This window comes from Etheostoma spectabile, unplaced genomic scaffold, assembly GCF_008692095.1.
Source record: "Etheostoma spectabile isolate EspeVRDwgs_2016 unplaced genomic scaffold, UIUC_Espe_1.0 scaffold00000263, whole genome shotgun sequence".
NCBI lineage: Eukaryota > Metazoa > Chordata > Actinopteri > Perciformes > Percidae > Etheostoma > Etheostoma spectabile.
In genome coordinates, this window is record NW_022602577.1 from 1 (window position 1) to 54,746 (window position 54,746).

At 39.8% G+C, this 54,746-nt stretch overlaps 3 protein-coding genes and 1 pseudogene across 3 annotated transcripts; 1 reads left to right on the forward strand and 3 right to left on the reverse strand.

Annotated features, from left to right (window-relative positions):
* Positions 1-8,145: 8,145 nt before the first annotated feature.
* On the reverse strand, positions 8,146-14,359 carry LOC116674437 (uncharacterized). The gene is made up of 11 exons (XM_032506915.1): positions 14,236-14,359; positions 14,064-14,146; positions 13,880-13,981; positions 13,667-13,791; positions 13,417-13,560; positions 13,279-13,317; positions 12,944-13,081; positions 12,755-12,839; positions 11,874-12,070; positions 11,621-11,738; positions 8,146-8,456 (listed from the first exon to the last, which is right to left on the reverse strand). Exons 1-11 carry the CDS (start codon positions 14,271-14,273, stop codon positions 8,146-8,148), a joined length of 1,380 nt encoding a protein of 459 aa, XP_032362806.1. The 5' UTR covers positions 14,274-14,359.
* A 665-nt stretch (positions 14,360-15,024) lies between these two features.
* Positions 15,025-19,436, forward strand: LOC116674441 (TAR DNA-binding protein 43-like; annotated as a pseudogene).
* Positions 19,437-23,604: 4,168 nt separating this feature from the next.
* LOC116674440 (6-phosphogluconate dehydrogenase, decarboxylating) lies at positions 23,605-29,813 on the reverse strand. The gene is made up of 13 exons (XM_032506917.1): positions 29,651-29,813; positions 29,185-29,260; positions 28,908-29,087; positions 28,745-28,810; positions 28,540-28,658; positions 28,254-28,323; positions 28,032-28,166; positions 27,729-27,918; positions 26,425-26,555; positions 26,045-26,178; positions 25,333-25,432; positions 24,795-24,917; positions 23,605-24,149 (listed from the first exon to the last, which is right to left on the reverse strand). The coding sequence occupies exons 1-13, from the start codon at positions 29,656-29,658 to the stop codon at positions 24,030-24,032; spliced, it is 1,452 nt and encodes a 483-aa protein (XP_032362808.1). The 5' UTR covers positions 29,659-29,813; the 3' UTR covers positions 23,605-24,029.
* A 1,802-nt stretch (positions 29,814-31,615) lies between these two features.
* LOC116674439 (kinesin-like protein KIF1B) lies at positions 31,616-51,818 on the reverse strand. The gene is given in 33 exon segments (XM_032506916.1): positions 31,616-34,988; positions 35,094-35,212; positions 35,472-35,664; positions 35,870-36,022; positions 36,104-36,225; positions 36,510-36,581; positions 36,716-36,813; positions 36,816-36,975; positions 37,152-37,297; positions 37,388-37,449; positions 37,564-37,697; positions 37,797-37,911; positions 38,841-38,867; positions 39,294-39,333; positions 39,336-39,398; positions 39,776-39,860; positions 40,094-40,160; positions 40,930-41,038; positions 42,875-42,930; positions 43,094-43,212; positions 43,299-43,327; positions 43,330-43,388; positions 43,671-43,824; positions 44,117-44,246; positions 44,642-44,727; positions 45,224-45,342; positions 47,786-48,037; positions 48,537-48,557; positions 49,166-49,303; positions 49,654-49,832; positions 50,481-50,629; positions 51,545-51,562; positions 51,672-51,818. Coding segments are annotated over 29 exon segments (2,955 nt in total). The 5' UTR covers positions 49,288-49,303; positions 49,654-49,832; positions 50,481-50,629; positions 51,545-51,562; positions 51,672-51,818; the 3' UTR covers positions 31,616-34,945.
* Between the last annotated feature and the right edge of the window lie 2,928 nt (positions 51,819-54,746).

The following is a 54,746-nucleotide window of genomic DNA, read 5'->3' on the forward strand; positions in this document are numbered from 1 at the left end:
TTCTGTTAATTCAAATGATTTTGTCACTTTTCCGGGCAGTTGCATACAATATTTAGGTTCCTTTCATACTTCCTCTCAGCCCCATTCTCCAGCTGAATTTCCCCTATTCTGAGTAGTTTCTAATTTGCGAACACCAGTGGTGTCAGAAGTGATTTTGCTGCAAAGTCACTAATTATATGTAACATCAATGCATGTGGGGAAAATGTTAAAATTTAGCCATCACAAACAAATGGAAAAATGCGTGCCGAAACAGGAAAAGAAGCACTAACATTCACAGTTTTTCAATGATAATACATGTTTTTTTCCCTGCTTTACATGGACTCGCCCAGATTGGCTTCAGTGTCACTCTAATCTTTATCCTACAAAAAATGTTTTTAGACTTTTCACATGCAGCACTGCTGTTTGCATCCTCTCATTAAAGGAATTGTTGACTATGTGAGGCGTTGTTCTATGGGCTGATTCATTAGCAGCCAGTGTGTAAAGAAGTGAAAAAAACAATAGAAGTAAAAAATTAAGAGTCGTCAGACGATAGCATATACAATTCAAACTATTTCTACACGTGAAAATCGCCGTGGTGTTTTTCTTCCCGGCATGAAAAAAGCAATTAAAAAACTGCTGGAAAGTTAAACTCTTTTCACTCCTGCAATGTGAGGAATGAGAATTACATTGCATTTAAAAGGGGTTTGATCATTTCTCAGCTAATTCTTTTTGCAGAAGAACAATGGTGTAGATAACAATACTTGTAATTACCCTCACCTGCCTGCAACAAGACTGAGAGCATTAGAGCCTGTGGTTTTAGTAGCTCCCCAGCCGCTCCCCAAATGGCACTACTGTATGTGTGCTGTATGAAGGAGCAAAGGATGTTGATGAACTGTTGGTGCATCAAGTTGATAGCAGCTAACGTGACCTGCCCTTTGAACTCTGTTAACTAAGACTGACATGGTGGGTCATTGTTGGACTGACAAACAACTTTGCTTTACTTGAAGGTATTTTCACGGTTCCCTTTACACAGTTTATATTCCAAATCATTATGCGTTGTAAAGTCTATTGACCCCTGGTAAACTTATATTTACCAAGCCGAACAGTTAATGAAATAGTCTTTTAATTAGCACTCCTCTTAGGGGGGGACATCTGAAGGGTTCCTGTTTTGTTTTGGCTTTGTGGTTGACTGAAGGGTGCAGACCCATGTTCTGAGATAAAACGTAATATTTTAATTAAGACTTGCAGTTTAACTGTTAACAGTCAAAGTCAGCACTGTTGTATGTACCCTGTGCCGGGGCGGCACCTGCAGTACAGGAATATTCACCGCACTATGAATCATAAAAACATATCATAATTTCTTCTTTTGTTGTTTGTTTTTTTAGGACCAGGTCGTTTTTCAAGCTTGACTGATTGAAAGTGTTCTGACTACTCAATGTAACACTGGAGAGGGCGTATGGTGGGGTGGGGTGGGGGGTGCTTGTATAATGCAGTCTTTGGCAGGCTCTCTCTTTGTATTAGATACATTAGAAGGGAATGTGCACTAACTTAAAAATGCTCATGTGAAAAAACATGGAATGTATTAAATTAATGGTCTCTTTTGCCTCAGGGCAGTAATGAAAGGGACCCCCAATGAGTTCATTTTTCACGGCTTTGGTTATGCATTCAACACTCTAATTGAATTTCAATGTAAGTTTTACAAAGTCTTTATTACAGTGACTCTTGATGTAAATTTCATGTGATCTATCGTGGGACTTCCACCCATTAAGTAAGTTATTGTGACATGCACTTTCCACACACCTCATCGCTTTTATGCCTATTCCTCCTCATCTAAATTGTCAGTTTCCTTTATTATCTGTGCTGTTTGTGTGGATTGAGGAAAGTAGTCTGCATATACTCTCGGCAACTTTCATGAAAACAGCTCCTTAAAAGGAGTAATTGCTCGTCTCTCCCATGCTAAACAGGGACAGCACCCGACAGCTAGAGTATACTGGAGTACACAAAGTCACAAGGATTTGCAAGATATTCACAGATGACTGCACAGAGCACATTTATCTGGGAAAAGTATATTATTAATTTGTCATGTGAAGGAAGGAACAGCTCGCCGAACAAGTAAAATTCATTAAGTTTTCCAACTTCTCTTCCAAACAAAAGAAGCCTCTGATAACCTGTGAGATGCCTGTTTTGTGTATATCCAAAATAATTCAAGTGGATTTTCAAAAAAAATAGAGACACTATGTTCCATGATTTCTATAATTGTGTGCTTGTACAATGTTTTAAACAATGTTGAACCGTATCTTAGACCTGTAAAGTCTGAAATACAACCTGGGAGTCTGTTTCCTCTGTCTCCATCTAGTGTTTCTGCCTAAAGCCACTTATTAAACTTACAACATGCAGAGCATAATAGAAAACCATTGCTTCCCTTTTCCTTAACCATTTTAAAACAAGAGGTCTAAAAAAAAACATTCACACACTAACAAGACGGAAATCTTAATCACAAACTGTACGCTTTTCATCAATAGCGCCGCTGTGTGTGGGCCCTCGTGTGAATGTGCATGAGCCGTCTGAAATTCTGAGGCTGAACTGACCTGATCATTAGAAGGGGGAAGAGGCTTGACCTGATATTTCCTCTGTTGTTTGGTCAGGAAAGGACGTTATTGTAAAAGGGCTGTAAAGATAAATAACCTTGCCGTTTCTATGGCAAAGGCACAAACAGTGGCAGGCGAAGACAAAAGAGCAGAAGACAATAAATCCAACACTGTCAATTATGTTTAGTTTTCAGAGTGTTTTGAGGGAAATATGCTTTCAAAACAAGAGGCAACGTCTATTTTTCCACGGAGAAAGGGAATCGGATCATTTTTTTCTGCGTTTTTTTAACAGGCCACAGTTTCATCTTGTACATTACTTTCCAAGCCACGTCATCCTCATTGGTAATAGGAATATCTGACACCATATTTGCCTTTGGATCAGGAAACTCCTTGTACAGCTGTATACATGTTTTTATAGCCTTTGAAAGAAAGGGTATTGTTCTTAAATTCCTAAGAATGCTTTGTCCGGCCTTCAAATTTAAGTGGAAAACCATCCCCGGCACTTTTTTTCACAAGCTGAAACAATCAGAGTGAACATGCACGTTACTCTTGAGGTCAACTAGAGTTCATCTCATTAGAACAAATCCAGGTCATTAACTTTTCCTATCCTACAAGTAGGCAAGGGGAATTTACACAGTCAGTTTACAGGTGTTGGAAGGTACTACTTCTACTAGGCTTATGTGTAAAAGTGGTATAGAGCCTTCTGTGGCTCCAGAGGTAGCTGAGTGAAATCTAATAAATCTAATGTCCTCAAGTGATGTTACTTGAGACAGCGAGGTGAAGACTACAAGTTTAGAAATGAGTGAGCTTACCGGACCTCTGTAAGCAAGTTCCTGACCTGTGCTTGAGGCTAGTGCCTTGAGGCTACATTGGGCCCTACTTGCATCACTTGAATCTCTGACCAAAGTGCTGGTAGTCAAGTTCCACTCTGAGTAATGTAGGCTCCATGTTTTGATAAAGAAGAAGAAGGCATGGAATAAAACAGATACTATCTCTTTGTTCTGCTGCATTGATTTAGATCCTATTTGTGCAGTGCTAAATTAGTTGAGTACTCTTTTAACAACAAGGAACTCTGTAATTCAGGGTGTTCCTCAATTGACAGAAAACCTTTAGGGTCAACCTTCATTTGAAAAATGTTACCCGTTCTTGTACAGCAGGGGTCTTCCACGTATTTCAAGCCAGGGACCCCTTAACTGAAAGAGAGGCAGAGCAGGGACCCCCCTACTACATTGTATAAAATAAGTTGCATTTTAATGTAGGTCTAGTTCAATGTGTAGGGCTGCCTAAAGTCTTTATACAAACTTTTTGTTGCATGGAATGCTAAGCTATTAAAATAACCTAAAAAATGTTGGCATGTTTTAATAAATCATGTTTTAATGTTAAACATACACAGTAAATCCTTAGGATGAATCCTTAGGATCTGTGGATGGCTACCTTAGTGACTATCTTACCTATTGGCCAGTAAGCCTATCATCAGTGGGGAATTATATTTGCTGATAATATGTTGGATTCATGTTAAGACTTTTTAATTTATAATTTGGAGCCCCCCCCTGCAGTGAATCTGAGGATCCCTAGGGGTCCTGGACCCTTGTTGAAGATCCCTGATCTAAAGTGTAAAAAAAACCTAATGGCCACCCTCTCTGTCCCCCAAACACAGCCCCGTCGTCTCACTGCCAGGGGAGACGAGCATTGTCAGAAGCGAGGCGTGATGAGGAGTGGCCTTATCACTCCAATACAAGAGCAAACACAGGAGTCTTTACAGCACGTCGTCTCAGGAAGCAGTGCACGGCAAGATTACTGCCCTTTAAGAAGCCCTAAGACACAACCAATCCCAAGTAGTGTTTTATCTTGACAGTTTGCAGCGCTTTGTTTGCTTTTTCTGTGAAGCCTGAGGATAAAAGAGCAGCCTCTGTGAGCTGTGTCTGATTAGGATCTAATTGTTAACATTCACAGTGCCTTTTTTATTATCAGCCTGGCGTTGCCATACATGCAGCAGGTAGAGGTCTTTTCAGTGTTATAAAAGACTTTCCCCTTGCTGCTCTCCTGTGTTACTCAAGTACTAGTTAGCACTAAGGTGGCAGGAGAGGAGCCCCCAGCTCGTCGACATCAACAACAACAACACATCAACAAACAGGAATTGATGGCGAGTGGTTATTATCTGGTTTAATTGCTCCTCATCTGGAGGATCTGACAGTTGTGGTTAATGAGAGAGAGAGAAGAGGCACGCACTGTTGGCAGCGAGCTTCATAGTGGAAGACATGTAAGTGTGTGTGTGTGTGTGTGTGTGTGTGTGTGTAAGAAGAGGATAGATCACATACAGCTCAACGGAAGCCACACAAAAGATAAGGGAAAGATCAAATATGACTTATAAAAACAGGCCCCTAAATCAGCAAGTCCAACCTGAGGCCTCCACTTACTGGAACCTGTCTGTCATTACCGCACAGACTCTGCTAGAAATACATCTGTAAACCTGCACACAAACATTTACAAACACAATCACAAACCACACCAGATCTTAGCCCCTGTGCAGGCTGCGTACACTAATCAGATGCCGAGCAAAGACAGGATATCACTGAAATCGAGCCTCTTCCTCAATATTTCATCTGGCTTGCAGCAGGCCTGGCTCAGGTCCAACCAGGGACCTCCCTGACATTGTGCAGTGTCACGCACATACATCCAGGCATGGTTGGACAAAGAAAGCATCAAGACTATTGGCCTATAAGCACGTGGGAATGCTTGTAGAAGGCCTGGAGGACAAGAGCCATGTTCTGTTCTCAGAAGAAAATGAGGAGAGAATGAGAAAAACTGTAATTCCACTGATATTGCCCCTATATTGAATTCCAGGCACACACATAAACACACAGATAAACAAACATATAAACACACACCACTACAACCACCATCAAAAGACTTGTTGTCCCATTCATAAAAATGTCTCCCGTTGAGAAACATGGGCATATCTTAAAGAGGGCATACCCGCCCCTTTTACTACTTCAGCTCAGCAGGCACACATGGGAACAATTAGGGGTATGTGCAAGTTTGGCGAAGGTCCGTAGCAACCAGCTGCAACTGTTTTTATTTACCTTTTGCTCTGGTGCTGGATAATGTCATGAGCACATCTGCTACTGTGCAACGTAACCGTGGTTACATGCGTGGTTGACCCACGATTCTGTAATTACCCACCAAGCGAGATGAAGAGGCCCAGCAAACCACTCAAAGCCACACATAGCCTTCCTCCCCTCATCCTGCCGGCTTCTCTCCAGTGGCATGAAATCCCATCTGCCTCACCAAAATGTGGTGGTGAGAGCTGGTAGCTGGAGAGCAGAGGATGCTGAAGTGGCATTTAATGACCCAAAGTTGTCCACAATAGTATTTTTGACTTCATGTTGGTGTCATTAAATTACCAGTCAGTTAATGACACTCTCTTTCTATTATGTAGGATCAAATGTGGTTATTCTCAAATAAACTGGGATGAGATGCATTTTCAAACATTCTGATCTAATTGCTTGTTTGTGGTCACATAGCAAAAGCTGCACAGTTTGTTGACTACTTTGGGAAGTCTGATTATTTATTAGAAATAGTTAATTTTTGCCGCTTTATAGGTGATTTCTGCAGATAAGAAAAATCTAATCAGAAGAACCTTTAAGCCACGTAATAACTTACTGTAAATGTTTCCACAGTGTTCCTTGTTTCAAAAAAGGATGTGACCCATGCACAACTGTTCGTGTAAGGAGACTGGGATAACCAAAGGTGGCAACTTAATATTGCTACTGGTAGAGTGAAGAAAGTTGCTTCATCTCTCAATAAAACCAGCAAATGTTTTCACTTTCCCCAAAGGTCTTATGTTTGTTTGAAATTCTGAATACGCACATTATTGAGTATCTTTATACAGCAAACTCAAAGCGGCCAATCAAGACAGGGCTTGTTTATAATGATGATGAGTGATTATGAGCAATAACAATGAAGACCATATATGGATCACTTCACAGAAGCAGTGTGTGTAGAGGTTGGGTGCCACCATGCTTAGCATCTCCCAGATGTGCAAACCATATGCTCTGACTGAAATTAAAACTAAAAAGAAACAGTGAAACATGAAAGAGATTTTTAACTTTGTAAAGACAGTTAACAGTCGGTACAAATAGGGTAATGACCGAGAGAAGCCACATGAAAGAACCGGGGATGTTGGCTTGCTTTTTGCACCACTCATTCCATTTCCTGCTCATAAGTTCACTGAGCAGATGGGGACCAAAGGCACAAGGAAGTTTAGATTTTCTGCCCCACAGACCATTGTATATGATGCATGTAACTGCGTAACACTGCACTGTTATCATTTACAGACGCTTTGGTGCATACCAGGAGGTCACAATAACAAAGATGAAAAAAAGGGTGGGAACAAAAGTTCTCTTTTGTCATTTTTGTCAAAAGCATCTGACTAATTTCTGTGATTTGGTGTGTAACACATATAAGGTAGTAATATTCAAAGCAACTAATTAACTACACTGGCAAAGATTTTCTTTGTGTTATTTAATGAAAGTAAAAGTCCCTTTCTACTACATTTTAAATTGCTCATTAGTAAGTCATGACTCGTATATATCCAGCTTAACTGTCTGCCGACATAAGACTATAAAATAAAATAAAAATGTATATGTAAAACTGATTAATAAAAATTTGAAAAAGCATCTGCAGGCATGCTGCCGGCCCATTGAGAGATTTTTCTGACAACACATGCAACAGTGCCCTCTCCTGTGTGTTCTGTATACTGCAGCAAAGGTACATCAGCGACACACAGCTGAATGTTTAGAGTCAGATAATTGATTGGTTTATTTTTAACAGAAGAAAAAAGCACATTTGTAAAGTGTCTATTTCACCCTAAGAAACATAAAACTTCTTAAAGAGAGTCATTGACAAGTACATAGTCTGTGGCATTAAAAACCAAGTCTTTATTATGAGTTAACATAAAACTTCTCTGGAAGGCAGCATCAGCTTTACCAGCTGCAGGGTCTTCTCTACGTCAGCCTGTTAGAGACATGTTTATTTAACGCCTGCCTTGTCTACGTCTGGATATTGTCCCCCCTCAGGCAACGGCTGGCAGAGGTCCGGCTGTATTTCTGCTTGTATAATCAACCTTCACAGCGCTGACTGACCACAGCATCACCTTTTAAGACTGCAAACAGATGTGCAGTATGTGGCACCAATGAGAATTAAAGCAAAAGAAGTGAATCACTAATTGGTGTTATCACTAATTGAAACAGTCTTTGAAGTCTAGCATGACTTAATAGGGACATTTCATTTTAAAATTCATGCACATTTTTTGGGATGGAAAACATGGTTATTGAATTTGACAACATAATTCACTGTATGAATTAGGTTGAAATTTGCTAAGTCTGACACCTGCTACCAGAATCGGTGCACTGGATAATGTTGTTTCTGTCAGGTTTTTAGTCCTCCCAGATCCACTTCAGTCTTCTCTGCTTTTGCTGCTCTTTATTCCCACTGGTGAGGACAGATGTTTCTGATGGTTCAGCTGTGGCTGATGACTCAAGGAAATCTGACTCTGCTAAAGTATGATTGGTCACATTTATAAAATCAAAAAGCTTATTTCAGTGGCATTATTGGAAGTAATGGCGTCTCTGTCAAAACCAGAAGACAAATTTCCACTCTGACTCTTTGACATCTCATCAGTGTGGAAATTAAAGCTGCGAGCCTCCGTCTGTGTGTGAGGTGAAATGGTTGTGAAAAGCTCTGCAGTCATCTCTTCAAATGGTCTCTCATTTAGACGGTCCAGCAGCGGCTGTTCTGTAGTTGAACTTTCGTGTTCAAAGTTGAACGTGAACGGGGTTGTGGTGTTTGGACCAGGAGAGGATGTGATTTCTGACTCAGCAGGCCTGGCTGTGGATTGCATAATTTTAGTAACAATGGTATTAGTTCCAGTGTTGGGCAAGTTACTACCAAAATGTAATATATTATAGATTACTAGTTACTGTCAATTTTGAGAAATTAGTTATATTACAATATTACTGTCTCTAAATTGTAATGCGTTACACTACTTTTGCATTAGTTTTGAGTTACTTTCACCAAAATAACACCGGAAGTTTGACTTGGCAGCTAGCGTGTGAATTTCCCTACCAGATAAATAAAGTCTCCTCTTTATCCACTTTAACACATCATAGATTATTCATAATACTTTGTAAAATGTATATGAATATGCAAAGTAAAGCTATACAAATAGATAATTAAAACGTACAATAGGCAAGTAGGAGAAAAGGAAAATACTCAATAAAAACTACCATACAGTTGTATTGAAGTACGGCGTTGTTGTAAAATGTTTGTAAAGCACTTGAATAAGAAATTAATTTGGTTTAGTTTAAAACTAAGGTTGTCTAAAGGAAATGGTCAATTATAGTGTGATTAAAACTCACTATTTACATTATTTACAGTACTTGATTTACAGCTGATATGTGAAAAGGTAGATAACCTTATTTGTTTAACAGGAATTTAGTTTTACTGCGAACCGTCACAGGAAGTGCTTTTATTTTGAAGCAACTTACACGGAAGTTTTCTGTTGTGTACTCTTGCTAGCTTACTGAGATGAACGTGAGAGACGCTAGATGCAAAACTTGTTCGTCAAGCTTAAGTTGCCCACTTTCTAGTTTGTAAAACTGCAACATATTGAACAAAGAGTCACAGTAAAAGACACGGTCGTCATTCAAAGCCATTCCACTACAGGCATGGTTACTCTCCACGGCTGATAAAATGATATCATGTGCAGCAAGCTTCAACATTATTCCCGACATGTTTCTATCTGCCAGCAGCTCGGACACACTGCTGTCCGGGCTGACCGTCACCTGTTGGGACACAGATGTTGTCCGTTCCGTCTCTGGCTCTGACCACGGGGACAGAGACGGGACAGCACCTCGCTTCAATTCAGCGTAATAACTCCTGAAAATAATATCCATTTCGCAAATGTATATGCCTCTGTTATCTCAACTATCGAATACAGCAATAGGAAATAATAGGCTACTCACCGCTTTTTTTCCTGTGAAGAATGTTTAATGGTGTTGGTGAATTCTTAAAGAAACAAAACCCCACTAAATGTTGCGTTAAAATGCGTTATAACTTGTATTACTGAGATTGTAACGAGTATAATATTACAGAAATGTAATTAGTTATGCGTTATATTACTGCGTTACAGCAAAAAGGAATACACTACTAGTTACGTTACTTTTGTAACGCGTTACTCCCAACACTAATTAGTTCATATCCATTAGCAATATTTATGATCCTTTCTAATAATGACTCATTAATAGCTTTTTAGCATTATCCTATTGGGTTAGGATTATTTGCACAATTTTACAAATTTTCTCCATAACACTCTATTTCCACTTCCCTGCAGTAAATCTATTAACTAGTGAATTATGTATGCTGTATTATTATTATTATTTTACCAACTTGACCAGCTGGCCCCCTCCACTCAAAAAAAATATTTTCATTATTTGTACCTCTCTTGGATGTTTGCAATACACCGCAGGATGATTTAGAACTTGGTACAAAAGACTGTTTTCACATTCACCTGCTGAAGGGGGAAAGCTTCTGTTCATCTTAAATGAGATTTTAACACGTGGACGTACGAGCAGGACTTTGTGACATCACAACTTGGACCTTTTAGTGAAGTAGGAGACATCTTGTGTCCAGCAGTTAAACCTTTAAATTAACCGCATTTGGATATTTATTGGGGAGAGGGTAGATGTAATTTTAAACACAAGTGTTGAGCATTACAGTAATATATTACTTTTAGCAGCAACAAAGTTATATAACACATTATTAATAGGATTCCCTAAGCTAACTGAGAGAGACATAGTTTCCACCACTTGTTGTTCATGTGGGTAACCACTGTGAAGGCATGAATGGGCCAGATGTGCACTCCAGAGGAGAGCCCTCATTGATCTTGCCAATCACTGCAACAATGTAGCTAAACTTTTATTTGGAAAAATCATATCAGACACAAATTATTAATTAATTTATATTTGTAGACGTCTTAGAGGACCAGTGTATAGGATTTAAGGAAATATATTGGATATAATATGCATAATTATGTTTTTATTAGTGTATAATCACCCAAAAAAAAAAGAATTATGGTGTTTTCGTTAGCTTAGAATGTGCCATTTGTATCTACATAGGGAGCACAAGGAGCCCGCCATACTGTACCGCCATGTTTTTACACCAAACACTGGCTCGAGAGAGGGCCTTCCTGTTTTTACGTTACCTGATAAGCGCCCATAGGTTTACTACACGCTTGGAAAGGGAGGAGTGAGGGGAGGGTTTTTCAGTTGGTTGCAATCTGTAACCTCATTGCTAGATGCCAATAAATACTACACACTGTTCCTTATAAGCATGTATAGAGGAGATCGTTAACTCAAAGAGGTTAACATTTTTATATTATTACGACTGTTGGAATCCTAAGTGCATGAAGGTTTTTTAAATAATGGTGAGGTCCATAATGAGATTGCAAGTTATCAAATAGAGGTCCTTATGTTTTGTAAGTGTTGTTATAAGGTTTAACAAAACTACCAGTAAAGCTGAATTAGATACTAGTTGATCGGGTCAGTTGTTTATATGCAAACATAGAAAAGAAGCCAGACTGAAAGCTGAAAATAGATTAATATCAATAAGATTCTCTTCTCCTCTATTTTAGGTTTAAGTGCTCAGTTAGTACTTCGGTACTCATACTATATAAATATGTGTTTATATTATCATTTTATTTTAAAGTTTAATTTCTCTCTGTTGTTTTGCTGTTAGATTTTTTTTTAATCGTGTTTGGTAAGAGGTTAGTTGGTCTTATTTTGTTTTCCATAAGTCACTGTTGCTTTAACTTCTATGTCACTTTAAATATGAAAGGTGCAACATAAAGTTACATGATTAATTGACTGAGCAACAAACAAAAGTAAGTGCCCGGTGGGACTACAGTAAAAGCCTTTCAATGGCTAGTGGTCAAAATATCATCCAATAATTAATCACCACTTTAGTTTTACTGTGTTCATCAGCAGCATACTCACCTGTGCATGGCAGTGCGTTCTCCATGGTCCAGTGCATTTTGTGATTTGTCTCTCTGAAGGTGAGTACAACATCCACCCTACAGAACAGCTGTAGGAGTTGTTTGCTGTCTGTGCAGGTCTGTGAAACATTCTAGTTTAGATGTTTTACACTGTAATTAATCCTTTATGGGAAAAGGCACACATTACCTACATTTTAAGAAATGTCAGAAACACAATTACCACTATGATAATCAACTGTTGTTTCAGCACAAACCTTGGTCTGGAGTATCTGGGCTGTAGGAATGGTCAGGGTCACAAATTCACTCGTCTCATGCACAGTGAAATTATCTGTCTGGTTCACCGACACATTACTGACTGTCAGTGCTTCGTCTTCAGCGCTGCCTCTCTTGGTCAAACCCATACGGCGTTTAAAAATGTGCAGCACAGTCTCCTCTGGTGTGAACGTGGTCACTGAAATTTAAATCAGGGATAAATGTTACTGCAATAATTTGTGGAAATACTCAAGTACATTTTTTGAGGTACTTGTACTGTATGTAAGTATTTCCATTTTATGCTACGTCAATCTTCTACTTCACTACATTTCAGATGGAAATGTGGTACTTTTTACTCCACATTTATTTGATAGACTTACTTGCTAGGCTACTTATCAGATTAAACAAAATAAGCACAACCAGCTTACAAAACAGTTTATAGTTGGGACCTTAACTTCTCGTTTCTTTTGTATATCTTTTAAGAGATTAAAGAGGTAAAAGTGTGCAACATTTCAAAAGTCCAAAAAGTGAATACAAACTTTCTCTGGTTCAGGGGCGTAGGCCTACGTTTAACTGACATGTTTAAGTTAGGTTTAAGAAAAGATCAGGGTTGGGTTACAAAACGTACGTTTTGGTAAAATACGGGAAGATTGGGACCTGAACCCCGGTCTCTTGGGTGTCCTGACCCATCCACCACCCCAACCAATTACCGCGGTCGAGGTGTTGCTATGCCCGGTGTGTTCCATACAGATGCTAGGGTGATTTTGATCTAAAAATGAACGCCACTGACCAAGCGTAAGTATTTTACAAGTTGGGAATGAGAACAAGTTGGACAGACAGTATATAAATAACTTCCAGTATGAATTCTCGGCTTGCTACCCACCTTTTGGACACGTAGCTTCCATACTGTAGGCAAACTGACCACTGACCAGCTTCAAGGCCAAGAATTCCCCTTCACTTTCCATTACCTGTGTTGACCAAAGACATCCAAAAAATACAGTAAAGAAGGACATTTTAGTTGTAATATTGCCATTGGTCACTAGGTGGCAGAATGCTGTGTAAATACTCTTACTTTGACAGGGCTCATGACCTCCCTTCTCCTGCCTTGAACTGTAATGTCTGGTCCGTTAATGTCAATATTCATCTGAATCAGGCTGGCATCCTCCAGAGCTACAATGAGGTAATTACTCAGAGAAAGTGACCACTGCAGCTGTAATGCATAACCAAACATGCAAACACAAAAAAAAAACAGTCTGACAGTCAGACAGATCCACTCGGCCTGTTTTCTTTCTTTCATCCAAACATATTTGCAAAAATATGTGTTAATTAATAATTGAATAATGCCGTTAATAAAGCCATCATATTTTAAAGAGCTGATTTCATCATAGGATTGATTTCAATGTCTACCTCGTTGTCCCAAATGTCAAACGGGACTTGTCTGGTCACCTACAGACACATACGAATCTTATCAGAACAGCAAAGCAAAATACTAACAAAACAAAAAAAAAAAGTGAAAAGTTACAAAAAACTCCAGTCAGCAGTTACCTGAATGTACTCCGGGTCACATTGGATTTGCTCTCTGCTGGGCAGTACAGAAACAAGGGGACACTTCATTATGAAACTATGAGGTCTGCCTCTGAATCGCTTTATCCTCTTCACCAAATTCAGTGTCAGGACATGGTAGCCACGCTGAAAGATTAACACGCAGCCAGAGAATTACCACCAGGCCTATCTCCAAAGGTCAGATGTCAGAGTTTTGTACGTGCATTATATATTTCTTAACAGAGTGACATACCTGTTGCTGGACAAAACATCCAGTGTAACGGACTCTAAAAATAAAGTTCTTGTCAGCCTCTTTGTGCAATGCGAATCCACAGTCAGACAGCTGGAGATTTAGGTGATCCAGAGAAGAAAGGTTGACTTGTGGGAATAAAAAGAAGTAAGTCAGAGGCATATTATCTTATATTTATGTGAATATGTTGTCGCTTATTGTGCCAGTAAGGATTACCTTGGATCTGTAAGGCCCCAGACAGCCAGAGTCCCAACCCTTCAATGCTTGCACTGTGTATCCACATCTCCATGTATTCAGAAAAACATGCCACATCTCCTTCTGTATAAATGCAATTTATTTCTTAGGAACTCTGTATAAGCTTCATTAACATTTCTTTTTCATCACAGAAAAAAATGTTTACCTGTCAATCTTGCTGTTGGGGTATCAATCCATTCTCTTTCCTGAATGGAAAGCACAGTCCTCATGATAAAGCATTGTAAAACACTGCAGAAAAAATAAGGTATAGAATTGAGCATACATTTTGAAAATGGTGAATAGTTCAAGTCAATTTTGTGCGGCCTTATGCTACTCACATAGTTCTAAGACGGATGCCAAATTGTATGTGATCCATGTCACTTCCACTGATGAAAACTTGAATGGGAAGTCTCACCCTCGCCTATTTGTAGGCAAGTGGGCTGATGTCACTGGGAAGGGGAAAAAACACAGCTGTGTTTGCTTTGGCGTGTTAAAGGTAAGTGACATAAAAGTCCCAAAGAATGATCACTGTCTCCAGTGTTTAAGGCAATTGTAGAGCCTCTTATTTGTCACTAAAGAATTTCGGATGATGATCTATCATAGACATATATATATATATATATATATATATATATATATATATATATATATATATATATATATATATATATATATATATATAATAGACACATATATATAAATGTCTATGATGATGTATTGTAAATTAAACCCTTAATATCCAGTTTTTGGCAAATATAGCGTATTAAAAATGTAGCCTAAACCAAAAAGCCAAAACCTTTCTCAATTCTTATGGTGGCATGGTATTAAATAAATTATATTCCTCTTTCTCAGTGCGCACCCTTTGTTTGAGCTCTTAATGTGAATCGTTATGGCTAGACTTCAAAGGGTAAATTTCGATCTTTAAACTTTGCCCATTGCAAGTTATGAAACACGACGCAGTTAATAAAGTTAACTACTTAACATGTTGGTGAAGTTTGTAAAAAGGTAACCGAAGACTGTTGGCGTGAAGTCTAACTATTAACTAAATGTTTTTAATTTTACTTTTTGCCGTCCCTACAAAAAACTAACAGTGAGCCTTCCCAAATGGGTGATGTCATCTCGGCAAAGTACGTAGAAAGTACGCAGCCATTTTGTTAGCTAGCTCGAGGTTACAGAGGTTAGCCGTGTTCTGTTGCAAATATTCTCTGCGGTTTTACGATTTCGTACTTAAATCTTACATAAAAGGTACATTGTCGTTATTGTTATTTGCGTTTGATTTTCGGCCACACGCTCGTAGACAAAAGGAGGGCTCGTGTGTTTGTTAGGGGAAAACGAGCGCGAAACTGGATGGTCATTCATTTTCCAAGCCGTCTTGAGTTTGCTAGCTTGTTAGCTAACGTTAGCTGGCTAACTTGTTTAGCTACGCGTGGTGTGAGCCGAGAAGAACACATATACAATATTTATAGCTGCAAGCTATTGAATGTTAGAGAGTTGTTGAGTGAGTGTTAGCGTTTCACACAGTTTGTCTGCGTTTGACTGCTCTTGCATTTCAGTTGCGTCACCCACTTAAGTCAACTTCAGCGACGGTCGACGCTACAAACTCGTGTGCATCATCTGCTGCTTCCACTCAAACCAGCGCTCAGCCATTTAGACACCATGTCAGAGTTGTACATTCGTGTGGCTGAGGATGAAAACGAAGAGCCCATGGAGATCCCTTCAGAGGACGATGGGACTATTTTGCTGTCATCGGTAGCAGCACAGTTTCCAGGGGCGTGCGGGCTGCGGTACAGGAACCCAGAGTCCCAGTGCATGAGGGAGTCCGGTTGGTGGAGGGTGTCCTGCATGCACCAGAGAACGACTGGGGAAGCTTGGTCTATGTCGTTAATTACCCCAAAGGTGAGGTGTAAATGACTTGGGCTTACCCTTTATTATTGTATATAATCAAAGGTACATAGGGCTGGGTAACGTCATCGTTCTAAAATTGCCATGGTCAAAATATAAAAAAACTGTTAAAGTGTAATACAGTTCAACAATAACGCCACAACTGTTGCCTCCAAAACACAACAATAAAGTGGAATCAGCACCTCTGCCTTCATTTTAACTAATTGTGGTCTGATTCAGACTAAGAATTGTTAATACTCCATCATGTAATTATTTTTTTTGACAATAGCATTCTTCCATCTTTGTGGCAAGGTACATAAAGAAAAGGTTTTTGAGTTTGGTGTGGATGATTTTGACTGGCCTGCACAGATTGCAACGGACCTCAGCCCCTCAAACCTTTTTGGGGTGAACTGGATTGAGCAAGGCCGTATACCCCCAACACATCACTTTTGCAGTTAGATTTCCAAATCTTGTGTAAAAGCTTACAGCAGCATATTAATGCGCATGGGTTTGGAGTAAGTGGTTCTAATACCAGATGAGCTTCTGTGGAGATGTTCACTACTTTAGTTAAGTGTACTATATCTTATTCTTTGTGTGTTGCCATCACTACCAGACAGTAAAGGGCTCAGAGGGTCAGGTCAACCTTATTTTTTTATATTTACATGTGATATTTTCATGTAACTTTATCTTTATTTACTCTCTACAGATAACAAAAGGAAGATGGAAGAAATAGACGCTGCCTCAGCTGTAAAAGTAAAAAGGGGCTTTCAGAAGACGTCAGATCTCATTGTCCTTGGGCTGCCGTGGAAAACAACAGAACAAGACTTGAAAGATTATTTCACTACCTTTGGGGAGGTCATTATGGTGCAGGTATTGACATCTCGTCTGACTGAGTATTTTTTTCAACATTTCTTTGTTAGGCTTAGAGTGTAATAAGACTATTTTGTCTAGTTTCTGGTTTAGTTAAAAATCATAATACAGCTCGCATGTCCTCTGTGTTCTCTCCAGGTCAAGAGAGATGTAAAGACCGGCAACTCAAAAGGATTTGGGTTTGTCCGGTTCACTGAGTATGAGACACAAACCAAAGTTATTGCTCAGAGACACATGATCGATGGACGATGGTGTGACTGCAAACTTCCCAACTCAAAGGTATTTTGGGCACCATTTAAAGAGTATACAGTGTTCCCATACATAACTTTTACTTGGGCGCCCGTCCAGGTAGATTGAGACCCGCCCAGGTCAGTCGTAGAGGGGGCTGGATTTCACCATATGATTAAAGTAACATTACTCGAGTTGGGCTAAATATCCGCTGACATTTCAGCAACACGGTGGGGGGGGACAAACTGTGAATAGTGTGAACCATTCCACAAATAGTTTTTTTTTATTTATTTAAGGAGGGATGCTTAACAGGTTTGCATCAACAAACTATGTCCAACCTCGAAGACAAAATGCAAACAACCATGAACTATTATGGGCGATGGAACTACAGATAGAAAATTTGTTTCAGCACTTTTTGCTGTCTGTCTCCTAATTTGACTTAAAAGTTTTGGAATGATCTTAACTAAATTGCAATGGATCAAAACATCTGCTCTAGTTTTGCAACTTTAAATGCAGGTCGCACATGTTTATTAAATGTTTGGTTAAACTAATTCATTCATCATGTAGATTGCTTAATTGCTGTGCCTCTGTCGTTTTAGGCGTTTCCTGATGAGCCCATGAGGAGCCGTAAAATCTTTGTTGGCCGCTGTACAGAGGACATGACAACCGATGAACTGAGGCAGTACTTCATGCAGTATGGCGAAGTCACTGATGTCTTCATCCCCAAACCATTCCGGGCATTTGCATTTGTTACGTTTGCTGATGACCAGGTGAGATTCCCCATAAATGGCAGTTAGATTTAAAATTGATAGCATAAAAATGTCTTAAATTATAATCTGCTCTTCACCTCTTTCTCAGGTTGCCCAAGCCCTGTGTGGAGAGGACTTGATCATCAAGGGCATCAGCGTTCACATCTCCAATGCTGAGCCCAAACACAATAATAGTAGGCAAATGATGGATCGAGGGCGGTTTGGGGCTGGTGGGTTCAGTCAGGGTTATGGCAGTAATCGTGGTGGGCTAGGCAGTGGTAGCGGGGGGTTAACTTTGGGGCTCTCGGCCTTAACCCGGCCATGGTGGCTGCTGCCCAGGCAGCGCTGCAGAGCAGTTGGGAATGATGGGCATGCTGGCAAACCAGCAGGGTATGAGCACAACGGCAGGCACTCCCACTACAACCCGAGACCCGACCTATAGCTCTTCCAGCACCACCAGTTACAGCAGCCCCAGTTCAGCTAGCCTCGGTTGGGCTGCAGGCGCTAACACCGCCTCCAGTAGTGGCTTCACCTCCGGCTTTGGCACCTCTATGGAGTCTAAGCCTTCTAGTTGGGGAGTGTAGATAGTTTTGAGTTCAGCTTTTCTGTTGCTATTAGGCTAATCTGGTAAGTATACCTACAGCTGGGAACTGCTTATATCTTATGTTCCTATTATTAAAAATATACTGCCTTTTTATTTTGTTAAAGAGAAAGATTTATACTTGCGTGTGACTGATTATGTACTCATGCATTGAATGGGTGAAAAGTTTAGTTTTAGTGAAAACTGCTACACTCCATTTTTTTGGTTTTTGAAAAAAAATGTTAGAGATGAGCATGCTAGATAAATATTTATAAACATGCACGAGTATCTCAAGAGCCCCCTCATCCCCTTGTAAAATGGGCTTGATATGATTATATGTCTGTAAGCAGTTGATTGCATCTTTTTGTTTGTTTTTGTTTGACGTCTTTTGGAAACGCCTTCATGAAAGTCTCTTCTGCAGTTCACCAACTCTTTCCCAATTTCCCGGGAGGAAGCGCCTCATTGGCAGCAATGTTCGACAGATCTCAGTATCAATTCCCCTCTTCCCATGTGTAAATGCTTTGCCATCAAAGAACACAGCTTCACTCTGCATATACTGTGTTAGACGGTGGGTGTTGTCTTTTTTTCCTTTCCCCTTTTTATGGATATAGAAATCTTGTCTGCTCTTGTTGCTTTTCAAGATCAATGAGTGGGATTGGTGTTGGGCCGAGTGAGAGTGGGCGAACGGGAGAAAAAAATGAAAGAAGTGTGAGATGGACTGTTTGTGCAGATTAGTCTTTTTTTTTTTTTTTTTTTTTTAAAAGAGACATGCCTGCGAGAGTTGAGAAGAACCTGTGGCTTTGTGCGAGTGTGAGAGGAAGAAGCAAGTACGAGTGTGTCCCTGATGACCATCACAAGGACATTCTCTGCTTTTTCCTCATCGTTTCTATCTTTAATTCTTTAAAAACACAGTGAAATGTCAAGTGCTATGAATATTTGTACCTCTTCGTAGCTTTCTCTTGCTGTCTGATTTGATGTGAATGCTTTGTCTGGTTGTGTGCTTTTATTTTTTTTCTCCTTAGCACCCTCTCTGTGTGAAAATGTGACTTTGTGCTGGTGGAGTCTGTGTGGGCAAAAACACTGAAAGTGTGTTGAAGTTTGAGGTTGATGTGGTGAATGTTTGACAAGTTCCCATTGAAAGTTTGTGTTTGAAGTGGTTACGAATGCATTTTCTATGTTTTGTGAATCAAAGGGAAGTCTGAAATAAAACTGAATTTGACTAGGTATAATACACTCTTGACAATTGATTTATTTTTGACTTAACATTAATTGAACTGCCAACACTTTAATTCACATGTATAGGGACTTCGGACATGGACAGCCCAGGTTTTCGTCTGAATCCAGGTTGCAGTCAGTTATGGAGAAGCTGAAGATATTGTTGGGTGGGCCGGCACAAACCAACAATGGAATTGCTGCACGACTGCCTTAATTCTGAAAAGGATCTTCTTCACCTCACTAGCAAGAAACCTTGGACCATCCCATAGTCAAATGTAGAGCAGACCACACTCAATTGGGCTGAGGTATTTGTTTATACCTACAAATGTCACAATTAGGAAAGAAGTCACACCTGCAGCCTGGCAGCGGTCATACTTATTTTGACAAACTTGTGAAACGGTCTGCCTTTTAACGTTAAACTTGCATTTCTGTCAGCGAATGGTTTTCTTTTCCTCGTATCTGTCACTGATAAAAGTATTAACTGGTGGGTTTCTTTTTAATGTGATCATCAAATAGCATTTCAATAAGGCAGGATGTGTTTTTTTTTATCCTGATTGTAAAGTGGTTGGAATGTTTGAGCTAAGATCTTCAAAGGGACTTTAACAACTGATTGAACATGCCAGCAGGAATTCACTTTCTGTATTGAAATATTTTAGTATTGCAGTGTAAAATAAAGGCTTTGAGTTTTTAATCACCTGTCGTCTCTCAATGTAGATTGATATAAGTATTTTTCTTACGGTTTCCTTGTTATAAAAGTGTCCTGCACTTAGTATTGATGCTGGCTGTTTAGTAGGTAGTTTGAACGTTCTGCCTGTTGATGGTGCTGATGTGCAATTTGTAATAGCTTGTGGCACAAAACTCCTAAAATGCCTTATAGAAGTATTTCTATATAGCTGTGTTATTCCTCCCCCCTTTCCTTTCTTAATCGTATAGTGTCATATTTTTTTTTTTAAAAAGGGAAAGTCTAGCATTTAATAGAAAATGTATAAAGTCATAGTATAGTTTAGCTGTTGTACAACCGTTGTAAACCACAGAATATATTATGGGGAGAACAAGTATTTGATACACTGCTGATTGTTCAGGTTTTCCTACTTACAAAGCATGCAGAGGTCTGTAATTGTTACCACAGGCACACTTCAACTGTGAGACAGAATCTAAAACAAAAATCCTATTGCATGATTTTTAAATAATATGCATTAATTAATCATGCAACAAACAATCTTTCAAGCAGCTTTTAAAATGTAGTTTATATATTCCATATCGGGTTATTTGGTTTGATGTGTGTCAGAAGTCCAGGCATTAGAGAACGTTTGGTCTTGAGGACAACTATAAGCATTTGTTGTCCTGTCTTCCTCCTGCTTTATTATGCAGCATCATAATACTGTCTGGTCTCGCCTTGCTGCCTGCTTTGTCTGCAGATGAATCAGCAGCCTCACCGTCCACCTGCACTACCTTCACTGTGCTCCAATGGCCTCTAGCGCAACCTGCATTGCCCATCAGGCGCCATTAAGAATATCAGACTTTTTTTTAAAGTAGAGAATGTTCTGTCCTTTGGTTTGTTTACGCATTAGAGAAGAGACAGCACACAGATGTTTTGTTTTCCTCAACCAATGGGAGGAATCCAAATAAAACAGTAGCAATCCTTTAGTAGAGGGCCTCCCACTGCCTGTCTTTGGTTTTTAACGTGTATGTAGTACATGTAGTATGAATGACCTTGTTTATAGTGTTTGTTCTACTGTGTTCCCCTTCAGGATCAAAGATCTGACATGAGAAGTCAAATGAGGAAACGGTGGCGTCCCAGAACGGTTGAATAAAAGGTAGAAGCTGTTGCAGCACAAGTGCCCTGAGGTGAGGCTTTGTTAACTGTTTAACAGCAGCTGTGACACACTCCTGTCAGGTACATTGTCCCTCAGTGCTGTGGGGGTGAAAGCAGCGAACAGTACATCTGAGACTCCTCTGAAGAGCCTTTGGTGCGCACCGCTGGTATAGAGTGCTAACCCCAATTTCCACCGGATGCGCAACGGCTCTGCGCTCCGCCGTCCGTCAACACCCACCAGGTCCGGATTTGTTTTGGAACGGCTGCGGACAAGACTGACAGCTGAAGTCTCGAGGACCCACGAGATCTCGCCAATTCATGTATGTAATAGAATCACAAAACACCAACAGTTTGTTTCCATCCAGAGGAATAGAGAGGAAACCACTCTGTGCTGTGTTTTCAAGGTGTAGTGCAGAGAACTGAACATGGTCTATTTTATTTTGAAAATTAACTGGATGTTTTTTGTTTCTGTGCTTGACTTCCTGTCCCGCACTCCACTCCCTCCGGCGTTCGGCAAAAATAGAAGCTCTGCGTATCTGCTCCGGAGGGCTGCGAATCGCCGGAGCACTGACGGAGTCGGGACGCAGCCGTTCCGCAGTCAGTGGAAATACACACATTGACTTTAATGGAAACCATATGACTCCGGCGCCATTCCGGAACGGATCCGCACCTGGTGGAAATTGGGGGTAACAGGACTTTGTTTTTTAAAAAAAAGTCCTGCATCTATTAGACAGCCACATGTAGAGAGGTGACAGCCAGGAAATACGGGGACAGAAAGATGGTGAATTACATGCAACAAGGTCCTTAGCCACATGTGAACCGCGGGAAGTAAATTTTAACCCTTAGGCCTCCAGGGCACCCCATGAAGCAGCATTTGCTTACAACGTCTCATCACAGGTTGAATGTGTCAAAGACTTAGGAGCATTTTAATCAAACTCCTTTTCTCCTCTTGACTAGATTAACTGTTAAAGGCCTGAAGTGGTAAAACTATCCACTATTTCAACTGAAAAAACATAGTCAGTTGTAAATCACTGATCTAAGACTCAGTAAAATTGTAACTGTATGCTTCATATAGTGAGAAATTTCTGAGTATTTCCATTTACTAGAGCTGCTTTGTACTGTTAGTTGGGACAGTTTGAACAGGACTAGGATTTACAGAGAGAGAGGACACAGCAAAACCTGTACAATTCAATCTTAGCCAAAAGCTACAAGCATTGCCTTTGGGATATTATCACGTTCAGTTTTGGTTGAGAACGTAGTGCTTTAGTGGGTTTTTACATAATGCAATCCAATCTTACAACCTAGTTGAATCAGAATATCTCTGGTACCAAATTAACCAAAATAGGGATCTTACAGAGCCATGTGTTGTACTCTGCATTCATTTCATATCCTCATATTATGTTACTTCATCTTGGTTTCGCACAACTGTAAAACTGTTTGCCACACCAGGTTTGAATTTCAATCTTAAGAATTATATACAGTACCAGTCAAAAGTTTGGACATGCTTTCCCATTCGAGTGAATAAGAAAACGTGTACAAACTTTTACTGGTATTAATTACACACACACCAACACACACACACACCACACACACACCACCCCACACACACACACACACACAACACACACACACACACACACACACACACACACACACACACACACACACACACACCACAACACACACACACACACACACACACACAACACACCACACACACACACACACACACACACACACACACACACACCACACACACACACACACACACACACACACACACACACACAGTTTAAAAGCAACAGGGCCACCTGGTGGACAATCACTGAAATGGGCCTGTATACGTTTCATAAATTATAACCCACTACCACTGAGGGGATGTTTACAGTGGATGGTTCATCGACAGGCCAAAGAAGCAGTCTATTTTTTTGAATACAAGATTGATTGACTTGTGAGAATTTTCTGATAAGCCACTGTACTTACTTGAATGAAACAAATCTGGCACAAGTGTCCCATGATTGGCTGTCACCAAACTAAATTGTGATGCAGATATGGGTGTAGACACAGAAAAAGACTTTTAAAATAATTTTACTTACTGAAATAACCAAAGTAATGTATAGCATTTTGCAGCCGTGGTGGAGGTGTGCACTCTCTAGTTTATAGAACGATATCATATATTAATATGTACTGTATACATCCACACTTCAGGCATGGATAGGCTCAACGTGTCGGTCACCAGACAGGCCTTTTAACTGAATGTCCTGTTTATATGAGACAAGTTAAGGTCATTTGTTGCCTAACTTAGCACTGTACACAAACATGTTAATCCTGTTTACAGCACCTAGAGAGTAAGGAGCATACAAGCTAATTATAAAGGGATTGAAATCTTTATTTAGCCTAATACAGTACTGTGCAATGGTTCACCTTATTCCAGTGTTAACTGGTTAACATTAGCCTGACAGCCAGCATAATATCCCTAGTATCCAGATGGAGTCAACACCTTGTTGCTTCCCCTCTTTTGACTGTAATAATAAAAGTAGCTACATCAAAACACACAAAGTGTAGAGTGTACAACACACATAATTTATGATTCCACTTCTTGATAAATAAAACTACGACAACAAACTGCATCTTTGAGGAGTACAAAGTCAGATTAAGGCGATTCTTTGAGGGACTGGCTCTTAAATATTCAGGCATGGTTATATAGATGGAATGTGTAACATGAATTCTTCTCTCACAGATAACTTCCCCTTCCATGTTGTTTATGTGTTTTGAGTGGTGTGAAGATGATCCTTAAGCATTGTAGGACGACGAGGAGACATTTCCACCGTGGCCGGTCCAGTTGGTGTGGACGAAATGACCAGGGTTTGACAGCAGCTCATATGTGTGGGCTCCAAAGTAGTCCCTCTGAGCCTAAACCGAACAAAACACAGGCAATGTTTGACACCCACACAGAGACACTGACGATTCATTTAACTACTGTTTAAATCGGTCAACCTTCACATTGCCTTGAAACCAGTAATATGACATTTTACCTTAAAAAAAATTAAAAAACCGAGTCTAAAGGGGCAACCTCTAGCTCACCCAGTAAGAGCGTTTGCCCCATGTAGTCCTGCAGCGGCCCGGATTCAAATCCCACCTGCGACCCTTTGCTGCATGTCACCCCCCTTGCTTTCCCCCTTTCCTGTCTATCCAATATCACTACAAATATAAAAAGGGGAAAAACCCCAAAAAATAATCTTAAAGAAAGAAAAAAAAAAAACAAGTCAAAGGGCAAATAAGTAAAGTGATTAAACAACTGTTGGGGTCTTAAGGTGCACTATGAGTTCCTGCATGGTTTCAGCAAGATTTCCTTTGTCTCAAATCGTAGCCATAGCTGCCCGTCCCCTGAATACGCTTTTCAGGACAAGCCTAATATCGGCCAATATATTGGTCAGGCTGTACCAGATCCCAATACAAATGCGCACAACAGCTACATGTTATCTTTTTAATCTGATATGCCTCCACACTAGCCATTTGCCCAGTGGGATCTGCTCTGCTTATCAACTGTTGTCTTACCTGAAGGAGATTGGCTGGCAGCTTTTCATGTCTGTAACCATCATAGAAGGACAGAGCTGTGGTGAAACAAGGCATAGGGATGCCATGCTGGACTCCAGTGCTGACTGCTCTGCGCCATGACTCCTAAACAAAGAGATTCAAACAGGTTAACAACAGTTTTTAATGGCAGTAATCTAATTTGATGTTAGTAAAAGTGTGTTTGTGTGAAGCCATAACAAGGTCTTTAGAGGCCAGTCAGTTCCTAACTGAGACCCAATTTGAGCCGGGTTCAAATTACGTTCAGTCCAATTTTGCTGTGTGTCTCTTGGGTCTATGTGACAATATGTTTAATACCAAGTGGATACAAGCGGACTTGCTATAAGCTTTTGCTTATCAAGGAGAACATGTCAAGTGGGATTTGTGAAGTGCAGGGGAAAAGTGGTGCCGTTCACTCTTTTCTATGTACAACAGGAAATAACTGGTTCTGTGAGTCTTTGTCAATGTGGGTATTACAGATTGGTCTTTGGCCACTTCCTTCTTTGTATCTCCTTCCTCATACCTGACAGTCCTGCACAGCATTACTGAAGAAAGTGTCCAGCAGCAGGTTCTGCAGCTCAGCATCTCTGTCAAACGCCTCTTTGATTTTACCCAAGAAGACGCTGGTGGGGTAAAAAGGAAAGGGCAGTGTTAGCCATCAGCAGAAACAGAGAAAGACTCATAGTACTACTCATAGTAAAAGTGACATTTCAAGTACCATAACTGGGGATAATGGTGGCTACATACTGCAAGTCATACTGAGTGTTGTATTTGATTTAGGTTTATGCAACATCTTTGCAAGATTACACAAAGCAAACTAGTGTCACAAGCATAATTTCCTCATTCGCCTCTCAGTTTGATTTTAAAGGAAGAGACAGATATTCTTTCATCTAGATTTCTCACTCCATTAATACACATTGGCCAGTGACAAAATAAAGTCTATAACTTCCTTTATGACACTCATTAAGACTTTTGGAAGACTTAGCCCTCTTTAACTAGAATTATTCCCCAGTTAAAAATCCTATTGTAAAATCTTATAAATTGAATTATATCAATTCAAATATAAAAAAAAAAACTACTTTGATTCTTCTCGATTTCATAAGAAGTTCTTTCTTCACACTGCCTAACCACAGTTTTCACCATCATTGTGAAAGAAGCCTGTTGACATAAAGTTGCACAAGGCAGTAGTGAGGCCAACTAGTGATATGAGGACACACACACGGGGTTAAATGTACCTCCGGATGATGCAGCCTCCTCTCCACATCAGAGCAATCCCGCCGTAGTTGAGTGACCAGCCGAACTCTTTGGCTGCCTGCCGCAGCAGCATGAAGCCCTGCGCGTAGGAAATGATCTTGGAGGCGTAGAGAGCCTGGAGAAAAAAAAGAATGAATCAATTGATCTGAAAATATTAGTTACGGTAAAATCAACATAAATATAAATTAAAAAAAACCTTAAATAAAACTTGGGTTTTGTTTCTGGTAATAGTTTAAACAGAGAGCATCAATCTTCTTGAAAACAGCTTCAGGAAAAAACTAAACATAATTTAGTAAATTAGTTTTAGCATTGTGTACCTAGTAAACAGGCAAATGAGTGTATACTACACTGTGTGTTCTACCTTTCTGATGTCCTCCAGGAAGGCAGCCTTGTCACCGCTGAATTTGACCCCCTGTGGCCCTGAAAGACTGCGGCTAGCCTCCACTCTCTCATCCTTTAAAGAGGACAGGCATCTGGCAAAGACAGCCTCCCCTGAAAAACAGAGAGGGAGAGAGAGAAGGGAGAGGGGGAATGGAGGGGACAGAGGCATAGAGAGGACCAACAAGGTTAGCTCTCTGCACACGTCACATTATTGAAGCGTCACACAATAGCAGAGCTCGATAAGCAGTCATTTAAATTTCTGAAACCTCTAACAAATGATTTCATGCTGCTGCAGGAACACCATGCTAACACAAAAACAATACCCAGGGATCAGCATGACTCAGCAGTTGTAATAACAGTGTTATAAAAACAGGGCTTACCACTAGTAAATCAGAAAAAAGAAACTGCCAGTTGCCACATTAAAAAAGGAGAATTACACCACAACTAACAAGATAAGAAGGAACTACTGTTGACAGAGACTTTGCTAAAAGACAGCACAGCTGTTGATGCAACCCACAGGCAGAGAGATAGAGTGAACAAATGTCCAGTGAGTGAACTGTCCTGGTGAGGAATGTTTCCCCATCCATGCACACCATGGCAGCCTGCTCCACACAGAGTTGCTCAGCTCTCACACAATGAAACCTTTTGTAATGCCTCCATCGCTCTATGACAAGTGGATCTACAGCACTGAGAGGGATTAAACAAATATATAGAAAAAAAATGAATGTTTCTGGCATGTTTCTGCTACAAAATATCTGCATGATTGAACTGTTACTAAAAGGCAATTTGTGTATGTCCCTTTAACTATGCAAAAATGTGTCTGTTTAGAGGGGCATGAGCTGATATGATATACTACTTTTGCCTTGGATTATTAATCTTGCTCCCGGCCCTCCACCTTGTCCACAACTGTTAATGAAACAGTCAGAGCAGAGACCAACGCTGTGGAGAGTATCACAAATCCCCCTTATGTCACTTAAGATGAGCAGGCCACTAGAAAAGCCTTCAATCTTCTTAGTGGCAGCCACATATCGATTAAGTTCTCCAGAAGAAGCTCCCTGGCCACGGGCTGTGTGTCAGGTAACTGGCAAAGCTAAACCTAACAACTCTGGTCATTAGGCCTACTGCCCTTTACTTACTTGAACCGGTGTTGAAATCATGTGTGACGTAATGGCTTTTTGCTATGTCATCATGACAAATGCAATTTACTGAAAGCAGTAAGCATTGAAAGAAGAGAAAAGGAAATGGGATACTTCCTTGTCTACAACCTCTTTTACTTCCTCTTACCGATCAGAGTCACAGGTGTGCCGTACTCCAGGGCTGAAATGGCCGTCCACTTCCCCGTGCCTTTCTGACCAGCACTGTCACGGATCTTGGGCAACAGATGTGTACCATCAGAGTCCCTGTATTTAAAGATGTTAGCCGTGATCTCGATCAGGAAGGAGTCTAACTCTGTCTTGTTCCAGTTGTCGAAAGCCTGAGTGATTCAACCACAGTGTGAGGATATACCGACAGCCACATTGGTTGATTTTTTTTTCTTTTCTTCATTTGATTACACAGAACTGGCACAACACTACTAATAAAGATCACCTGTGCCATCTCATCGTGGTCCATACCCAGAACGTCCTTCATCAGGTGATAGGCTTCACAAATCAGCTGCATGTCGCCATACTCAATGCCATTGTGAACCATTTTCACAAAATGACCTGCACCCTCATCACCAACCTGCACATGCAAGACCATCAGTTTATTGGGAGACGACATAATAACTGACAGAACCAATCAGTTAAACACAAACCAAACATCACTCACCCAGTCACAACACGGTTCTCCTGTTCCAACCTTGGCAGCGATGCTTTGGAAGATGTCTTTGATGTGTGGCCTTCAAAACAAGCATTTAAATTGATAAACTTACTGAAACAAATGAGTTAACCTTCTCAGAAATATTCACTCTTTTACCATGCCCAAAGTCACACATATGTGCAACTTTATCAACAGCATGTATGTATGTATGTATGTATGTATGTATGTGCCCCACGTCCAACATCTAGCGTGAAGCTGAAAGTGCAGAGCAGTTAAAAAGTTAGTGATAACTCACCAGGCCTCTTTATGTCCTCCCGGCATGAGTGAGGGTCCATAACGGGCCCCTTCCTCTCCACCACTGACTCCGCTGCCGACAAACAGCAAGCCCTTCTCTTTCAGACTCTTACATCGCCGCTGTAGGACAGAAACGCATAATTACTATAAGAACACCCTCAAACAGAAATAAAGATTTACTGCTGAACATTGAATCAACCACTTACGGTTGTGTCTCTGTATTCAGAGTTGCCACCGTCGATGATGATGTCCCCAGCCTCAAGAAGAGGAACCTGAAGAACGAACGCAGCGCAAAGCCAACTGATGTATCTCGGTTGCACTCAATTTTCCACTAATGATTGTGAAACAATTTCAGCACAAACTACCAACCAGTTTGTCAATGAAGTCATCCACAGCCTGTCCAGCCTTGACCAGCAGGATGATCCTCCTGGGCTTCTTCAGCTTGGACACCATGTCCTCCAGAGACTCTGCGCCAATCACCTTGGAGCCCTTCGCCTCATTCTGCAGGAAGTCATGCACCTTGGACACGGTTCGGTTGTAAGCACAGACCTGTCGGAGAGGGTTGGTTAGTTACTGAGTGGGGGAAAAAGTGGAGCAGGTTCTAGTGCCAGAAGTTGTAAATAAAACCCATAAGTCATCATCTTACCACGAAGCCATGGTCGTTCATGTTCATTATGAGGTTTTGGCCCATGACAGCCAAACCAATCAGAGCAATGTCTGCTCTGTGAAGAGAAAATAATCACATTTACTGACTGACATTTACTAACAGGACTGTCCACCACCAAACTCAAAAACTATTTTGAATATATGCACTTTTTTCATAATGTATCCATTACCCATAATGTTTCATCTCTCGGTTTTTAACTAAAAATGGCGTGCGCTAATTCGGTTATTTACACGATAAACGTCACGTCGTATTTTTCTAAAGCAGGTTAGCTAACAAGCTAACAGCTCCGTGTCCACTAGACACTGACTGATCGAGAAGACTAATAACGTTACAGAACAAATTAAACGACTACAAAGTCCGCAATGCCTTAACAACACGTATGAGCCACCACAACCTCCCAACTTTATCAACCATCTAGACTGTAAAAGGTAATTTGAGAACTTACTCAGCCATGGTGCTCAGCGGGTAGAGTAGCCGTGGAGTATCAGTGTTCGAATGACACTCGGGCTCACACACCAGTTGTCTTTCCTCCCTAGCTCAATTACTTTACTTCCTAGTTCTCTTCACAACGTGACTACGGCGGGGGAAGAGCTCACGTACGCCTCCGGAGAGTATCCAATCAGATGACGGCCACCACTGAAACGATGTTGTTCCCGAATTCTCATTGGTTCAGCATGGTGAGGCGAGGTGTCCAATCAATCAATTTATAAATCAAGTTAAATGTCACCTGAAATCTTTCTAGGTACAATTCCAGCGTCAAAGCGTTATTTCTATGATCAGCACCCCCCCCCACCCCGGACATATAATACAATACAATATATATATAGTCCAATACTCATTTACACATTTTAACTGTGGAGGGCAGTGGTACATTCACAGAAGAACTGTGCATAACTACAATTTTTAGTAGACTACTTTTCAGAGAGAAATATACTTTTTACACTGCTACATTCATGCGACATATTCTGATATTTCAATATTGCATACAAAACACATAGTAAGGATAAAAAATACCATGCATTACTGAAGATGAAGCCAGTGGCTTGTGGCCCTAGTGGACCCCCGGTCGCATTTTAGATGTCTGAGTTGTAAGCAGTTCCACCAAAGACTGATTCTATGTGAATATCTGTCCGAGGCCAAATAGCCTAAGTAAAATTGTCTCTGTTTTTACTTATTTCCTCTCCCATTTATCATTTCACAAGTTATATGCATTGACTAACCAATATTAACAATCTAATATCATATTATCAGTGAGAGGAGCCCGATTTCTGCAGAACTAGTACTTTTGATACTGTAAAAGGCATACATTTTGCATTTATTACTTTTATTATTCAGTTAAGTAATTAAGTAAAGGATCTAGGTAGGCTACTTCCTACACCACTGTAATTTACTTTTCTAAAGTAAACATTTAACTTAATTTAGTGAATGAAATATGGCCCATGTATGGGTTAATTGAAAAACAAAACAAAAAACAACTGTGTTGATTTAGACTTTCTGTTTTGATGGAAGCAGTTTAAAAATAATTTTAACCTATATTATGCAGTACAATTTAGTGTTAGCTAACTAAGTCAAATAAGTGCACTATCCATTGTTGAATGTATGGCTGGATTCATAGGTGTTGTGTGTCATAAAATGTAGAAAAGAACAATGCCAAGTAACTTCTCATCCCCAGTAATAATTCAAACTTTCAGTTATAGAGTCCCAGTCTTCTTTTCACGCAGTATGGAATTTCCCACAGCTAATAAACCACACCTTTTTTCTTCCTTTAATTATTGGAAATCCATGGCAGATCACAGGACAATGACTGCACTAAACCAGTTTAATGTCAGTACGTCTTAACATGCATGAGAGGCAGGGGGGAAAGGGAGGTGGTGTTATGGCTTAAAGTACTATATGATTATACATTTTTGTCTATGCATTGAAACGTATTTTGATTCGTTGTTATAGTTTTCTTTTTTAAAGATTATTTTTTGGCCTTTATTTTCACAGGACAGATGAAGACATGAAAGTGGAGAGAGAGGGGGAATGACATGCCTATACGTGGGCCTGCTCTACCAACTGAGCTAACCCGGACACTTTTAGTGTTAGACTAGTTAGTCAGACTGTAGACTGAGCCTGAGGCTTCACGGTGGACAATTCATTGTGTAGTTAGGAGAAACTATGAGATCATAATAAATAAAAAAATTAAAATTAAGCCAATTATACGTAAACCTTTTTCTAAACCATCTCAGAATTTTGCTCTACTATATTATAATTAATTTGGACTAACCACGAGTATTATTTTTCTCAGTTCAAAAACATTTTATTTATTTATTTATTTTTTTCCTTTTCCTGGCAGAGATGCTTTTGTAGCACACAGGTATCAGAACGTTGTAATATGAAGTTGCACAAAGGAGAAGACAAACAGGCAGCTAATGCACAGTTTGCACTTTTATTGTTGCCTCATTCACTAAACAGCTCAATGGTGCAAGATTACCATACACAGAATTAGGATATCTGCATGACACATCTATGCTATACAGCGAATGGATTATAATAATTACAAATACAGTAAACATATTTACATTTTAAGTCAAGCTCCATACAACACAGATATTTACAAAATAAGTATGAAAATGAAACCAGTCTGACAAATATTGTACAGTGATAATGTCGTGGTTTGTCTTTTTTCTTTTGGTGGAACAAATTCAAAGGGAATGCAGTTTAACTGATATAACAGTAACAGCCAGAGGGGACGATGGAAAATATCATGGCTAGTTTTGTTTTGAAAGGCATCAACGGAAAAAATAAAGTGTTGAGGTGAAGAAAGACACCAGCACAACAATAGTATACTGTCATTTTAGATGTCACTAGCTACTTTGTATTATATTCCCTGATATTAGAAAAAAATAAAACGAGTTAAAAACCAACCTTATTTTGTTATAATTCAAGTGGCTGGCTAGCATGAGTAGTGAGTAAATATTCTTCAAATCAAAAGCAGACTTCACTCAAACCACTTTCTAATAAAGAGGAAGCACTAATGTAACTCACCTCCTCTGAAAAAGATGCAGTGGGTTACATTTTAGTCATTCTCTTTTTTTGACCTTTTTTAAATGATGGAAAAACACATCTTCATAGTGCATTCAACGCTCTCCCAGTTCAGACTGGAAGAGGCTGCCACAACGTCATTTGGTTCACTCTGAGTAGCACAACTAAACCGCACAGACTTTATTTGATCAGTTAGTTGAACCTTTTATTAATATGTGCAAAGAGCTGCAAACTAATATATACATTGCAAACAATAAATACACAATCCAAAATGATACACCTCTGCAAATTAGTCAGTAAAGTGAAAATGTTTGCTCCAACATATCCATATCTCACACAGTACGCTGAGGTTAACGTGAGGTACCTTGCACTTAGAGCCTTCATCAGTGCATAGATGGTTTTTCGTTATTATTTTTTCCATGACAGAAGAAACATTTTCCCAGAAACAACTCAGCAGGTTTTTCCTTTCTCTGACCAGCAGGTTGGCTGACCTGAGGGCAGTGACACTCGCCATTTTTACTCATTCGGACTTCTGAGTCAAATGTTTTCTGTCTTTACATCAGCAAACGATGAAGATATGTCACCAATAATTCCACTAATATTTGTAACAGGCGATGGCTGCCTCTGTTACCACACCTTCAACCTTTATTTGTCTTCCATAGGATACAGTAGGCACACTACTGGTTGGTTGGCCAGAGTGTTTAATGCCCATCTGTGCTTTTCACACATCTACCATTTAAAGAGACAGAGGCATCATTTATCCAGAGCCAAATGTAACAGCTGTGGTACAATGTACAGAGCAAATATTTTTATAAACAATAACAGAAATAAACCCTTTGATAATGTCATCCTTTTAATATTACTTCTTTCTGTCTAACAAACAGCTATCCAGTGTAGCCTTGATATGTGCTCTTTTCAGTGTTCCTGATACTCAACATGTGTGATCTGCCCTCGTCTTGCTATAGATATGTGTTAATGTGCAAAATAAGGTTAAACACCAACACAGCTGGTTACAACAAAATAAATGCCCTTGGTTACATTTCGTATAAAACTTCACTGTGGAATGATTAAAAGCATAATAGAAAAAACAATGTTAATTATTTAAAAAAAAAAAAAACGTCAACCCAATTAGAGTTAGATGAGTTTCAATTCAAGAAACACAAATAGAAAAGGAACACATGGTAACCTGTGGTACTGCTGAGCAGTAAGTACTTCACTTTAGAGATTTTACCTGACACTAGCATGACAGTGAGGGGAGTCATGAGACAGACTATACATTATCTGTCCTGCAGGCTATGTGCTAGCAGCTTCATCACTTATCTACTTGCATCAAGGCTAGAGCATTGCAACTTCAATCTTCTTTCTTACTTCTTCCTCCCATTTCACCAGGTTTTGTTTTAGTCTTCGGTATCACACGTACGTGATGGATCAACTAAATATTAGCAAATGTTGAGACTCTCTTGGGATCCGAGTCGCAACAAGTTAGTATGAGAAAAAAAAAAAACTGCTAAAGGAGCTGAGAGGAATGTCTTAAATGAAAGTTAACTACCCCACTGATCCCAAACAGACTGTATGTACAAATTCTCTTTTTAGAGTACCGTCCGTCTTCCTCCTCCACCTCCACCCTGTTTTTTTCTTGATGTGAAATAGCAAAAGGACAAGGACAAATATCTACTCCTGCGGGAACAATCCATTGACACATTTTCACTGCTGAGATACGAAATAATCCTCATGCATTTTTTTGCACGTTAGCATGTATTTTTGATGTTGACACAAATGCATGATTGCAAGTAATCGCTTGACTGACGGCACTATCAGGGTTGGCGTTGGTGAATCTGCACGGACTGAAAAGTGGGATCTAACTATCACATGGGAATCCAGCGCTGACCTCAGGTCTCGCTGAGTTGGGACACATTTTTTAGACTTAACATTTTGTAGCTAAAGGCCATTTAGGAGATGGCAGAGGGGAAGCTAGAGGAGATGGCCTGATGCAAATCTCACAAATAGAAGAAAAACCTATGAATTCATTAGCAGCAATAGATCTTGAAGTAGCCTTGCTTTCTGTAGCAGAATAAAAAGCAATACATCAATTGGAGAAAATTGTATATTTTCCCTTCATGGGTTCAACTGTAGATTATCTGATTTGTTTAAATTTCTTTTGAGTAAGCAAACCTGGAGTTCACCTGAGGACTGCTGCAGTTCTCGTGAGGGCATATTAAAAACAAATGAAACAACCAGAAAATAAAATTGAACTCCTTTAGGGAGTCAAATAACACTGATAGAGACAATTTCTTTACAAATGATTGGCAAACAAAAATTAGTGGCCAGAAAGAACAGTTTCTGAAGAATCGTGCACACACAAGTAGACTATTACAACATGCTACTAGTTAGGGAGATAGGGAATGACAACAAAGCGGAACAAAATTAGACATTGTCATAAAAACAAAAACACAAAAAGCTGAGTAGGAGAGGGCACGAGAAATTGAGAGGAGAAAAGCTAAGTTGGCAGATGGTTGTTGGAGGGAGAGGGGGAGGCAAATTTCTCTGGAACTGAAACTTTTTAGTCGCATGAAAGGAGACTTAAGCCACAAGTCTACTTACAAGAGAAAACTGTCAAGAATCACAATGATTAATAAGTGTTAACACTTGGTATGTTCAAAAGGCTTTCCAGAAACAATAGAAGCCATGGTTTCCTGTGTGCCGGTCAACCCACTCAGTTCTTCATAAGGCCACTGCGCCTCCTCGCCAGCTTTGATCTGTGGGAACAGGATTTTCTTTTGTGATGAGACCAGAACACAGTTTCTGAAGAATATTGAGTTTCTTCCTGTTAAGGATAGCGTAAGAAAAGTGTGTGTGTGTACCTTATTGTTCCTGCAAGCAGGGGGTTAAAAGCGTACAGCCAGTCGTTCATGTCTTTCTCGTTGTTGGCCTGCAGCAGGATTCCTCGATGTTTTGTGCACACAGCAAACGTGTGGGGAGTCTGAATGGAAAATATCAAATATTTGTTATGCTGCAGGTGTCTTGTAGGTTTTCTATCTATATAGCTTTTAGGTTGATAAAGGAGAATAGTTGTGAAAAGTTGGTATTTTGTTCACATTTCTGTGATAAACCCGATGCAGAACCCTTCTTTTATCAAGGGAAGTATTTACTTTGAGTGTTCAGTTTTGTTGGCAGTGTCAAATTAGATGTTAAGAAGCAGGAATACACTTGAACTTCACTTGAAACACTTGAAACTCTACCTTGAGCATGGCCTGCTGGTCTTCACTGTATTCCACCTGTGCTGTGGAGAGGTTGAGGACACCCCGCTCCACCGGGTCCTTGTCGCTGTTGTAGATGAAGACGTAGGGCCGGCGCACAACCACAAAGTGCTTCACCCACGAGTTGGAGCGTGGCTCCATGAAGCTTAGGAAACCTTTCTTGGAAACTACGGATCTAAAAAGGAGCAACAAACAAAAGAGATCAGTTAAAGTTGTTTTTTTTTTTTTATCAAAAGGAGCTGTCTGTTGTTTTTTTCCAGTTGAAAACACCCAGGTTAAGAAATCAATTCACATATTTTCTGCTTGGATGGAAAACAGGATAATCTATTTTTGTTTGGACTGCAACATAATAGCCAAAGAGCTAACATGTCAGCACTCACCCTGGCCTCATTTCTTCAATGTCAGGCACCAAGTTGAGAAACTCGTTCTTTCCAGCCCGTGCTAGGTACGAGGTCTCCAGAGTGGGAACCATCGGGAAGTTTTCATAGTCTGAACACGAGGGACTGGAGGCACGGGAGCTGTTCTCTGGGGTCCTTAGAACAAAGCACACCAAGTTAGCATCACAGTGCCGACGAAGACAAACTACAAAAATGAATTTTGTGTTAAAGCTTTACTTCTGGTCTATTGAACCACAGCGGGAGTCAGACAGAGAAGGGCAAGTGGAGGAGGGGGTGAGGGTGGCGCTGCTGAAGCTGGTCACTGATGGGTCACGTCCCATTGGGGAGATGTCCGACAGCTGAGGGGGAACAAGAGCATGAAATATTTGTTAAACACATGGTTTTATGTTTCTGAGGCAAACACTGCAAAAAGGAAAAATACAGATAATTATTTGGAGAGTGACCTGCTAATACTAAAGTAACTGTTAGGTGACAAAAAGTAGATGTTCATTCAAGGGTCAGTTGCCTATTTGCTACATCACTACAGAATATGAGCACTGAGATAAATGTAAACCAGACTCTGTACATATATAAACTACTTTTAAAATAAGTAAGTTTAAGTTTCCTTCCTATTATTACTCACCTTGCAGTCACTGATACTGTTAACCACTTGGTTATATTCACTGTTGAAGGTATGTGTCAGGAGGCGCAGGCACTACAGAACAAGAACAAAGATGAGTCTGATCTGTTCACTGCAAGGGAGGAGAGGTAGCAGCTGCCAGCTGACAACTATGCAGCAATGAGTAAATCCTCACTGTCAGTATCCCATAACACTGAATCTGCTCTTACCCTAGTAGCTAGCTCCTTCTCACGATCCACTAGGCTCTCAATGTCGGTGGAGTCGTAGCCGCTGCTCTCGCTGGGCGTGATGGCGCTTTCAAAGGTGTGCTGGAGATCTGCGAGGAGATGGAGGTTGAGGTGGACAAGCTGCCTGAGCTCATGCTGGGGGACAGGAATTCACTCAGGGACTTGGTGGTAGGAGCTGTTCCCACTGGACCATCGTCTCCCAGCTTCTCCCTCAGCAGGAGCAGGTGACGGGTCTTCTCCACCTGGGCGAATGACAGGGGCGGGGTTAGGTACAAGTTAAGTTTCCTTAAAGTTAAGTTTTTCTTTCAGGGGGATATTAGACAGGGACACTGTGTGGACACAAAACAAAGCTCTGGCAGGTCAAAAGACTTTTTTTCTTTAAGATTGGTAAAGGTGAATGTGATGTTTAGGGACCCACCTCATGCAGCTGCTCCATTTTCTCCAGCTCCCATTGGTGCTCCAGGATGAGACTGTCTCCTCTAGGCCTCCAGCCGGCCAGGTTCTCTTCTCCACGCACATAAGCCACAGAAGTGTCCAGGATCTTCCTCCTCCTGCGCTGCATCCCTGCTCAGGACAAAAACACACAGTTTCTCATAGGAATTGTGGTAAAGTGGCAGCTTGTCCTAAAAACAATTCTTGATGTTGGCTGCTCACCTGGGCTTCCAGTGTCAGACATCTTGCACAAGCTCAGCTCGTAGATGCCAGTGACTCGATTGCTGTAATGAAGCAGAGGAGATTATATTCAAGAGTACTGTATGGATATAACATGATCCAACTGTCTTTAATTTGGGTGATAAAAATGGGCACAATATGGCGGGCTAAAGTCTTACCAGTCAGGGGTTTTGGAGTATCCACTCCCAAAGAGGTTCCTGAGGGAACGGGGAGGGGAGATCTTTGCGTCTCTGGAGTAGAAGACCATGCAGATGTCTTTGGTAATAATAGCAGGCTGGATGCAATGGTCCAGCTGTGAAGAAGACACACAGCGAGTATGTTAGATACATCCAGAGGGGTAAAACATTGAGCTCAATGCAAAAAGGTACAACACAAAAGGGCAATGACTGACCTCAAGATACGCAGACAGGGTCATGAAGATCTTCTCTCCATATGGAGTGACTCGGTTTAGCAGAAGGGAGTTGTGCAGGGAGCTGTCCCACACTGCCTCGAAACGGTAGAAAGTCCTGAAGGGGAAAACCAAATAACCTTCACTCATCAACAGAATTACAGAGGAATTAACATAGTGTCATCAAGTCCCATTCAGTGCTTTGTTAACAACATGGTGTGTAGGTGTGAACACATCAGCAGTGATTGAACTACAAGAAACAAAACAAGTCTAATATAGTAAATAACCACACAGAGTCAGATATTGTTTGATGACAGTGAACACTGTGCAGTGACTGAAGTGGTCCTCACACTTTTCCTTAGTCATGACAAGATGTGAGGAAGCACACCAAAGTGAGAGCTCGACAATAGTCACAACGCGATAGGTGTCAGAAATGAGGGGAGTTTGTTGGCACAAACCCAAAAGCGACACAATATAGGGTGTATGTGTTTTGCATGTCATGTTAATCTATGATACAAATAATATACCTCTCAGTATGAATGTAAAGGCCATCAGACTATTTTACAGATATATATAAACTAAAAGGAATAGATTTCAAGACTGTTTACTGTTTGTCAGGATCTTTCACTGTTCCTGTCTTTGGCGGCAGGGGGCACTCTCGCCACTGACTGAAAGTCAGGCTGCCCTGTTGGTGCCTCAACGGCCTTGGTTGTTATTGAGCTACAACTCACACAGTGAATAACAGCTGAGAGGAAAGCATTCAATTGGAATCTGGGTGCCACAGAAGGTCACATACCATGACACAAACTAATACAAAAAGGGTTTTGCATTTGCATGTAAGATTGCCTTTACTTGTCCAACAAGAAGTTTGAATGAGATTCTTTTTTTTCCAGATGTTATATATTGATGCAAATAAAGGCAGACCTAATGCAACATGCCAACAAAAAACACATACTGTGGAAAACTAGTTTCTATTAATCTAAAGGGCTGTAAAGAAGCATAAAGGTCTTTCACAGAAGGAGCCTTATGTTCTCTGGTCACTTGTACCTATCAATATCCTTATCAATAGAAAGCCTGAGCACAATCAAGAGTCCAGCCGCAGCAGGAGGAAAAAGAGAGTGCACAGACAAAAAGACAGAAGCACAGAAAGTCAGGCAAAAGAGACAATGGAGCAAATTAACAGGGAAATCAACAGCAATGAAAATGGAAATGGTCATGCAATGATCCCGCTGAGCCTTTAGCAAATATAAAGACAACGACAATACACAAATGTTTCCTGAAACTGTTTTGAAGAAAAAACAACATGTGGCAATATTGGAAAACTCACTAAATAACGGAGTTATTTGCTGAATTAAAAAAAAATTATCTCTAAGTTAGGCTTACAAGTAAGAATCATACAGAAAACAAGCAGCAAACTTAGCACCAATAAATCGATTTAAAACTTAAAATGTTAATTATTAATGACATAGTAATTAGTATGTTGGTGGGCATTTCAGCTACCTGTTGGAGTTGTGGGATGACTTGATGTTCTTGGCAGAATGATGTTGAGGGACAGGACAGCATCTGCAGCGCTATCGTCCACTTCAGCTTTGCTCCTAATGCGGCCTGGTGGGACACAGAGCAGCACAACACATTATAGATTATAAACGCCTAATATAGGAACTCAGCCACAGTTGTTTAACAGCCAGTTTGTCATAGTGTCCAGCAGCAAGACACACACCTGCTTACTCATCAGCCTCTCTGGTCAAAAATGTCAGCAGCTCAAAGCGTAAAATGTGAAATGTAATTATTTCGTCCATCAACTACAGTATAAATTACTGTAAGAGAGGCGAAACAGACAACTCTCCCGACGGGATTATTACTGAGAAAACTAACAATAATGTAGCAACATTCTTCTACCGTGAAACAGCCGTGTTTTGTGTATCTGGTGCCCATTTGCTAAAGGAAGGTAAGACTAGTAATCCCTGAAAAAGACTGCTCACCCACGACCAGCTCACGAACGTCCTTCCAGTGAAGCTCGCTTCCCTTCTCATGGATGAGAGTCACCGTGATCCTTCGTTGGATCCCCTGAACAACACATGACAGAGCTTAGCATCAGAGTGGACACAGCTACCTGTAGAACTAAATTCATTTTCTGAAGGTTTTATTGTAAATAAGAATTATTCTTATATACTGGTTTACATGGGGGGGGGAATGACATTCCCTTTGCTTTTGTATGTGTAAAGTATTTGCAATGCAGTTGACTTCATAACATAAATGATTAGCATGGTATTAGAAGGAATTGTGTCGATCTCCAGTACCTGGTGCAGTAGGTAGGTGCCATTGCAGGGCAGACCTCCGCTGTGATCAACTACAGCTGGGATGTACCTGTGGAAGAGAGGAGGTCATGGCCTGGACACTTCAAAGAATATATCTCATGGTAATTTTTAGAGGAGTATTTGATGCATTCAAAATTAAGATATCCACCATTGGGAACATGGCCCACATAAGCGAGAAATATTCTGTATATATATTTTTTTAAATATATTTTTTGCGTATGAGGGGTATGCACAAAAAAGGTCCCAAGGCCAGAATCAAACCCAGGATGTTGCGGTTTCATTTCATGCGCTGTAACGACTTAGCTACCAAGGCTCTATTAATGACTATACTGGTTCAAAGCTGGACCTTTTAAAACTTTTTCCATGGAGTTTACACTGACTTACTGTTCATATGCTGCTGGAATATGCCCTAGTAGAGCTCTGAGATCCACAGACTCTCATACCTCCAACTCCTACAAAAACCTTCAATTTTATGAACCTGACCTATCAGGTTTTTATTGTGTTTGTGGCCATGGCTAATATCGAGTAAGTACTGAAAGGTTCTGACATCAACGAACATATTTTACATGTGTTATTTCTCAAAATATGAGAGTCTGTGTACATCTTTAATAGTTTGCTCTATTTACAGTATATTCCTTACCTAGTATTATAACGTATTGTTTGGGAAACACACCATAACTGTTTCAAGTTGAAAGAAAGAAGAATGAATCTGAGATTTCACACCATGGGCCTTTTTGAAACGACACAAGACCATGAAGTATTTGATAACATTCTATTTGCTTCTGTATGTGAATATGACATGATGTGTAGATACTCACTCTCCAGTGGGCTCCAGCTCACTGATCTCAAACCAGACCAGCAGGTCGTATTTGCTGACACAATGACCCAGGTTAGACTTGGTGATGGTGTTCAACTTGGTGGCTGGAACTGACAAGCACGCACACAAACACGCACACGCAAAATGTTACTTCACGGGGGATGAATGAAAAAAGGTGATAAATATTAACTATATAAATTGGGTTAATAAATGGAGGCTGGATATGAGATGTGAACACACTGCTGACTGCTGATCAGCCCACACATGTACTGTTTTACCAATATTTAAAGGTCCTATGACATGCTACTTTTTGGATGCTTTTCTATAGACTTTAGTGGTCCCCTAATACCATATCTGAAGTCTCTTTCCTGAAATGCAGCCTTGGTGGAGAATTACAGCCACAAGAGCCAGTCCCACAATGAGCTTTCCTTAGTATGTGCCATTTCTTTGTCTGTAGCTTTAAATGCTATTGAGGAGGAGAGAGGGGAGGCAAGGTGGATGGTGGATGGTGGGGGTGTGGCCTTGACCAACTGCCATGCTTTGCTTGTTTGCAAGCCATAATGTTTCTTTCTCATGGATGGACCACATTTTCTAGGCAGACAAAGCACAGAAAGGGGAGGTAACCTTTCCCCTTAGCAGATTCCAGATTCCAGCCCACTTGAGCTTTCCTTTTCTCAAAGGCAGATCAGGATACCCAGGGCTCGGTTTACACGTATCACCATTTCTAGCCACTGGGGGACCATAGGCAGGCTGGGGGAATGCATATTAATGTTAAAAAACCTCACAAAGTGAAATTTCCATGCCATGGGACTTTTAAAAAGGGTGTTAAGTCCATTATTACTGAAGTAAGCTGGACATAGAAAACAGGCAATACAACATATTATACTCAAACCCACAGTTGCACATACTTATTTAGCTATGAGAAGCTAAATGACAGATTACACCACCACTGACAGCACCCTGCTGCCTGACACTTCAGGATTATGTTCCAGTTGAATCTCAGAGGCACACAGCTACATTCATTTGTGTTCAATATGGTTGAAATGAACATTATTCCACATGAAAAATACCCAATTGGACTGCAGCTGAAACCTAAAAAGGTTTAAGCCTCTGGATTCTGATTTATGCTGTGAATGCTATGTCAGTGATGTTCTATGATGATGACAAATACTCATTTTAGCATTTGTCTCAAGATTCAGTATATGCAGCAGATGTACCTGAAGGTGTCAGCTCAGGCCAGTTTGTAAGCGACATGGGAGGTTTGGACTGAGCTAACTGGAGCTAAATAGACCTAAAGCGAGCGAGCGAGGTGCAGCCCGCATAACCACTGCAGAGCTTTGTGAGGCTACTGCCTCCAGTTACAGAGCGCCACATGAGCAAAGCAACACGCTATTCTAACTAATACAACACGGGTGCATCTAATGCCTTAGCTACTACAGTGTCCGCTATACCAACCATGGTGCCTGGGACAATTAGCACAGGGTCATTGGGCACCGGGAGGAAGATGAAGTGAGAGAGATGGTCAGCCTCGTCCTCCAGACTGGCCACGGCAGAGGAGGCCAGGGCGTTGGCGTGCTCGGACAGCGTGTCCAGCACTTTGCCGTTCACATAGCCGCTCATCAGGTAGCGGACCAACTCTATCTTACGTGTATGGTCTGGGGTTTCAATGTACGATATAGTACAAATGGTGAAAGAATTAAAGGGGACGTGAAACAGGAGTTGAAAGAGTGAGGATGGCGTTGGGTAAGAGGATTATGGATGGTGTGAGAGTGATTAAATAAGAGACAAAAACAAAAAATCCAAAGGAAGAGAGAAATGAAAGAAAAGTGGATGAAAATATGAGGCATGCTGAGATACTCATAGCAAACAGAAGAAACATGCTGAAATGAGGGTGACAGGAGCAGAACATTTTGCAGTATGTGGTGTGATGAGATGAAAATTCTTACCTGGTTTAGACAAAGGCATGGGAATAGGGTAGTATTTCCTTGATGGTAGTGGAGGACTGTTAAAATAAATGACAATTAATTTAAAATACAGAAACCATTTGAAAAAAATCCAACAAATCGAAATCCATCTAGTGTACCAAATATGAATATTTACAGCATAAGAAAACATTCTTTAAAGTTATACAGCATCTCCACAGAATCATTTCTTCATTTACCAACCTGATCAGGTCTTGTCCATGATAATGCAGCGGGTGCTGCTGGTAGTGGCCAAACACCTCAAACACAATGGGCTTGGTCTTGATGTACTCAATGAAGGACTCTGTGACCTCAACAGAAACCTGCGCCAACAATACAAATTGGGTTGTCAAAATGAATAAACAGAACTCTAACTTGTGTGCGTGTGTGTGTGAGCATGTGCACTCACGTTCTGGACGTGGTAAAAGCCCAGGGGGCTCCTTTGCCGGCGTTCTTCAGAGGCTCAGTGGAAAAAGCTTCGTCGTGACGATGCAAGAAACTAAGAAAATAAATAAATGAGTGTGTCACCTTTATTTGTAAACAAGATAAGGGTATTTCTTCATGGTACAAAAGACATTAATCTCATCAATTTCTAGAATCTAGCATTGCTCTTTATGACTTTCAAACCTACAGTCCACAACATTTTATGAAAATATATTTTACTTTAGTAATAATATTGCTATTTATTAGTTTCTCCCTTAGTAATGCTGCTTATAACTGTAAAGCTTTGATAGTAAGATCAAGTTACCCAACAGTTTATTTTTGAGTATTGCGGACTCACTTGAATTGGCAGAAGATATCTGCGTACTCCGGTGGGATGCCATTGGCCTGGAGCACAGTAACACGGAAGGTAAAGATGCTGCCCACCTCCAGCTGGCCTGCCAGACCGTCACCACAACTCAGCTTGGTGTCTCCGTTGTTACCCAGCTTTAGGTCTAAAGAAAGCCAAAGGGGAAGGTTAGGAGGACTTGAGCTACACCTGCAATTATGCCTTGGTATCTGCAGAGTTTTGCACAACTCAATCAGACTGGTTTCCGCACAATACGAAGCTTGGTATTTGTAGTAACATTCCTTCACAAAGTAAGAAAAACTACATCAGTCTCATTTCCATGACTATACAGTCGGAGCCCTCTTTTGCATTTAACAGGACCATCTGCCAAGTGGTTTCCCATTGGGCTGAGAGGTCAAACTTTACGAGGTGGAGACGTGAAGGTCTGGCAGACGTACCCATGTCATTGATTCTGTTAAGCTCCTCTGAGGGTGTGATGACCTCTGAACTCTGGCCCTGACCCTCCACAATGCGCAGCTCTTCCAGGGACAAGCCGGAACGGGTCATCACCATGGAAGGAAAGTCATTCTGATTGGACAAAAAGGAGATAGATGCAAGAAGGAGGAGGAGGACGTTAGTATATAGCTGGTATGGAGAAAATGAATAAACACATCTCCATCTGTGTGAATGCATATATTATTGTGCAATATTGGATGAATAAGGAGGAACATTTTATATTTCTTATGTGTCTTTAAAAAATCAAAAGGAAATTAATAAACAGCAGAGGAAGTTGTTTTTGTTTTGTTGAATTTTCGTTCTTTTCTTCATGTTTCAACAGGGAAAGTAAACTTGCATTAAACATTGTTTTATCATTTATTTACTAACACTCTTTTCACTCAGCTCCTCTGTACTCCCACTCTCTCACAAAGAGAAAAAAGTAAGTATTCAAGTTTAAAGCTACTTTCATAGGACTAAGGGCTTACCTTTTTGAAGTACTCATCATCAAAGGAAATCTTGGCGGTTCCTGACTGTCTAACTCCTGACCCATAGTCCGGGGCCTCCTCGTCAGCTACAAAGAGACAAACCTTACTTTTATCAGGATCTATTGCAGACACAGTTGCCTTAAACTGTCAAAGCACATCAAAAGGAATACACAGGGAATCTAAGGGGAATTTTCTTGCCATCACATCTGTGGCTTTTCAAAACATTTTAACATTAATATCATAATAGAAGTTAGAACCAAAGTGCTACACATAACTGTATTATTTCTCAGAAAGATAAACTAAAACAATCAGCTAGCTTCACAAAGAAATATCACACGGACGTATTTAGCATCAGTGTGTGTTATTATTTTTTGTTCTGAGATATGTTTCTTGTTCCTCTAGCTGTGTCTTTTTATGCATACGGTATGGAATTTATTTTATTGATACAGCATGGGTGGAAGCCCAATCCAAATTTCCTACAATGTGGGACATTAAAGTGAATCTTAAATGAGTGATTAGCAGGATGTAGCCTTTGCATGAAGATCCTAACAGTCTCGCTCATTAATCTCATTAATTACTCACCAGCTATAGCCTGGACCCCCACACGCAGGAAACCACGCAACTCGCCCTTCTCTGTTACTATGGCAACACGGTGCACCAGTGGTACAGGGTACAGCAGGTTGCTCAGGTACACGAAAGCTCTGAGAGTAAAGGAGAGAGACTTAAAAACCTGATTCTGGTGCAGGATGGAACAACTGCAGTCTCTGGATCCAGAGAACATTCAAATTGTATTTATGAGAGTGTATGTTTTGTCATAGAACTGCCATCTTTTGCATTTATTTTAAGCCCATTCAAAGCAAATTAAATGAAAAATTTTAAATCATCCGAGTAGTGACAAAGAGACAACTTTCTATCTATCCAATGATTTAAACATCATAATGAGCACAAACAATTCTAGTGCAGACTACTATAACATACAGTAAAATATTAGTGACAATTATGTTAAGGAATAAGCAAAACCATATGAACATGAATTATAATTGCTCCAGGGTACTGATATCTGCAGCAGTTCAAACCACACACGTTATTTTTAAAATGCATGATGGGGTGACGACAGATTGTCTGGGAGGCAGCAGTGAAGGCTGTGAAAGAGTGGTCTATTGTGTTGTAACATGGTCTCTAACTCACACACTCACTGACATTTTGTTTTGTAGAGTAAGATAAAACAGGGCTTGATAAAATAGATGCTGACAAAAACAAAGCTATTAGCAGTAAGACCGTCGAAACATGGTCACTTGTTTAAGAATCTGTGTATTAATATTGATGGTTGAATTATCTCTGAAAGCTCGAGCATTAAAAACCTTGGTGTGATTTTTGATCCTCTCACATCAAGGCTATTACCAAGACAATATTTTTCCCATCTCAGTAACAATGCAAAAATTCAACCCATCGTATCATTTTGAGATGCTGAAACTGTAATCCATGCATTTGTGTCTTCCCGACTCAATTACTGCAATGTCCTTTTTTCTGGTCTTCCAAATTGTGCCACTAGAGGCCTTCAACTTGCTCAGAACACTGCAACCAGAATACTGACAAAAACTAGAAAATATGGTCACATAACACCAGCTCCCAGTGCGAGAGCTAGAGCTGATTTTAAGGTTCTTCTTTTAACATATATGGCCCTACATGGCCACACATTTATCTGAGCTTATTACACAATATAAATGGCATGCACTCCCTTTATGCTGGTCTCTTGGTCATTCCCCCCAGAAACCAAACATTTTTTTGGTAATAGAGCATTCTCCTATTGAGCCCCTCATCTCAGGAATGGCTTCCCACTACATGTTAAAGAAGCTCAATCAGTTGACATTTTTAAATCTAGATTGAAAACCTACCTCTACTCATTATGCTACAGTCAACCATAACACACACCATCCTTTCTAAGTCTTTCACAAACAAATTTGTTATCCCCTATTCTCTTATGTTGCTGGTTTTCTATTCTTTCTCCTGTCGCCCGCCCCTCCTCCTGCAGGGAGCCTCAAGGCCAAGCAGAGATATAAATCTGTACAATATCTGAAGTCACAGTGACGAGGTAGCTAGCTGAGCTACGTCTGTTTTATAGTCTGGTTGGCTTGTAGCCTGCATTGCCACAATTAGCACGGCTGTTTATCACTCAGCTATGACGTTTGTGCTGTTCAGGTAACAGCCTCGGTACGTGTGCTATGATTTCAAATGCTGCTGCAGCACATTATTTCATCTTGACAATGAATTAAAACAAAAACAAATAAGCATGGTTATGTGACTGTCAACTACCAGTGAATTAATATTATCTAACATACATTCCAGGAGCAATGTTAAGACAAACAGGGTTATAAAACCAAATGAATTATACATTGTTATGAATACTACTAAAAAAATCAAAACAAATCAAAACAAGTTTAAAGGATTAAAAAATAAAATGACAGACAGCTAATCAACTTAGACTGAGCAAATACATGTAGTCCACACACAGATGGGAGTTAATACAGTCAGCGCTGCAATGGTGGCAGTTGGTGAGCCATCAAGCTGGGAGGCGGAGAGAAAAGAATGGTGGCTTTTCAATTTTTTGGTAACTCATTCTAAATTAAAAGTATCTCATACAAAGCAGGCCTGTGAGCACAGAAGCATGACTAATCATATTAAATTTAAAACTGGTCTATTTTATCTCAGCAAAGCTGCTATGAATACATGATTTGATTCTGAAATTATTCTCTTTCCATGGAGGGCTTTGCTGATAATTATTAAGGAATATGCTTAGTATTCGCTCACATTTTTTAATACTTGCCAGCTCCCAAAATAATACATGAAATGATATATTGAATGTACTTCCACATCTACTGAACATCTACTATCTTATCTTCATAGACATATGCCGAACATGAATTCATCAATGAAACCTGTTTTATAAAATGTTTGTTATCATTCATTTGCATGTGTTTTTCCATACCTTTTAAAAGGAAGTGTTTTCTAACCGGCAGTCTTTAATATTTAGGTATTACCCTACTTTGTTTCACTTCAACCTACACCTGTGCAATTAAAAATAAACTACACTGAACCAAGCCAAACTCCCAAACTCCAGTCCCAGACTTTGTGTGGAGAACCAACCTTCCCACCAGGATGAACCAGGGTGAGCGGTCGTAGAAGGGGTCCTGGCCATCACTGAAGATATCCGAGCCCTCTTCAGTGCCAGCATCTGAGCTGGTGTCATCCACAAAAGCCTCATCATCAATCAAGTCAGACATCTCGCTCTGGCGCTCGTCCGCCAGCTCGGTGATCTCGGAATCAGTAGTGGAGAAGGTAGGCGAGGGCGTGCGGTCGGCCAGGCGCTCATTAACACAACCGTGGAAGATGGGGGAGCTGAACGGGTTGGTATTTTGGGTACAGTGGCAAGAACCAAGGAAAGTTAACAATGGCGTAATAGAAGAGTTAAACAGGCCACTTCATTAAGTATAGGATGTGACATTTCACTTTGGCATTGTTTTCTCACAAATGTTATGTTGCTTGTTAGTTTGTTAAAACAAATAACATACAACCATGCAATAATATAAAAAATATAAACATGTTTTTGTATCATTAGAATAAAAAGTAATTAACCACCAACAGCAGTCATACATTCATTGGCAAAGACGGCACATGCTTACATCAATCTGGTGGTAATTTGATGATTAGCAAAACCAAATCCATTAAGAAAATTATTTTTTCTAATACTACTACTTTGAAGCCATTGCAAATGCAACAGAAGGATTCATTTAATAAAGAGCCGGTATTACAAGAAGCTGCTGGGTGTCACAACAATTTATAGAAACAGGACTATTTTATACCAAAATGAAATGCCACTTTAAAAGGATTAACATATAAATCGTCCAATGTATGCTGGCTGAAAGAGGATTAAATACAAAATGCCACACATTTCCACTTTATCCAAATCCACTATGTTCTTACCAAGCTTTTGTATGAACTGGAAGGGATATCAACATGAGAATGGCAACAGACAGCAAAATAATACAACGGATAAATTACATCATTTATGGTAAAAAAACAAACATAAAAAACAAATGTGATGTGAAAAAATGTGATGTCAAATCAAATGAAAATTTTTTATGTGACATGAAATCAAGAACACCATATCAAATCACAAATGAAACATCAAGTAATAAACATGACAAAAACAAAATAATGTATAATGCGCAACAAAACATACACCTGCACCAGACATAAATGATGCCAAAACATGTGATATCACTTATACACATGACACAGAATTTGACCATAAAAATTAAAAACGTAAGTAAATGCATGGACTCATTTTAAAGAAATGGTTCACAAAAGCTGACTGAATGAAGCCACAAAAACAAAACCGATAACTTAGAACTCAAACAGGCACCAATAGACAAACAGGATGTCAGGATGTTTGGTGATCAACTACAGTAAAATATGCAGCATTGTACGTATACAGTATCTTCTGTATGTAATTGCATTACGTACCTCCCCACAAGTTTAAACCAATGGAAGCGATCATAGAAGGGGTCATTTCCTGTCAGAGAGCCCTCTCCGTCCTCCTGGTTTGTGGAGGCCATTTCTCCAGCACGGTCATACATCTCTCTCATCTGGTCCAGCCTCTGCCTGCAAATGATGACAGAGTGCACTTAAGCAGATAGAAAGAATACATGGCTCACCTAATGGATGGATGGAGGAGATGTACAGATGTCGGTCTCATAATTTATTGTTATTTATTGTACTATTTTATTCTGGTACTGAAGGCATGAAATATGATCTGACAACAGGCTGATTGAGAAATGAGGAATTGAGAAAATTGAGATCTGAAAAACCTTTGAGCAAAAGCAGACTGTAGAGACTGATGATTTAAAAATCTGACTGGGCAATATAGATGACATGTTGCACTGGCTAAGTTTTTACATTTTAAAACATCTAACTACAACCAGGACTAGTTTAAAATATGGTATTGGCATTACTTGAGTTTATCAAGGGACCAATAGTGTGTGGCTCCATTCTTCAGGTCCTGAACCTCTACAGCCACCACGGTGTGGGGGAAAGGTCTGGAGTCACGCTCTTTCTCTGGCTCTGGTGACAGAAGCTCAGGGGGAAGCGGCGAGTACAGTGTGTCCGTCAGCAAGACAAACTGGAACTGGACCTGAAGAATAGGAGAGGTGGTTGAAAAGGTAAGAATAAACATCAAGCCAAGTCAAGAAAAAAAGCAAGCATGAGAATCCATTCTGACTTCCGGATCCTGACTGACAACACTGACCCTTTATCCAAGATTTATTTTGTCATTAGTTCTATTTAACTGCATATATCTGGGTGGAAAAGTCAAACAAATCCGTTCCGTGCTTCATTTTGAAGCCTTTCTCTTCCCAGAACCTTTTTGGGGCAAAATGCTAAACTAATTAACAACCCTGGATATAAATCACAGATAGAAGCAAAACCCTGTCCTAAGACCCATCTCCATTATCAATCATGAAGAGCCTAGAACTGGGCAAGAAGATTCACAGTTGAACATCCCAAACCCAAGGCTCAATGGCTGTCAGGATGGTTAACGTGGCTGCCAGGCAATTATGGGATTAAAGGAACAACATTTAGAATCACTAAATTACATCTTCATTTACGCACAGGTTTCATTTAGCTTTTAACATCACTCCTTTAGAAAGTCTCAAAGTGTTTTTTTCTCAAAATATTTATTTATAACTTAAGTTCATAATTTTTTCTTTTTCAAAGCTGGAAAACCCACCTTCAACCAATGCTAAATTAAGATTAAGTACACTGAAATATAATTTTTGCTTACTTTCTTCTTAAGCTCCACACTAATGGCGTTGGCTTCCTTCAGGTAGACGGCGTTTCCCCACAGCTGGTCACGGAGGGAGGTAAACTGATGGTACCTCCACTTCCTGAAAGCCCATTGAGCCAACTCAAACTCGTGCTGAGTCCATGGCACTGCAGGGAGACACAGCCAATGTTAAAACGCACGCATGTGCGCGCATGCACTTTTACTTGTTTTAGCCAAACTAAAAACCCAGTGTTCTTTACATTACTGCCTTCAATCCATCATGTGGAATATGTTGTCACCTTTACTTTAAGTCAATACTTCTTGCAAGCAGTGACTGTACTGAAAAGCTTTTCTTTATGATGTGTTCAGGGACCTCCAAGATCAGAATTTATCATCTGCAGAAAAGCACTAAATTCCAAAGCACTATTTTAGGAAAATCAAATCCAGAAGACAAACAGGGAAGAAATGCTTGTAATTTCTCTATATATGCCACAGGCTGTTATCTAAATGAAAGGAAAGGTTTAGCCCCATCACCAAAATTCAAAACATGATGGGAACCTGCTATTGCTCTCAACTTGATTAACAACTTAACATCATATTACCTTGATGGATGAGATGACTCTAAATGCATAAGGAGTCTATGTTAATCATTCTGATGCTGTTAAAGGTTTGGTGAAATAATATATTAATAATGTTTGTTAACACAGGAATAAAATTAGGACTTTATTATCAATCAAGTCAGACACTTGATGTCCTTCTCAGTCCAAATGTGTTGTGCTGCCTGGAAATTTGTAAAAATACATTCATTGCTTGCTTTGCATAATGACTTGCTTTGGAAAATTGTTGCCAGTCAATTATTATCAATTTGTAGTTGATGGGCTAAACTTGAAAAACAATAAGTATGGTCTATTATTAGTAGTATGTTTTATTTCAAAGTAATTAGTGAATACTGTCCTTATGGACTAGTTTGACTTAATACCTTAAATGCGTAATTAGTATGGAAATATTAACTGATTTGAATGAATCTGAATGAAGTTGATATTAAAGTCTTCTGATCATGAAAGAGGAAATACTATACGCACATCCCAGAAGTCTAGGTTCTGGACAGAAATGTGGAAGAGAAAACAAACAATTTTATTTATATATTTTTTGGGCTTAAATACATGAAGTAAAGAAATCTCTGCATGACTAAAGATTTACAGTACGCACCTTCCTCTTCCTCCTCCTCCTCCAACTCTTCTTCATCAGGTGTCTCAGCTACCAGAGAAATAGTCTCCACCTGTTTCTGAAGTTCCTGCAATTTGCTCTCGTACACCTGGACACCAACACATAGGGACGAGGGAAGAGAACATGGACAATTCTTACAAACATACATGCAGTTTTTCGACATTAAAGACCAGTTCTGAAAACTTTGGTTATTGTTCCAAATGATGCATGGATAAAAATGATATGGATGAAATAGTACATATAAGGGTGTTTTTATATACTGCATGTACCGTATTTAAAAACGCTAGCAGTGAAAGCTACAGATGACTTGAAGATCTGTGAGGATAACATTTATTACAATCAATAATCCTATGTCTACTGTCCTAAAAACAGAATAACCAAATCTGTTGACAAAAAAAAAAGTACAAGAAGCTATTATATTATTAATGATTTCCATTTTCTATATACTAAAATTTGAAAAGATCTTTTTTGGGAAATAAGTATACAATGTTCTGAAAATTAAACTTCATGAAACAATGAAATATGTTATATTCTGAGGGAAAAAGCTGGAATGGGAGAAGGGAGGTGCTGGTCGAAGCTAATTCAACTAATCCAATGAGGGGCGCCATCCTCATCATCAGAGCAGGACAGGCTGTGGTTACAATGACCTCATCCTGTTTGTTCAGTGTTTTCTGGGAAGACAATGCAGCCTTTTCATTCGTCATTAAACGCCACCCTGCTGAAACTCTACCAACAAGCCAAAAGCTGAATTCTCGGAAAAGATTGGATATCCAAAAAGCAAGTTTTACTAAATGTAGTTATCTGAATGAAGCTGCTATTGTAACACAATGCATTCTATACAGTATTTAAACCAGTTTCAAAATGTAAATATTTAAATTCACAAATTATAAAATATGGCATTTGATTACAAAAAATGGCAAAGGCTAATTTTAATGCCTAAAGTTATGTAGATGGTATGAGGTACGGTGAATACCAACTAATCCAACTTTCCTGCACATGGGATGGGGATGAAGTCATCTTATTATACTATATTATGACAATGTCCCACACATACTGTCATGATGTAGTATTATATGATGATGGTAACAAAAAGAAATTGCTAAAAAGACTTTTTGCAACTTATAGGGACAAATGTATGTGGTTCAAGCTTTAAATTGAATGTTTTAGAAATAAAATGTAAATTTTATTAATTCAAGCATTTACAAAGCCTTTAATCTGACCGGAAGTGTCGTATAGTGTCTCATATGGTCACTGCTGTGCAGTGCATACTAGGGCTGAATGATTTGGAACAAAAAAAATTCTAATCGCGTTTGTTTTGACTTATATTGCAATCGTGATATGATTCTCAGTGTTGAAGGGAATGATCATTTTCGCATCCTTGTTCCTTTTTTCATTGAAAAATATATTAAAATGATCATGGTGCGATTTTTTTTGTTGCAAAGGTCTGTACCAAACAACGATTTTTCTGAAGTTTGTCAAATAATATTTGTAGGCCAGGACAGCGCTGCTGCAGCATCTCAATATTTAATTCAGAATGGTACTATTTGATATTAATTTTGCCTTTAAAATATATTGCACCATCTGCTATTTAAATATTGCATTAGTCCATATTGCAATTTCGATTAATTGTTCAGCCCTAGTGCATGTATGCAGAGATCTGATTCTGTCCATGAACTGATTTATTGGCAGTGAAGTACAAATACCACCCATGTATCACAAATAATTGCACTTAGATCATGTCATTTTATTTCAGTCATACTTCAGAAATCCTCCAGCAACACAGGGATTCAGTATATCCTTACCTTGTTCACAAATGCACTTCATGTTTGCACAAAGTGCTTGATTAAGGAGCAACACAACTTGGTACACAGCCACAGTTAGGCACTCGATATTGCAGATTCAGAAAGTGTACGTACAACACTCAACGGACACTTTGAGTTGAGACCTAACACAGACATTTGTATATTTCAAAAGAACAGTACGCTGTCCATTTGATGTTGTATACAGTACTTTCCAGCTCACCTGGTTGCCATCAGCACCAGTGCATATGTTAAATAACATTCTTAAATGGAGCATTTATTAGGGAGGAAAAATGTAAGGGCATGCAAAATTAGTTAAAAGACATGAGGCATAAGGTAGAGACTAGAGTTGCATATGTCATTATATGATTTGGTTTTTGTTACAGCATAGTAAGGCAGAATATATACTGTCAAATCTAATAGTATAAAACACAGAACATCATTTTATCATTCTTTGATAGTCCTCAAAAGGTCTTTTCCATGCTGCTGAGTGTCACTGTTTCTCTAAAATTATTTGAAAGCCATCTGGTAATTAAATGTTATAACTAATGAGTTATTTTAAAGCTACGAATGCAGCAAGGAAAAGACAGATAGACAGGCAGACTTGCTGCTAATTCAAACAAGAATAAGCTAGAGCACTAAGGCAAATCATTTCAACACTCTGATATATCTATCCAGTTGCATGACTATGTGGCTCATTTGACATGGATAGTTCTCCCATATAACATTATGCAAAGACTTCAAGTCTTTGTCCTCCCCCAAACATTTCTTAAGGCAATTCTTTGGGAGCCATGACAACACTCTGTGGGACATCCAGTTGAAAAACACGGGGAACTCTGAGGGTCCTTAGTGAACTACAAACCCAGAAAGTAGTTTTAAGGCTCAGTTCAAAGCTCATGATGTCTATTTGATACAGAAAGAAGCAGGACATTGTTTTTAACTTTCAGGACTGGTAATAGTGAAACCTTCAAAAAGATACAATTTTGTGGAACTTTATCTTATTGAAAGGTTCATCTCCGAACATTTCAGCATAGTGACCTTACATTTGATAGGGTCTTTAGTAAACGCCAGGATTCTGAGAGAACATGGCATTATTATGAAAACGTACTGAGAAAAATATACCAACATATAAAATGTGGTTAAAAAAGTTTTAAAATAAAAAACAGTTTTAGGAATATGTAACCTATTGCTTACATTACAATTAGTGTCTTCACAAACTAGTTATTCATACTCGAAGAAGTGCAAAGTACTGAAATAC

Coding starts and splice junctions, on each gene's coding strand:
- LOC116674437 (XM_032506915.1), bottom strand. CDS start 14,273: ATGGATCACATACAATTTGGCATCCGTCTTAGAACTAT. Junction 13,561..13,666: donor GATGTTTTGTCCAGCAACAG/GTATGTCACTCT, acceptor TTAATCTTTCAG/CGTGGCTACCATGTCCTGAC. Junction 12,071..12,754: donor GGAAGCTACGTGTCCAAAAG/GTGGGTAGCAAG, acceptor TTTAAATTTCAG/TGACCACGTTCACACCAGAG.
- LOC116674440 (XM_032506917.1), bottom strand. Junction 28,811..28,907: donor ATGACTTCATTGACAAACTG/GTTGGTAGTTTG, acceptor TTCGTTCTTCAG/GTTCCTCTTCTTGAGGCTGG. Junction 26,556..27,728: donor CACACCTGTGACTCTGATCG/GTAAGAGGAAGT, acceptor TCTGTTTTTCAG/GGGAGGCTGTCTTTGCCAGA.